Source organism: Cetorhinus maximus, chromosome 22, assembly GCF_964194155.1.
Source record: "Cetorhinus maximus chromosome 22, sCetMax3.hap1.1, whole genome shotgun sequence".
NCBI classification, from domain to species: domain Eukaryota; kingdom Metazoa; phylum Chordata; class Chondrichthyes; order Lamniformes; family Cetorhinidae; genus Cetorhinus; species Cetorhinus maximus.
In genome coordinates, this window is record NC_135900.1 from 66,417,681 (window position 1) to 66,489,769 (window position 72,089).

Genomic DNA, 72,089 nt, shown 5'->3' on the forward strand with positions numbered 1-72,089 from the left:
CTGATCTTTTACTGAAGCCCGCTGTACTCAAATAATGTGAAAAACCGCTTCTCCAAAGATGCCAAATGTCCCTGTTGGATTTGTGCCTTGGGTCGGTCCAAACTGATCCAGTGAGTTGGATTTGTGATTCATTTTGAAGAATTTGAAAGGGTGGGTGTAGCTTTAAGAGGTTACAAGCTTTTAAGGTGGTGTCACCATTCACTGCCAAACAATGGATCTTCCCGCACATGCAGGTTTTTGGCAGGCTTTCCAAATGGTGGCGGTGCACTTCTGCCTGAAGAAGAAGAGTCCTCAATGGCTGCGTGGGTCAGCCGTCTGCCGACTTAATTTAACCAGCAGTATAGCATGGGAAAGGACCGCATGCTTGCTGTTTAGAAAATCGGACGGTTGCGAGGTACCCGAAGTAGACACAGTTCATTCTTAATTTAATTTTTTTTTGCCGAACATGGGGAGCCACGTGTTGAGACTCGGACTCGGGGGTGGAGATTAGCGAAGGTTTCTTTCAAATGGCGCTTCTGACTGAATGAATGAAAAGGGGTTTCTCAGGACTGGCCGAACTGGAATTTAAAAAAAAACTACTTCACCCTTGCAGGTTGTGAGCTCTGCCTCCTGAAACTGAACTTCCAAGAGAAATTCAGTGGAGTCTTGTGCTGGAAGGAGTTAGAGATTTCAAGGAGGAGTTAGATATAGCTCTTAGGGGGAAAGGGATCAAAGGATATGGGGAGAAAGCGGGAGCAGGCTATTGAGTTGGATGATCAGCCATGATCATAATGAATGACGGAGCAGGCTCGAAGGGCTGAATGGCCTACTCATGCTCCTAGTTTCTATGTTTCTACTTTTTCACTTCTCTCTCTGGAGCTTTTCCTTTCTGGCGAATTTTCTTTGTGTCTGTACCTTCAGTTGGAAGTTTGTTTGAGTTCAGAATCTGTTGAAGGTGTCCTATTTCTTAAGTTTTTCTGCATTCTTGTGAGGGTTAGGGTTTTTGATCCGGACACTGCCACCAGGGTGAATCCTGTTTCGGACACCATGAAGTGGGCTCCATAGACTTGATTACATTAACAGCAAGGCTTTATTAACAACTTATGGCTATGTATATATACAGTAGAGGGTACAGGTTTGGAGCTGGCTTCACCCTAGGTCTTTACACATCTCTCTCCATCTTTAAACTGACCCAGGCTCTGCGTCATGTGCCTCCATACATCACTGCATGGGCACTACTGTACTCAGTCCCACATTAACCCTGTATGTACCAGACCCTACTTCAATAACAACAACTCCCTGTGCAGGAGAAATTCTCCTCAACTGCCTTCCAGTCCTTTTGCCAACTATCATAACTCTGTGACTTCTGGTTACTGGTCCCCCTGCAAGTGGAAACCTAAGGCTGAATTTTTCAGGGGGTCTTAAGATCCTGCCATGGAGGCCATAAGCTCTGGCAGGCAGTGGCACCCTGGAGCAGCATCTCGCTAGCAGCAGCCAAGTAAGAGGTCACCCACGGGTCTGCTGTCTAATCAAGGATTGGACCCTCCCCACCCCTCCGAGAGCTGCTCGCCCAATCAGGGTACTGGTGGCTCGGCAGCCTCAGCAGCGATGGCCACTCCTGAGGCTGCATGACCAGGCACCGGGTGCCCCGATAGACAGCTGACCTTGAGGAGAGGTAAGCTTGGTTGAAGGAAGCCGGGACCAGGCAGTCAGGCCCCAACGATTGGAGAGGAAGGTTTGTCATGGTGCACTGGGGCACTGTCAGAATGGAGGTGGCCATTGCCATTGAGGAGGTGGGGAGGTGCCCTTGGTGAGTCATGGAGTGCACATCAAGGACGGTCCCCCCTTGGAACCTGGCAGACCACACAGGTGGCCACTTTGCCAGACCTCTCACCTCCCAGCACATCATCAATGGGCCTTAAAAATTCAGTTCCTAGTTTCTATGTTTCTCCTTACTTAATCATTCAAAACCCTTCATGACTTAGAATACATCTGTTAAATCTCTCTTTAACCCTTCTCTAAGGAGAACAACCCCAGCTTCTCTAGCCTCTACAAATAATAAAACATAGAGGAGGAGGTGGCACAGTGGTACTGTCAATAAGCTAGTAATCCAGACACCCAGGGTAATGTTCAGGGGACCTGGGTTTGATGGTGGAGTTTGAATCCACCATAACAGTGTCTGTAGGAGTGACAACTGCACAGTCCTTTTGGAGACAAAGTCCTGTCTTTACATTGAGGATATCCTCTATCGTGTTGTGTGGCGCTACCACCATGTTAAATGGGATAGTTTTCAAACAGATCTAGCAACTCAAAACTGGGCTACAATGAGGTGCTGTGGGCCATCAGCAGCAGCAGAATTGTACTCAACCACAATCTGTAACCTCATGGCCTGGCATATCCCCCACTGTACCATTATCACCAAGCCAGGGGATCAACCCTGGTTCAGTGAAGAGTGTAGGAGGGCATGCCAGGAGCAGCACCATAAAATGAGGTGTCAACCTGGTGAAGCTACAACTCAGGACTACTTGCATGCAAAACAGTGTAAGCAGCAAGTGATAGACAGAGCTAAACGATCCCACAACCAATGGATCAGATCTAAGCTCTGCAGTCCTGCCACATCCAGTTGTGAATGGTGGTGGACAATTAAACAACTCACTGGAGGAGAAGGCTCCACCAATATCCCCATCCTCAATGATAGGGGAGCCCAGCACATCGGTGCAAAAGATAAGGCTGAAGCATTGACAACAATCTTCAGCCAGAAGTGCTGAATGGATGATCCATCTCAGCCTCCTTCGGAGGTCCCCAGCATCACAGGTGCCAGTCTTCAGCCAGTTCGATTCATTGCACATGATATCAAGAAACAGCTGAAAGCACTGGATACTGCAAAGGCTATGGGCCTTGACAATATTCCGGCAATAGTACTGAAGACTTGTGCGCCAGAACTTGCTGCGCCCCTATCCAAGCTGTTCCGGTACAGCTACAACACTGGTATCTACCCAGCAATGTGGCAAATTGCTGTTGGATCCAGTGCCCTTTGGTTTGTTGGGGCTAAAGGATCCAGGTTGCATGTTTTATTTGGAGTGACCAAATTGATACAGAGACAGAGAACATCAGGAGATCGTTGTTAGAATAAACACATGCTGTCTATTTACAAACGAATCACAGCAGCTACATTTGTATGCTCACAACTGAAAACTCTATCTTCACTCTTCACTCAAGACTGTCTCACAGTGGTAGCCTGCACCACTCTGCTATTGGATATTAAGGTCATGTGATCTTACATTACAACACTTGTCTTAAAGGTGTATCATGTATCAGGTTACCACATCCCTGCCCCTTTACTGAAAAATACATTTTACAATTTTCCAATATATCAAGCTATTTACACAGATCGATTATTTAAAATGTCAGTTTCTCTGGGGGTTTCCTTATGCGTCTCAGCTCTACAGCTTCTGAATTTTGATTTGGAACCTCCTTTACTGGAGCCGTCTAAGCATCTGGTTCTTCAGTAGGTACCTGTAAATCTGTTTCGTCGACTCTTTCAGATACAGTCGGCTTTACAAACACATTTGTGCTCGGTTGAGTTCTTTTAAGTGGAGACGTTGATTCAGTCTCGAACACTGGTGGAATAATCTCTGGGTATTTGGTTTCTCCTCTTCTTATGTGATCCACATGTCTCCTAATTACTTGATCTTCGACTTTCACATGGTAGGAAAGAGGTCCTGTTACTGCACTTATCTCACTGAACAACCATGCTGGTCCTTCTCTAAAATTTTTCACAAATACTTTCTCTCCTTCATTAAATGTTCTGTCCTGACTGTGACAATCATGACCCATTTTCTGACTTTGCTGTCTTCCTCCTACCATCCCCCCCAAGTTTGACATAATTAGGCTCAGTCTCGATCGGAGACAGCGCTTCATCAACAGTTCTCCTGGTGTGAGACCTGCTGTTGAATGAGAGGCGGTTCTATAATGGAAAAGAAATCATGCTAATTCAGTCACTTTTGAATCTCCAGTCGATTTCTTCATACCAGGTTTGAACGTCTGAACTCCATTTGAAGAGGGTGGTATGGAGATGTTTTCACATGAATAATATCGTTGAGGCTTGTAAATCAGTTAAATTCAGCACTCATGAATACTGTTCCATTGTCTGATACTAGCACTTCAGGTAATATATTAATTGTGAAACTTTGTCGTAGTTTGTCTATCATTGCTGAAGATGTGGGTGACCTCACTTTGCATATGTCCATCCATTTTGAATGAGCATCTATGATAAGTAGAAACATTGTTCTCATAAAAGGTCCCCATAGTCGATAGGTACTCATAACCATGGTCTTTCTGGCTACTCCCAGGGGTGTAATGGGGCTGTCGCAGGTAATTTTTGTACTTGTTGACACTGCATACAGCTTCTCGCCCAGATTTCTATTTCTCCATCCATTCCCGGCCACCACATATAGCTACATGCTATTGCCTTCATTTTGGAAATTCCGGAATGTGCACTGTGAAGTTTGGATAACAATGGCTTTCGTGCTTTTGGAGGAACAATCACCCGAGCTCCACACAATAAAATACCTTCTTGGCTGGTTATCTCGTAACTTCTCTGGAAATACGGTTTCATTCAATCAGATTCTTGTTTTTGTGACTAACCATGAAGAACTTGATTTCTCACTTTGGATAAGACAGGGTCTCGGTTTGTCCAATCGCTAATTTGTCTTGCACATATTGGTGATGAGTCCAGGAAGTTCAATAACAAAATAAATTCCTGAGGAATTGGAGCTTTGTCATCTTTTACTTGCAAGGAATAAATGACTGAATGCATCTGTGTTTGCAATCTGTCTTCCAGGTCTATGAATAAAAGTATACGCATATGCTGCCAAATCAACGCCCATCTTTGTACTATTGCTGATGCTATAGGAGGTATAGCTTTGTCTTCCCCGAATAGTTCTAGTAATGGCTTGTGATCCATTATGATAGTAAAATGACAACCCAGTACATATTGATGAAACTTCTTAGCATCGAAAATGATTGCCAGGCCTTCTTTAATGGCTTTCACTTTTTCTTCAAGTTGATGCAGGCCTTGTGAATCTACCTTGTGACCTAGGTAAGTTACCTCTTTTGCCTGGAATGTGCACTTCCCCTTTTTCAATCTCACTCCCACCCGTGAAAAACATTTCAGAACTTCTTCCAAATTCATCAAACATTCATTTTCTGTGAGTCCAGTCACAAGAATGTCATCCAAGTAAACTACAACATGGGGCAGTCCCTGTAATAAACTTTCCATGGTTCTTTGGAATATGGTGCAAGCAGAAGATACGCCAAATGGGAAACAGGTGTATTGATGGTGACAAGTTTCTGGGATGCCTGCTCTAATTCCAATTGTTGGTAGGCGTGACTCAAATCTGACTTCATGTAAGCTGTTCCACCTGCTAATTTAATGTATTAATCTTCAATTTTAGGTATGGGTTGTCTATCCAATTTTGCAACTTTATTGACTGTTAATTTATAGTCCCCACATATTCGAATACTTCGGTCAGGTTTGAGGACAGGCACAATTGGAGCTGCTCAATGAAAATTGCACTGGTTGTGTCATTCCCAGTTTTTCTACTCTGTCCAATTCTGCACCTACCTTATCCTGCATTTCATAAGCTACTGGTCTTGCTTTCATGAATCTTGGTGTTGCCTCTAGATCTACATAAATGTTTGCTTGCAGCCCTCCAACTTTTCCAAGTTCTTCCTTAAAAACTGAGGCATATTTTTGTAGTAGCTGGGGAAGTCTATTAGTTCTCAATTGGAAGATTTCAGTCCATTCCAATTTAATTTCTTTCAGCCAGTTTCATCTGAGGAGACTCGGTCCCTCGCCAGATGCTACCATCAAGGGTAACCTCACTGTTTGAGCTCCATAGTGCACTGTGACTTTACATACACCCTTGACTTGTATGTCTTCTCCTGTGTAAGTTTTAACTTTGTCATCAGTTCCTTCTAAATTCAGCTGACATTCTCCATGATTCAGGGATTTAAAAGTTTGCTCACCAATCACCATAGTGGCTGCTCCAGTATCCACCTCCATTCCGATAGGCTTCTCATTCACTCTCATGGTTACATACATAGGTTCCGTTCTTCATACCTTTAAATTGTGTAACAAATAGATATCAGGACCTATTACTTCAGGCTTTTCAATGCTGTTTGTCTCCTTGGGTTTTTGCTTTTGTCTGAAAGTCTGCCTGATTCTAACTTTACAATGTCTCAGGAGGTGCTCATATCGATGGCAGAAGAAACATTTGATCTTTTTAAACTGTGGTTCATTACAAAGCTGTCTGCTTCCATCTCTATTTCTTCTATGTCATGTTTTTGCTGCTAAGTTATCCCTCTATAACTCGTCTGCTAGTGGTGACTGCTTTCTACTCCTGAGTAAAGCTCTGCACTTTTGCCCTCTATTTGGTTGAGGCTTCCCACCCAACATGGAGGATGGCGCCATTTTGCATTCCTCAAATGGCGTCTGAGTCTCGCACTGCACCTTCCATTGCCAGAGCGATTTCCAATGCCTTCTGAAAATCCAAATTTGTTCAGCCAATAATCTCTTCTGAATCGCATTTTTGTTTATACTGCACACCAAATAACCTCTAAGCATATCATTGATAGATGTACCGAACTCGCAATATTCAGTTAATTGCTTCAGACTTGTCATATAACAAGCGACTGTCTCCCCCGCAGCTCTAATTCTTGAGCTGAATTTAAACCGTTGTATGGTCACCGGCAGCTTGGGTTGGTAATGATTCTTTACGAGATTCATTTAGTCATCAAAACTTTTCAAGTCTGGGTCACTGGGCCCCACTACTTTGTCTATCCCCTTTAGCATCTTATATACCTCAATTAGATCTCCTTTCATCCTTCTAAACTCTAGCAAGTATAGGCCTAAACTGTTCAATCTCTCCTCATAAAACAAGCTCTGCATCTCTGGAATCAATCCAGTGAACCTCCTCTGCACCGCTTCCAATGCAACTACATCCTTCCTCAAGTAAAGGGACCAAAACTGTGCACAGTACTCCAGGTGCGGACTCACTAATGCCTTGTACAGTTGCAACAACACTTCCCTATTTTTATACTCTATTCCTTTAGCAATAAATGCCAAAATTCTATTTGCCTTCCTTATTTCCTGCTGTACCTGTATAATAGCTTTCAGCGATTCATGCTCGAGGACACCCAGATCCCTCTGCACTGAAGCATTCTGAAGTTTCTCTCCATTTAAATAATAAGTCACCTTTTTATTCTTCTGACCAAAATGGATAACCTCACACTTATCCATGTTAAACTCCATCTGCCAAATTTTGGCCCATTCACCTAACCTGTCCATATCTATTTGTAAGTTTCTTATTTCTTCATTGTAACTTACTTTCCCATCTATTTTGGTCTCATATGCAAATTTAGCTATAGTACCTTCTATCCCTGAATCCAAGTCATTAATATAGATTGTAAATAGTTGGGGCCCAAGGACCGAACCCTGTGGCACTCCACTAGTTACAGCTTGCCATCCAGAAAAAGACCCATTTATCCCGACTCTCTGCTTTCTGTTGGTTAACCAATCCTCTATCCAAGCTAATATATTACCCCTAACTCCGTGTGATCTTATCTTGTATATTAATTTTTTGTGCGGTACCTTATCAAAGGCCTTCTGGAAGTCCAGATATACTACATCTACAGGATCCCCATTATCCACTTTGCTTGTCACATCTTCAAAGAACTTTTTCGTGCTTTTACTTTAATCGCCTGTTTGTTGGATCCAATGCCCTTGGGTTTGTTGGGGCTAAAGGATCCAGGTTGCATTCTTTGGCCAGGATTTTCCCCTCAGCAATTTGGGGGCGGGGCCCGCTCGCCGAGGGGAAAATGACGCGGGATGATGTCGGGAGGAACCCCCGACGCCCTCCCGGTCCCTTTAAATATTCACGAAGACGGGCGGACAGCGAAATCAGCTGTCCACCAGCCGACCTGTCAATGGCCAATTAAGGCCATTGACAGGCTAATTAACATTATTAAACACTCTGCCCGGCCAAGCTTAAGGCTGGCGGGCAGGCCAGGAGCCCCAGCGGGCTGCAGATTATTAATGAAACTTCATCCACTGGTGGGATGAAGTTTCATGTCCGTTTTTTAAAAATGTAATAAATTTTATGTGTTTATTATTAACATGTCCCATCTCATGTGACATTGTCACATGAGGGGGACATGTTAATAATTTTAATATTCATTTATTTTTGGAGTTTACTTACCTCTCACGAATCTCCCTGAGACAGGACTTTGACTCACGGAGCAGTGCGCTCTTTTGCGCGCATGCATGAAGGAGTGCACTTTGACAGATGGGGATTCCCTCCACCCCCCGCACAGGAAGCGCATAGCGCCTCCTGTCGGGCAGGCCTTAATTGGCCTGCCCACTCAAAATGGCGGCAGGCCCCATTTCAGCGGCGGGGTTCGGCTGCCCGCCCACCGCCGAGCTGGTGGGGCCTGCTCACCAGCCAAGGGCTAAATTCTGCCCTTTATTTGGGATGACCCAGTTGGTACAGAGACAGAGGACATCAGGAGGTCGTTGTTAGAATAAACACATGCTGTGTATTTACAAACCAAACTCAGCAGCTACATTTCTGTGCTCACAACTGAAAACTCTGTCTTCATTCTTCAGTGTCTAACTCAAGACTCTCTCACAGTGGTAGCCTGTGCTACTCTGCTACTGGTATTAAGATCATGTGATCTCTAATTACAACACTTGTCTTAAAGGCATATCACATATCAGGTTACTGCAATTTCCCAGGTATGTCCTGTCCGCAAAAGCAGGACAAATCCAACCTGGCCAATTACCACCCCATCAGTCTACTCTCAATCATCAGTGAAGTGATGAAAGGGGCTATCAAGTGGCGCACGCTTAGAAACAGCCTGCTCACTGATGCTCAGTGTGGGGTTCTGCCAGGATCACTCAGCTCCTGACCTTATTACAGCCTTTGTTCAGACATGGACAAAAGAGCTGAACTCCAGAGGTGAGGTGAGAGTGATTGTCCTTGACATCGAGGTAGCACTTGACTGAGTGTGGCACCAAGGAGCCCTAGCAAAACTGGAGTCAATGGGAATTAGGGGAAAACTCTCTGCTGGTTGGAGTCATACCTAGCACAAAGGAAAATAGTTGAGGCTGTTGGAAGTCCTTCATCTCAGTTACAGGACATCACTGCAGAAGGTCCTCAGGGTAGTGTCCTCAGCCCAACCGTCTTCAGCTGCTTCATCTTTGACCTTCCCTCCATCATAAGGTCAGAAATGGGGATGTTCATTGATGATTGCACAATGGTCAGCATCATTCGTGACTCCTCAAATACTGAAGCAGTCCATATCCAAATGCAGCAAGACCTGGCTTGGGCTGACAAGTGGCGAGTAACATTTGCATCACAAAAGTGCCAGGCAATTGCTAGCTCCAACAAGAGTGAATTTAACCATCACTCCTTGACATTCAATGGCATTACCATCATTGAATCTTGCACGATCAACATCCTGGGGGGTTACCATTGACCAAAAACTGATCTGGACTAGCCATATAAACACTGCGGCTAAAAGAGCAGGTCAGAGGCTAGGAACCCTGCAGCAAGTAACTGATCTTCTGACTCCCCAAAGCCTGTCCACCATCTACAAGGCACAAGTCAGGAGTGTGATGGAATACTCTCCACTTGCCTGGATGAGTGCAACTCCCACAACACCCAAGAAGCTTGACACCATCCAGGACAAAGCAACCTGCTCGATTGGCACTCCATCCACCACCGACACCCAGTGGCAGCAGTGTGTATCATCTACAAGATGCACTACAGGATCTCACCAAGCCTCCTTAGACAGCACCTTCCAAACCCATGACCATCTAGAAGGGCAAGGGCAGCAGACTCATGGGAACACCACCACCTGATAGCTCCCCTCCACACCACCCACACACCATTCCTTCACTGTCGCTGGGTCAAAATCCTGGAACTTCATCCGTAACTGCACTGTGGGTGTACCTATACCAATTGACTGCAGTGGTTCAAGAAGGCAGCTCATCACCACCTTCTCGAGGGCAGTTAGGGATGGGCAATAAATACTGGCCTCGCCAGCGATGCCCACGTTCCATGAACGAATAGAAAAAAAAAATAACTGAAGTCCATCATTCCTTTCTATTAAATCTCCTGTGCACTCTCTCTAAGGCTGTGACATCCTTCCACACCTCCAGTATGGTGTGAAGAGATTGGACAAAATAATCAACTGAGGCCTAACTTCAGGCCTTGTTCAGGTACCAGTCCGGAGCATGACACTTAATGATGGGGTGCTGCCACCAATTGCAGTGCTCCTGCCCTTGGACCCAGCTCACTCAGAAAAGGGAACTGTTCAAAACTGGGACCTTCCTGGTCAGCTTTGCTCAGGTATTCCCCTGAGCCATTAGGTGAGAGAACAATGAAAACAACAGTTTGGGAGAGCGCCATTGTCTATAATGGCATATAGCAGACATCAAACTGGTTCTGAGTACTGTTGTCTTCAACGTTATTAAGTTGGCTCTAACTGCTTCATAAGTAGTAATGTTGCATGACAATATTATGATTTGCAAGCCAGAACCTCCTAATGGCACAAAATCTTTAAAGCTGCTTTTCCTCCTCCCTGGCCAATCATCTAGTCAATTTGAAGCCAAAGTCACAAACTCCATATGCTCACTTGGTTAAATTTCAAGTGGGACTGACAGGAAATAGATCATTTCACTGTAACTTCAACAAGCACGGGAAAAGAAAAAAATATTGAAGTGAGATAATCACAAAAATATCTACATAAAGCTACCTCACTTTATATTTATTTGTGATGTCAAAATCGGTTCACTAAAAACGCCAAGAAACTGTGGCTTTTGATAATCACGCTTTCTCATTTAAAATTGATGGCCTCCTCCTGATACCCGATAAAAGAAAGGTAACCCCTGTAGTGTTGCCACACATAAGATACTGCAGATGTACATACCTAATATACACCGTACCCCAGCTGAAAGTGCAGTTCCTTCGTCCTGATCCCTCAATTAATTCTGAACTGGCCATCAAAAGGCACGAAGGAGCATCCCTCCCCTTCTAATGTAGCCTCTGGTCCTATCTGGAAAAATGCATATGACATCTTTAAACACAAGCTGTGCATCATCATCATTAAGTATGCAGTTCTATCAGGGCATCAGCCTGTGTCCGCGTGATGATGCATTTGAAAAACCATCAAATGCGAGTGTTTGTAAATGGGTACTGCATCAGGCAGTGTGTTCTGAACTGAATACAACCCCTGTGTAAACAGCAACAAAACTAAAAAAACCTTGCACTTATACTGCGCATCCCAAAAATACCTTAGTTAACAAAGTGTAATCATTGTTGTGATGTAGAACTTAGCGGCCAATTTGAACACAGCAAGGTGCAAGAAATAGCAAAAGGATGAATAACCAGATATTCTGTTTTGGTGATGTTAGTTGAGGGATAAATATTTTGGCCAGGGTACTGGGGAACACTCCCCTGCTCTTCTTTGAATAGTGTTGTGGGATCTTTAATTTCCAGCTGGAAGGGCTTCTGTTCAGTGCCTCAAAAGACAGCACCTTTCACAATGTAGCTCTGCCTCAGTACTGAGGTGTCAGGCTTGATTATATACTCTAGTGGCTTGAACCAGCAAACTCCTGATCCAGTGGTGAGGGTGCTGCCACTGAGCCCAGCTATGCTGTTTTTGATATGTATTCTGTACCACCTTGGGACATCATTTGGTAAATATATAGTTATAGACATGACTTACATAGTCATCTCAACATCACAACACCTAGGCAAGATGCTTTTTTTGGGTCTCAGTCAGTGTTGGCTGCAATACAAATGCAGTTGTAAAATAGTCACCCCAAGCCACCCAATGACCAGGATTTTCCAGTTCAGTCTGTGGTGGGATTGGAAATTTCTGCCGACAGTCAATGGACGATTTGTTGGGTCGCCAAATTATGTCAGTATCACATGTAACTGGGACAGTGCGACCATGTTTGCAAATGCATATACAATCTGGGTGGGTATCGCAAACTTTACAACTCTACCCAAATTGTGCCTTTTTAAGTGAAGATCCAGGAAAACTGAGCTTATTTTAATTTAGAAATGTAGAATAATAGCATTGATGTGTCTTTATTTGGCACCTTTAATGTAATTACTATCCCAAGGCATTTCACAAGAGACAACAGGAGTGTCGGGCTGTATTAAAAGCGATTGGAGACCAAGGTCATGCTCAATAGCTGTCAGGCTACTTGCAGCATCGGTGGAGAAGAAATCAGTTAACATTTCGAGTCTTCATGACCCTTCGGAGAAAGGTGAAATATAAGCTGGTCTAAGGTGGGGGAGCGGGGGGAGAGAGAAGTTGAGGGTGTGGTGATTGTGGAGATAAGCAAGCAGTGATAGGAGCAGATAATCAAAAGATGTCACAGACAAAAGGATCAAAGAGGTGTCGAAGGTGGTGATATTGTCTGAGAAAAGTGCTAATTAAGAATGGAAGACAGGATACTCAAGGTACAGCTCTAGTGGGGGTGGGGTGGAAAGACTAACAAAGTTATGGTTTTAGATTTAAAAATAATGGAAATAGGTGGGAAAAGAAGAATCTATATAAATTATTGAAAAAAAAGGGGGGGGGGAGAAACGGGGTGGGGATGGGGGGAGGGGGAGTTTAAGATCTAAAGTTGTTGAATTCAATATTCAGCCCGGAAGGCTGTAAAGTGCCTAGTTGGAAGATGAGGTGCTGTTCCTCCAGTTTGCGTTGGGCTTCACTGGAACAATGCAGCAAGCCAAGGACAGACATGTGGGCAAGAGAACAGGGTGGAGTGTTAAAATGGCAAGCGACAGGGAGGTTTGGGTCTTTCTTGCGGACAGACCGCAGGTGTTCTGCAAAGCGGTCGCCCAGTTTGCGTTTGGTCTCTCTCCAATGTAGAGGAGACCGCATTGGGAGCAACGAATGCAGTAGACTAAGTTAGGGGAAATGCAAGTGAAATGCTGCTTCACTTGAAAGGAGTGTTTGGGCCCTTGGACAGTGAGGAGAGAGGAAGTGAAGGGGCAGGTGTTGCATCTTCTGCGTGGGCATGGGGAGGTGCCATAGGTGGGGGTTGAGGAGTAGGGGGGTGATGGAGGAGTGGACCAGGGTGTCCCGGAGGGAACGATCCTTACGGAATGCCGTCAGGGGGGGTGAAGGGAAGATGTGTTTGGTGGTGGCATCATGCTGGAGTTGGCGGAAATGGCGGAGGATGATCCTTTGAATGCGGAGGCTGGTGGGGTGATAAGTGAGGACAAGGGGGACCCTATCATGTTTCTGGGAAGGAGGAGAAGGCGTGAGGGCGGATGCGCGGGATATGGGCCGGACACGGTTGAGGGCACTGTCAACCACCGTGGGTGGAAAACCTCGGTTAAGGAAGAAGGAGGACATGTCAGAGGAGCTGTTTTTGAAGGTAGCGTCATCAGAACAGATGCGACGGAGGCGAAGGAACTGAGAGAATGGGATGGAGTCCTTACAGGAAGCGGGGTGTGAGGAGCTGTAGTCGAGGTAGCTGTGGGAGTCGGTAGGCTTGTAGTGGATATTGGTGGACAGTCTATCATCAGAAATTGAGACAGAGAGGTCAAGGAAGGGAAGAGAATTGTCAGAGATGGACCATGTGAAAATGATGGAGGGGTGGAGATTGGAAGCAAAATTAATAAATTTTTCCAGGTCCCGACGAGAGCATGAAGCAGCACCGAAGTAATCATCGATGTACCGGAGAAAGAGTTGTGGGAGGGGGCCGGAGTAGGACTGGAACAAGGAATGTTCCACATACCCCATAAAGAGACAGGCATAACTGGGGCCCATGTGGGTACCCATAGCCACACCATTTATTTGGAGGAAGTGAGAGGAGTTAAAGGAGAAATTGTTCAGTGTGAGAACAAGTTCAGCCAGACGGAGGAGACTCCATCCCATTCTCTCAGTTCCTTCGCCTCCGTCGCATCTGTTCTGATGACGCTCCCCATGCCCACGCAGAAGATGCAACACCTGCCCCTTCACTTCCTCTCTCCTCACCGTCCAAGGGCCCAAACACTCCTTTCAAGTGAAGCAGCATTTCACTTGCATTTCCCCTAACTTAGTCTACTGCATTCGTTGCTCCCAATGCGGTCTCCTCTACATTGGAGAGACCAAACGCAAACTGGGCGACCGCTTTGCAGAACACCTGCGGTCTGTCCGCAAGAAAGACCCAAACCTCCCTGTCGCTTGCCATTTTAACACTCCACCCTGTTCTCTTGCCCACATGTCTGTCCTTGGCTTGCTGCATTGTTCCAGTGAAGCCCAACGCAAACTGGAGGAACAGCACCTCATCTTCCAACTAGGCACTTTACAGCCTTCCGGGCTGAATATTGAATTCAACAACTTTAGATCTTAAACTCCCCCTCCCCCCATCCCCACCCCGTTTCTCCCCCCCCCCTTTTTTTTCAATAATTTATATAGATTCTTCTTTTCCCACCTATTTCCATTATTTTTAAATCTAAAACCATAACTTTGTTAGTCTTTCCACCCCACCCCCACTAGAGCTGTACCTTGAGTATCCTGTCTTCCATTCTTAATTAGCACTTTTCTCAGACAATATCACCACCTTCGACACCTCTTTGATCCTTTTGTCTGTGACATCTTTTGATTATCTGCTCCTATCACTGCTTGCTTATCTCCACAATCACCACACCCTCAACTTCTCTCCCCCCCCACCCCTCCCCCCACCTTAGACCAGCTTATATTTCACCTTTCTCCTAACTATACTCAGTTCTGCCGAAGGGTCATGAAGACTCGAAACGTTAACTGATTTCTTCTCCTCCGATGCTGCCAGACCTGCTGAGTTTTTCCAGGTAATTTTGTTTTTGTTTTGGATTTCCAGCATTCGCAGTAGCTTTTAGCTTTTTGTTTTTAGGCTACTTGCAGAGTTGTTTCAAAGATTTTAATGCTTTCTATACACTTTTCCCATTAACAAAAACTTCCACACATGTAGGTATAAGCTATTTGTTATATATAAATGCATAGACGTTACAACACAGAATTGGGCCATTTGGCTCAACCAGACTGTGTTGGCATTTACTTTGCAATTAAGCAAATACATCTAATCACATTTACCCAGCCTATTCTCATGTCCGTTTAACATCTTTGCCTTCATCCATCTATCCAACCTAATCTTAACTGAGTTTCTGCCCCAATCTCTAACTTGGAAGTTAATTTCAGTCTTACAGCAGCAATAACTTGTATTTATATTTAACACAGTAAAGCATCCCAAGGCACTTCACAGGAATGTTACCAAACATCCTTTTACACTACCACATGTGATATTAGGGCAGATGGCTACAAACTTGGTCAAAGAGGTAGGTTTTAAGGAGCATCTTAAAGGAGGAAGAAGAGGTAGAGAGGCAAAGACGTTTAAGGAGTGAATTCCAGAACTTAGGGCCTTGGCAGCTGAAGACATGGTCAACAATGATTGAGGAACTGACATTGGGATACAACGTAGTCAAAATTGGAAGAGTGCAAATATCTCAGAGGGTTGTAGAGTTAGAAGAGATTACAGAGATATGGAGGGCAGGGCCATGGAGGGAACGAGGCAAAACATTTTAAATTAAGGCACTGCTTAACCAGGCCCCAATATAGGTCAGTGAGTACAAGAGTGATGGGTGAAGGGGAATTGATGTAAATTAAGGCACTGACAGCAGAGGTTTGGTTGACCTCAAATTATGTGGGGTAGGACTGGAGGCCAACCTGAAGCAATGAAGACTAGAGGTAACAAAGACATGGATGAGGGTTTCAGAAGCTGATGAGCAGAGGCAGGGCGGAGTTGGCAACTCATTAAGGAGAGAGAAATAGGCAGTCTTAGTGATGACGTGAAAATGTAGTTGGAATCTCATGTCAGTGTCAAATGTGACACCAAGGGCACGAACAATCAGGTTCAACCTCAGAAAGTTACCAAGGACAACAATGGATTCTCTGACTAGGGAATGAAGTTTGTGGCAGGGTTTGAAGACTACGGTTTCAGTCTTCCTAATATTTAGTTGGAGGAAATTTCTGCTCCTCTAATACTGGATATTGTAGAATAATTTAGAATTGCATGTAGAGTTGGAATCGTATATGTTGGATGGAATCGTCCCCTCCCGCCATCAGCGAGATTAGTGGTGGCCGGAGGAGGAAGATAAAGCGAGGAGCAAAAACTCGGTTTCCCAATTTTGGGAAATCAGGTTGGGAACTTCCCCTCCCAAAGTTCATGGCAGGTTGTTGTTGGGTCGGGTTTCCCACTGAAGCCTGATGGGAATCCATTTTGCATCTCCTGCATGCTAATTAAAACCCCAACCGACTGGAATCTTGCGTCCCTGTCAAATCTTCAGCTTTGCCTGTGGGAGTTAGTGCTGTTCTGTAACCTAACTGGACATTCGTGGCACCCAGTGAGGGAGAATTTTAAGAAACTTACCTTAGAGTTGAAGCTGGCTGCATAACTGGAGCTGGCCACAGGAATGGTGCGCGTGGAGTACACGAGTGGGGGAGATCCAGAGGAGACAAAGTGAGAGTGGGTGCAAGACACGAGGAGGGAGCTTGGCTGAAAGACATTAGAGGGGTACGTTGTCCAGAGGGGAAGAAGGAGGGGTGTGGGTGGAGTGAGGGAGGAAGAAAGGCATGAAGGAGAAGAGGGAGGGAGGAAGGCATAATGGGGCACAGGCAGAGGGGATTGGGAATGTCTGGACAACCTTGGAGTGTCCTGGGTGGATGCCCCCAGGGTGTCCACTTGATGATCTTCCTCCCTTTGGGTGTGCGAGGGTCTCTCCCTAACTCCTTGAGGAGAAGGGGCACCTGGAGGGAGGTTGAGGTGTTCCATCCCCATCTTGGGTAGCCACTGCAGAATCTCACCCAAGGCTACAGCAATGGAGTGCAGATCCGAGCGCATCTCAGGCAGAAACTGGGCATTCTGCTGGACCAGGCTCTCCATGGCGTCTGCCAGTCTCCCATGGAGGCTTCGATGCATGATGTCGCAGGTTGAAGCCACAACATCAGAGAACACATGGACAAACTCCTCTGCCTCTCGTGCCACTCTGTTGAGGGCCTCTGACACGTCTGCCTGATGTTCCCCTGTGTCTCTTTGATACTCCAGCATGTTCCTCATGGTCTCTTCCAGAGGCTCATCATCTGACTCTGACTTAGCAGGGGCCTCTTCTCCAGCAATCCTCCGAATGCCAGAGACCTTGGCTGTTCCTGCCACCTCCTGCTGTGGACAAGTGTCCATGAGGTAACCACCAGAATGTGAGCCTGAGCCTAAACTAGATGTATGACCCACCGAGGTGTGTGTCTTTGGGCTGGTGGAGGGTGCTGGTGAACACTGTGACGGCTGTACAGGTGTGAAGCTGTCCTTGTCCTCCTCTGAGGTGTCCTGGGGGTTGGGACTTACTTCTGGTGTTGGGGCTGGCCTCATCCTCTTCCTGCTGGCACCTAGAATGGAGAGAAAAGAGAATGAGTGACTGCCTAGGCTGACTGAAATTTGGTGCTCATCGATCAACTTGATTTTCCGAGGTTGTCTGGATTATGCCTGTTTCCCCACTAGAACATTGGGGGAGGCGACCTCGCTGTCAGCACAAGCACGGTCACGACCCTGCCCGGCTGTCTCAGCAGCCTGCTGTGCAAATGCAGTGAGGGGCCTGAGCCCAGGCATTCTCCCCCCTCCCATCTTCTCTCTCTCCCCCTCCTGTTGTGGGCCGCCTTCTCCTGCATAAAGACACATAGATGGGCTGCGAATACGTATGATGAAAGAGCAGGTCGCAGGCTGCGAATTCTGTGGCTAATAACGGACCTGGTGACTCCCCAAGACTCACCCACCATGTGCATGTCATGTGAGGAGTGAGATGGAATAATCTCCAGTTGCCTGGATGAGTGCCGCTCCAACAACACTCAGGAAGCTGGACCAAGCAGCCCACTTGATTGACACCCCACCTAGCACCCTCAACATTCAGTCCCTCCGCCACCAAGGCAGAGTGGCAGCTGTGTGTACCATGTACAAGATGCACTGCAGCAAGTCACCAAAGCCCCTTCAGTAGCACCTTCCAACCCCATGAGCTCTACCAGCTAGAAGGAGAAGAGCATCAAACACATGGCAACAGTAGCAACTGCAAACTGCCCTGCACTCCACCCCATGGCTGTGCCTTCTCTGTGGCTGAGTGAAAATCCTGCAGTTGTCTCGCTTACAGCATAGCACATGGGCTGCAGCAGTTCAATAACGCTGCAGCCCACCACCTTGTCAAGGGCTTTTAGGGATGGGAAGAGAAAAACTGGCCTTGCCCACATCCCATGAGGGAAACACAAACGAGTGGTGATGTGGAGTGGGTTGGGAGAGTAGAAGGCTCCTTTATCCTAGTGGTGTGGATTATATCATTGAGCCATTTCCTGCGCTACAGGGCGGTCTTCCTCTGCACCCACTGGCGCTGACTGTCCTGGCGACCTCCTCCCAGGCCACCGTGGCCGGTCGGATGGGCCTCCTGAGCCATTCTGGGGGAAAAGGATGTCCCTTTTCCTTTCTTGCACTGCCTTGAGATATTCCAGGGATGCATTGCTGAAACAGGGAGCCACAGCTTGCCTCCTTCTCCTGCTCATCCTTCTTCCTGTTAGTCAAACCCTGTCTGGATGCCTTTGAAATGTGGCGCAAGAACATGACAGCGGGGTGCCTGACTTCCTGCCCACCCTGCAATGAGACTCTTCGCGAAATGCCTACATGCATGACTAATGAGAAGGGGAGTGGACAATTGCGTGTAAAAGCCCACCCTGCTCTGCGGCGGGAATCACTCCGACTTTCTGATCCCACCACGGGACTTACGGCAGGAGGGGACGATTCTCCCCACAGAAACTAATGCTATGTTTTAGAATGATGTTACTGAGGGACAGCATGTAGATGAGAAATAGGAAGGAGGCAAGGATAGATTCTTGAGGGACACCAGAGCTAATGATGCAGGAACAGGAAGAGAAACCTTGCAAATGTTTCTCTGCCTGCGCCTCCCTCTGTAAAGCAGTTTCTTCTGTTCTAAATCTCTTGCAGTTGCTCATTATCGAAGGTCTTCATTCTTGACCCATTAAACTCTTGGAAAAAGTCTTCTTTTATCACTTTGGTCAAATCTTTCCATAATTCTAAACATTGCTAATGAACTAACTTTTGCTAAAAAAAAAAAGAGCATCTGAAGGACTCGTGTTATTAGTAACGTGTCAATCAGCCAGCAATTTGTAACAAGGCGTATTGCAAATTGCCACAAGTTAGTGGTTGATTTGTTCTCCTCTGCCATTAACCTTGTGAAAAAGGCATCTAAACCGCCCTGTGATTTTCACAAAAGTTGCTGCATTTCCATATTAGTTGCCCATTAAAAGTTAAGTTAATTAAATAAATTTTGTTTGGAAAGGTAGTATCAGTAATGGTGACCATGTAACTACTGGGTTGTCATGAAAAAAAAAGCACCAAGTTTACTAATGTCCTTCAGAGAAGGAAACTTTCCATCCTTATTTGGTCTGACCTACATGTGAATCCAGTCCCACAGTGATGTGTTTTGACTCTTAACTGGTCTCTGAGATGACTTTGCAAAGCAGAAAGTCAAGCATTCAGGGTTGTTAGCCTTGTCTCAGTGATAGAATGTTTGGGCTGTACTATTGACAATAAATGTATGTAGTGAACACTAAATGTATTAAATTGTATTGAAGCACCTCAGAGTACAACATAATGTATGTCGATAACTCCAATCCCATTGCACTGTCTGACTGTCTGTAATGACCATATTGAAATGACTGTAAAGTTCATTGATTGTACTGAAGCACCTCGTGATCCATGTGTAAAAGTTGAATCTGATTGCACTTTCTGTGATGGCCAATTAGAAATGTTTTGTAATGTGCTTTTAGATGTTTTTTGAATAAAGTACATTTTTCAAAAAAAACCAGAATGTTTGGGTGGAATTTTCCCATCCCACCCCCTGCGGGTTTCGTGGTGGGCAGGAGCGGGAGAATCCAGTGTCAGGACAAATGGTGGAAATCTGCCAGCATAAAAGCAGCTTACAATTCTCCCGATGGCGGGTTTATGGCGGGTCGGTTATCCCGCCGGCTAGTGCCGTGAATGCCATTTGCATTCATTAACATCTCATGAATGCTCATTAAAATGGCTGCTCACCAGAATCTTGTCAGGCCTCCCAATCTTGCGTCACACCAGTGGGAAATTACATCGGCCTCAAACCCCTTTGAAAAGGAGTGGTGTACAAAAACTGGACCTCAGTTCACTTGTAACTTTGAGGTGAGTGGAACACACATAGCCTACCCGCCATAGCGCTGCGCCAGTCTTGTGGCAATGAATGCCACACTGCTGGGGCTGTAGGGTTGGTCTGCTCCTGCTCTTTGCCTACATTGTCCCAAGGAACACCGCTGTGCTGCGGTACTCATGCAGGCCTCCACTTTCAGAAACTAACACTTCAGCTGGAGGTGGGGTTGATGAACAGAAAGTGGGCAATGGGGAGGGAAGGCTGTGCAATGGCAGTGAGGGGGAAGGGCAAACACGAGGGGGCATTTCTGGGGTCTCCCTCTAACTTCTTGTTGCCACAAGAGCACACAGGAGTCTGCTTACAAAGGAGGACGACCCCCTTGCGATGAAAGCCACTGAAAGCCAATGGCTTCATCAGTGCTGTTAAAGGGCTATTCAGAACTCAGTGGCTTCACATCACAGTCACTGCATCTCAAGAATAACACAGGAATTTAGAATTTGTGAAGGCAGGTAATAGCGAAGGAGGCGTAGCTATATCATATATGGTACTCCATCAATGAAGGCCTGTCATGTGTTCACCAGATTTGATATTTTGACATTCCTAACAGGCCAAAGGGCATCTACTCATTGACCATGACTATGCCACATTAGAGATTGGAGCACAGAGCTAAGTTGGGTCCCTCATCTCAATTAAACCTTAGAATCCTGCACAGGGCTTAAAATGTCACATATCTGTGATGCCATCTTGGTCACCATGATGGAGTAGAAGCACCCTCGGCCGCCCGAGAAGCTGGAGTGGGTGGAGTCACAGGCCGTGGGGGCTGTGAGCGGCTGCACACCCTTGGAGTGTCCTGAGAGGAGGCCCCCGGGGTGTCCGGCTGACACTCATCCTCCCTGTGGGTGCCCGAGGGCCCGTCCCTGACTCCTGCAGGAGATGGCGCCCCTAGAGGGAGGTCAAGGTGCCTCATCCCCATGTCGCCTACATCTTGATGGTGCCCACCAGGGTGAGTGGCCATGGATTGCAGGGCCGAGCGCAAATCCGGCAAAACCTGCTGGGCCAAGGTCTCCATGGTGGTCTCCAGCCTTCCCATGGTGACCCCGAGGCGCTCGCATGTCGGAGCCACGACATCAGACAGAACATGGATGGACTCCTCCATCGTTTGCTCCAGTCTGCTGAGACTGTCAAATCGCTGCCGGATGTCATGCGGCCTGTCATTGCACTTCCAGCAGTGAGTTGGCGGCTGCTTCCAGAGGCTCATTGTCTCACTTAGACCGAGTGAGTGGCTGGTCTCCAGCAGCCCTCCGAGTGCTGGAGACCTGGGCTGTCCCTGCCTCCGACTGCTGTAGGGATGTGTCAATGAGGTGTTCTCCAGGAAGTGAGCCTGAGCCTAATCTACAGCTGTGCCCCACCGAGGCGTGTCTCTCTGAGCTGGTGGAGGGTGTGTGCGACGGTTCTTCCAGAGCTTCCTCTTTGGACGTGGTCTGGGGGTTCATACCGCTGCTCGAGTGGCTTGGCAACTTCAATCTGATGGTGCCGAGAAAATAGAGACTCGAGTTTCAGTTGATGAGCATGAACTGTATAAGACTGCATGTGAGCCACTATGATTGTTGGGGTATGATGAAGTGATGGACCATACTAGGTTGGTGGGATAGGCAGATATCCCCTTCCTCACAGTAGTGAGCCCTGTCCTCCCCAGGCAGTTCGGCTGCAGCCCCTTCGAACTAAGTGAGGGCAAGGATGTTGGCTGTCCCTCACCTGGTCTGCGCTCTCTCGCACCTGTTGTGCACCAGCTTGGCCTGTATGAAGAAGTAAGAAAGGCATGTGATGAGAAGGGATGGAGCAGAGGTTGGGTGAGTCGCATGTCCCTGTATGTGGTGAGCCCTCCCCAGAAGGGCCAGAGAATGGAGTGTGAGCAACATGACAGATGGGATGTGAAAGTCTCAGTGAGAGAATGAGTGTTGCTATGTGTCCCCCACTAATGGTTGTGTGAGATCCCTGAATAGACTAGCTGTTTGAGTGCATGATGCCATGATGAGAGTTTGATATTGGAGGGAGTTGAAGGATGACTCACCCTGGCGGAGCGGATAAGATCATTCATCCTCTTCCTGCACTAGATGGCATTTCAGACGTGGTTGCCATCCATGCAGATCTGCTCTGTAGCGGCCTCCCAGGCCAGAGACATGAGACTGCTGTGCTTACTGCAGCCATCCCTGGGATACAGGACATTCCTGTGCACCTGCACTCCTCTGACCAAGGCCTGGAGGGACTGGTGCATGAAGCGAGGTGCTGCCGCCTTTTTTGAGGCTTTTGGCCTTCCTGTGGCTGGAAGACATCTCTGCACGTGTCTACAAGACGTGTGGGCTGGAGACAGTGATATTATCTGTTGTGCTGGCGTTGAAATGTGGTGCCCGGACCTTTGACCCCACCAGCTGACGGCGGGCGGACGAATCAGCTCCTCGCCTGCCAGGTGATTCAGCCCGATATTCGCCTGTGCATAATTAATGAGCTACAAAGCACAGAATCTGGTGCGAGTTCCCAGCCTTCCGGCCAGTGAGGCGGACGCTGCCTAAACTGCCCACCACCACACTCAGTCACATAAATGGAAAATTCTGCCCTTTGTCTCTGAGCCAGAAGGCAATGGGTTCAAATCCACTCCAGTAAATGTGACTTAACCAACACCTCATGTTGATTCATCATCACTTCATTGCTTTTGTACTGCATGTCCTCATACGGAAAGCCATTTGCCCTTTCACAGCACCTGCAATCCTGCTTTGAAAGGGCTGTGCATCTCTCTGCCCTTAGATCTCTGTTTCTACCAGCACTGAAAGCCAAGACAAGGTTCACGTTTGCATCTTCAGCTTTGAGAAGCCCACTGGATTAATGATGAACCAGAGGCAGAAGAAAATTTGCGCATTTTTAAGGTTAACACAAAGTAAATTAATGGATCATTTTGTCTTCCCTGTGCAACATAAAAGGAGCCATTTGTCAAGACCTGGTCAGCAGTTCAGCACTCAGGGACAATTGCAGAGATGTCTTTGTTCCAGTCTAATCAATAAAGTGGAGATGAGCTGCTTTGAAAGTTGTGGCTTGTAATTAAAAAGCTAAGGGTAGGAATATTTTATTGTGCCGTCGAAATTGTATACTTAGTTGATCTATATTGTAATCAATAAATATTAATCTGCAAACTTAACATTGCTGGGAAGAGGTTGGTTGTAACTTGGTCTCTCAATTAGTTCCCTTATGACATTTCTTTAAGATGAACTTTTCTTCAGTGAAGCTGACTCTCCAAAACTGCATCCAACTGAATGATTACTATTAAATTCTTAACTTCCAGTTTTCTGATGCCCTCTATTCTATTTGTAACTTCCCTTGCTGTATGCTAACTTTACTAATTAGCAATTTGGAAAAGCAGATTAGAAAGTGGCTGCATTACGCTACACCCCTTGTCACATCTGTTACCACGTTTTTTATTTTTTTTTGTAGGTGAGGACAGCACCAGTTTGTTATTTTGTAGAACACGGTTATTTACATCCTGAATTAAGCTTGACAGGTAATACATTTTGACTGAATTTTCTTTAGGAAACAAAGCTTTGTAAATGATCATGGAATATCAAAATACCTAATTAAAGCAATGGAGCAGGCACTAATATTAGAATGAAAAATGACATGCCAATGTTGACTTGGGCCCCTTTACTGATTAAATTACAGTAATATTTTATGCATATTAACACTTGGTTGTCTGACCCTGTTCCTTAAAATATGGGTGCAGAGGGACTGCTACTTCATACTTAGTACGACAATGAAAATTATCCAGTGCAAATGGCTGGTTTGATTACACAATGGACACTTCTATATTTGTGCTGGGGCTCTGAGAGTTCAGCATTCAAAGGAAGGCTTGCAAGACTGAGCATTTCTCGCCATTCTATTTCTTTTTTTGTCCTTGCTTTGAGAAAGCGACCTCAACCCATCACTCTCCTCCTCTAGCACTCTGCCTTGCAAGGCAGTCTGTACAGATGTGCTGGGCTCTGCTGTGTGCTACAGAGGCCCAGGCTGGAATTTTCCATCCCTGTTGTCGTTTGGCATCATGGAGGAAGTGAGCCGACAATGTGACGAGAAGGCCAAAAATCAGTTTTACAACGTCATGAAACCAGTTTGTGATCATCCGCTTCCCCCTGTCAATGGCAGGCCATGTTTCCCACCATTGGAAACCTAATTTCAACGCTTTTGCATCTCATCATCCTGCCGGCCTGCCTGCCGGAATCTTCCCCCCACGCTGGATCATCCGGAAACAGACATGCCGACGTGGTTCACAACAGCATTTTAAAGGTATGCATCTGGTGAGCTAAACTTTAATGGGAACTCAGAGGTGAGTGCACACTAACATTGCGCAGCACTCATGAGGGTCGCCCGTTCAACTTCAAGGAAGAGGCGCTGCGCATTTGGGCAAGTCAGGCAAGGCAGCATGGTCTGATGGTAGTGCACAAGCATATGCTGGTGGTGGGGGTCAGTGGAGGGAAGTGGCTATGCATTAGGGAAACCTTGTATTATGTGAGCATTCTTCTGCAGTTGAGACAGTTCAGGCGCAGCCACATTGACATGCATGGAGTTGGGTTTCTAGGCTTATCTGCCCACTCAAGCAACGCAGAGACATGAAAGTGCCACCAAATGCTCCTGAACTTTTTACTCCTCGGGCACAGACTGTAAATTAATGAGCATTTTAGTGGACTGCAGAAGAGTTGGATGATTGGGCATGTTGTACAATCTCCTTGCTAAAGCTGCCCCTGGAGCAGTCACTGGAGGTGACACTCACAGCCCCTTGCAATGTCAGCATCCCGGTGTGGACCAGTCTCCCCCATGGTTCAAGCTAACAGTGCGGCCTTGCAGTGTGGGTTAGGAGAATGCCTGGGCCTGAGCTGAGAGCACATCATGCAGTCCAGTGGGCAAAGCTGCCACCAATCGGTCAGGTGGAGTGTGGCAGAGCTGGATAGGTTCTCAGGCAGCCATGCAGCGCACTAAACTCTGGCCATCCAAGTGGTGGCCAGCACTCTCCAGGATGCGTTGAGGGGCCTTCAGGTTTAACCAAGAGAGATTCTAAGTATAACCATGCTTACCCAGGCACCTCTCGCTTTCATCCTGCAGGAGGAGTATATCAACAGCATAGAGCCTTGTGACCTAGCTGTATGCCTCGTGGCGTACAGACAGCGAAGACAACAGAGAAGAGAGAGTGATGGAGATGCCTGGCAATACAGAGGGAGGAGCAGCACCCTCAGGAAGATGGGTCTCCCACACAAGTTGCTGAAGAGTCAGATCAAGCTGTTGTTGGTTGGTGCCAAGCTAGACCCAGGTTCTACAGACAGTGCTCGTCATTCTTGAAGATGACCAAGAACCAGTGTCACTGAAGACTGCGCCTGCCCAGGGAACCAGTCGGTCACACAGGCAACGTGCTGCAGGATTTGCTGCCACAGGGATTGGAGGGCATCCACTGCCAGTGGCAATGAAAGTGACCACGGCACTCAATTTTTACGCCAGTGGCTCCTTCCAGGGCTCCACAGGTAACCTGTGTGGGATCTCACAAGCTTCCATGTGCAAGTGTGTCCAGGACCTCACGGTCGCCATGTTCACAAAGGCACACAGCTTTGTGCATCTCATCTGGGGTCAGGCAACCAGGAAGCAAGAACACTGGGATTTGCTCAGGTATCTGGTTTCACACAGGTGCAGGGTGCCATCAACTGCACTCACATGGCGCTTAGATCTCTATGGCAGCAAGCAGTCAACTACATCAACCACATGGACTTCTACTCGCTGAATGTCCAGCTGGTCTGTGACCACAGCAAACTCTTCCTGCAGGTCTGCGCACAATTCCCTGGGAATGTCTACGACTCCTACATACAAAGCAGGTCTCAGATCCCTGAGATCTTCCAGGGTCCACTGAGGCTGCAGGGCTGGCTCCTCGGGGACAAGGGTTGCCTGCAAAGATCCTATCGCATCCTTTGTGAGCTGAACCCTTCAGAACCACACCGTCATCGGATACAGATGCTGATGAGATGGGGAGCCAGCCACAGCTCAAAAGGTGCTGAGAGCACAGAGAGAGAGAATGACGGACTCTGTGCTGCCAGCCCAGGACATTCTGGCCGCAATAATAAGCCCCATCAAGGTGCAGGCACGGCTGTTGTGACCAGTGGCAGTGAAGGTGCACCATCAATGTGCTGGGAAGGTTGCACAAAGCACAGGGAGGAGGCCTTGGACTGAGACACCTGACTTTATCCTGTGCAGGAACCAAGGTTTCACATCTGAGTGACATGAGCACTGCTCATCAGAACAAGAGCCATAGACAGGATGACATTTTTGGGGGTTTATTTACAATAGTCAACATTAACTACAAGTGATTAACGCCCCGGCCCACACGATGAATCTACATTCTCTTAACCTTTCTTGGTCTCTCCCCAGATATCCACAGCAAAGTTGGAGGCAGCCTGCTGACTGCTACGCACTGTGATGACATTGATGAGTGTCCTCTGGACAGCCAAGACCTGGAGGGCCCCAGCCTGCTTCAGGGTTCCTGCTGTGTGGCAGTGGCCCCCTCCTCGGCCTGTGGAACTGGAGCTGCTGGGGTCACAGGTAGACGGGATTCGGATGGGCCGGACACTCCAGGTGTCACCTAAGTGGATGGCCCCGGGGTGTGTACCTGCTGATCCTCCTCCTTATGGGTGTCTGAGGGTCACTGGCTGACTTCTTGAGGAGAAGGGGAAGCTGAGTGAGATTGACCTGCCCCACACTCCTCCCATGTTGACACTGTTGGAGGCCAACAACGTCAGCGATGGAGTTCAGCATCCTGTCTGTTCGCAAGCATGACCCTGAACGTCAAGTTTGGCAGCCCAAGTCCAGAGGCCTTGGGGGCCACAATGCAGCCCCACGAGCCATGAGTTGGACAAACCTGACACAGGTGCATACTATTGGTGTCTGAGGAGCAACATATACAGTTTATATCCACACTCCCATTGACTCAATATACGTCACGATTCTGATTCTCACTGAAATTAGTGCTTTAAATTTAGGACCCATCCAACAATGTTAGGGGGAGATGGTGACATGGTGGTAATCTCACCGGACTAGTATTCCAGGCTAGTGCCTTGGGGGCTCAGGTTCAAATCACACCGTAAGCTAGTGGAATTTAAATTCAATTAATACATTTTTTCAAATGTGGAATTCTGGTCTCTGTAATGGTGACCATGAAGCTATCACCAATTGTCATAAAATCCCATCTGCTTCACTAATGCTCTTTAGAGATGGAAATCTGCCATCCTTACCCGTTTGGCTATCTACCCACAGCAATATGGTGACTCTTAACTGCCCTTTGAAATGGCCAAGCAAGCCAGTCAAACAAAACTGCGACAGGAAAGTCAAATAAAACCAGATGAATCACCTTGCATCAACTTAAGCAGCAATAATGGCACAGCCTGCCCTGTTGACCCTGCAAAGTCCTTCTTGGTAACAGCTGGGAGCTTGTGCCAAAACTGGAAGAGCTGCCCCACAGGCTAGTCAAGCAACATCCTGGCATAGTCATACTCACCAAGTAATACCTTACCATGCCGTAGGCATTGCCAACACCATCTCTGGGTATGTCCTGTCCCACCAGCAGAACAGACCCAGCAGAGGTGATGCTATACAGTCAGGAGGAAGTTGCCTTCAACATTGACTCCAGACCCCATGAAGTCTCATGACATCAGGTCAAAACATGGGCAAGGAAGCCTTCTGCTTATTACCGCCTATCAACCCCCCCCACCTCAGCTGATGAATCAGTACTCCTCCATGTTGAACACCACTTGGACGAAGTACTCACGATGACAAGGGCACAGAATGTACTTTGGGTGAGGGACTTTTACGTCCATCAAGAGTGGCCCAGTAGCACCACTACCGACCGAGCTGGCCGACTCCTGAAAGGCATATTTGCCAGATGCTAACCAGATGGTAAGGGAACCAAGAGGGAAAAACCTATTAGACCATGTCCTCATCAATCTACCTGTCAGAGACAGTATCAGTAGGAGTGACAACCACACAGTCTTTGCGAAAATGAAGTCCTATCTTCAAAATGAGTATACCCTTCATCATGTTGTATAGCACAACCACCGTGTTAAATTGAATAGATTCAGAACACATCCAGCAGCTCAAAACTTGCATTCATGAGGCGCTTTTGGCCACCAGCAGTGTCAGAATTGTAGTCAACCACACTCTGTAATCTCATGGCTCAGCACATCACCTGCTCTACCATTACCACCAAGCCAGGGAATCACCCTGGCTTAATGAAAAGTGCAGGAGGACATGCCAGGAGCAGCACCAGGCATGCCTAAAAATGAGGCATCAGCCTGGTGAAGCTCCAACACAGGTGTATTTGCATGCCAAACACTGGAAGAAGCATTCGATAGACAAAGACAAGCCATTCCATAACCAAAGAGTCAGATCAAAGCTTTTCAGTTCTGCCACAGCCATGAATGGTGGCGGGCAATTAGACAACTAACGGGAACAGGAGGCTCCACAAATATTCCCATCCTCAATGCTAGCGGTGGGGTTGGGGGACGCGGTGCTGCACATCAGTGTAAAAAACAAGGCTGAAACTTTTGCAACCATCTCCTGTCAGGAGTGCCAATTGGATGATCCATCTCAGCATCCTCCTGAGGTCCCCAGCATCACAGATACCAGTTTTCAGCCAATTCAACTCACTCCATTTAATATCAAGAAGCGGCTGAGGGCCCTGACAGCCCATCCCAGCAATACTATTGAAGACTTGTGCTCCAGAACTAGCTGCAACCCAGCTAAGCTGTTCCAGTTCGGCTATAACACTGGCATCTACTTGACAATGTGGAAAATTGCCCAGTTTTGTCCTGTCTACAAAAAGCAGGACAAATCCAATCCAACCAATTACCACCTTAGTCTACTGTCAAGACCTAAGATGTGAAAGACATCATAAACTGTTAAATCAAACCTTACCTTTTCTCTTATTTAAAAAGTGGACCTTGCTAAACCAAAAGATGGCTGTTACAGATTACATGATTCACAAGTTGGCTACAGTTTCTGGAAATTTCCAACAGCAGTTACAGAACAAAAGCTCCCTCATACTTGTGGAACCCCATGCCTCTCATTGTGAGGACACATTACAATCAACAAAATCAGGGACCAGCAGATGATCCGTCTCCTGAGCCTGGTCCTATAACAAAGGGGGAAGCCATCAAAACTCGTTATACCTACAGAGATGCTAAAAGCAACCATTTATCTCCTAAGGTGAACAATGGATTTTGACCAGAGGCACAGAATCTGTTTTTTAGCCTGCAACTGACTCATTAATGGGCAACATCACATGATGAAGCTTCTGGCCTTTGCAAAGTTTTATTACATTTCCAGACTCACAACTCAGTCTGCTGTTTAAACTCCAGAGTAAACATCAAAGCAAGACTCCAGGCTGACCAACAGTCTGCATCAAGTCTATGCCTCCTTGAACCCTGTTTCTCTGGAAGATTCCTGGCATTGTCTGTCGAGCAGACTCAATCTCTCTATACCAACCTCATCTTGCTGCATCACTATCAACTTTAAAGGAATTCTGCAAAATCTTGCCTCCGCTAGCTGAACTGTAACTCCTCTGTGAAGGAGCCCTCACTGGACTCTGATAATTATGTGAATTGATATCCATATGTGTGGCGTTTTTTCTTTTAAATTATTCATAGTTGTAAAAGCTCCTCTTTTATATCTTCTTATTGTGTTCTGTGTGTGTATGAAGTTGCGACCGTTCCCCGGGTTTGAATGTGTGAATAAACTTTACTTCTGATTTAACCCTAAAGAGAGTTTGCTGTGAGCCACTTTAAAAATTAACCTCACAAACAAAGGGTTTGGGGAAACACCCCACAGCCTATTTCAAAAATGAAAAAATACCTCTAATAACAGACAAACAGCACAAAAAATATAGGAGTTCAGTTTTGCCTCCCTCCCCTGTCAGTAACAGTGCTCTTGATCATCAGCAAAGTGATAGACTATGCTAACAAGTGGCAATTACACAGCAATACCTGCTCACTGAAGCTCAGTTGGGTTCCACCGAGGCCATTTGGTTCCTGGCCTCATTATAGCCTTGGTTCAAACATGGATTTAAAGAGTTGAACTCAAGAGGAGAGGTGAGAGTGACTGCCCTTGGCATATGTCACATCAAGGACCCCTGGTAAATCTGAAGTCAAAGGGAATCAGGGGAAAACTCTCCACTGGAATCCCTAGCACAAAGGAAGATAGTTGTGGTTATCGGAGGCCAGTCATCACAGTCCTGGGACTTTGCTGCAAGGGTTCCTCAGAGTAGTGTCCTTGTTCCCAACAATCTTTAGCTGCTTCATCCTTCATAAGGTCAGGAGCGGGGATGTTCACTGATGATTGCATGATAGTACCATTCAAATCTCCTCAGATACTGAAGCAGTCCGTGTCTATATATAGCCAGACCCGGACAACATTCAGGCTTGGGCTGATAAGTTGAAAGTGACATTCGCACCACGCAAGTACCAGACAATGGCCATCTCCAACAAGAGAGAATCCAACCATCTCCCGTTGATATTTAATGAAATTACCATTACTGAATCTGTCATTCTGAACATCCATTGACCAGAAACTGAACTGGAACAGCCATATAAATGCTGTGGCTACAAGAGCAAATCAGAAGTTGGGAATTCTAAGGTGAGTAACGTCCTTACTCCCCAAAGCCTGTCCATCATCCACAAGGCACAAGTCAGGAGTGTGATGGAATACTCTCCACTGGCCTGGATGAGTGTGACTCCAATAACATTCAAAAAGCTCAACACCATTTGATTGGCATCCTACTCATCACCTGAAACTTTCACTTTCTCTACCACCAACGTACAGTAGCAGCAGTGTGTACCATCTACAAGGTGCACTGCAGGAATTCACCAAGGCTCCTTCGACAGCACTTTCCAAACCCATGACCTCTATCACTTAGATGGAGAAGGGCAGGAGACACATGGAAACATTGCAAATGTTTCCTGCAACATCCCCACCAAGCCACACACCATCCTGACTTGGAACTATATTGCTCTTCCTTCAGGGTTACGGGATCAAATTTCTGGAACTCCCTTCCTAACAGCACAGTGGGTGTACCTACACCACATGGGCTGCAGCGGTTCAAGAAGGCAACTCACCACCACCATCTCAAGGGCAATTAGGGATGGGCAATTAATGCTGGCCTAGCCAGCGACGCCCATATTATCATGAAAGAATAAAACAAAATGAGCCAACTAAAAACAGCCCCTTCTGAAACCTTCCGGAACACTTCATTGGCCAGACGCTATACTCTACAAGTCAAAAAAAAAGTTTGCAGACTATCAGAGGCACAATATAGCCTTCTTTATATTAAATTTTGCTGGTCAGGGGAAAGCACTGCAAGTAAATGCCCATATCAACATGACACACATAAAAGGAACACGAGGGGCTATTTTCAACTAATTGCTTGTTGACGTTGCAGTTCGGGGGCTTGTTATGGAGAATGCCAGAGAAAAGGAAAATTGGGGCAGTTTCTCAAACTGGCACCTAATCTGCAACAACAGCTTTACATTCTGATGGTATGTTGAAATTACCTCCAATTTATCAAGAGAAATTCACAGGCAGTGAGAATGAAATAGTTAGGAAAAGCATTTATAAGGTGTAGGTTCTAATTTTTGCTTCTTTCACAAGTGACGGTGCAACTCACTGATACAGGATGGAGAAAAACCTTGGTGCCTCATGTTTGATGGATGCAATGCATTTACTTTAACTCACAAAGCCTTATAATATGCACACAATGGCTTTCTTCCACAAGAAACCAAGGCATCACTGCGTGAGAGTAAATCACCAGGGATGCAATTCTAATATTCTAATCAGCATTCCATGTCTTTAAGTTGGTCTGTCTCATTAAAACTTGCGCAGCGTGAGGTGACTTAATTCCCAACCCATTTCAACGTGCATCTCATACAGTTACATGAAAAATTGTCTTCACTGGTGCAGTGGGATATAAAAGCATGGAGCACAATACTAATGACTCCATGCGTAATCCCTTCTTCCCCTTCCATTGCCTATGTGATTAATGTAATCTGCGTAGTTTTCCTTCTTTTCACTTTCTCGGTCTTAATTCCTATTTCTTCATCCTTACATTGTGTCTTTCTCGGTTTTCCATCATGGAAATCCAGGCATCACATTCAAGTCATCATTGAACTGGTCAAGAAGTTATGGTTGTGTTTGCCTTGCCTTTGTGATGGCTAGCCTCTGACCCGACACTATGATTGCCATGTCTAGCTAATTAAGTTACATACTGAAGATATACAGTTAATGAATCTGCACAATTGCTCATTGTCATCATACTATACCTCAGAGGGTCTTTTAAAAAAGAAAAGCAACTCTGAAAGTATTAATTTGCACTGGGTTTTCTTTCCACAGGTACAAGTGGCTCTTTAGTACATCACCAAAGCGGTCACATGCAAAGCCAGGCAGTGAATATTAGCAGGCCCTCCACCATGGAGGGCATCACAGTTACTCCCAGTACTGATCTCACCCCTTGTCCATGCATGCGATATTTTCAAATGGGAGTCACTGCACAGCAATCAGGAAGGGGAATCCTGACTGAAGTTTTTTTGTCTCCCTTCTTAGGGATATAGAGGTCAATTATACTGGCACCCCAGTTGAAATCATAACTTGGTTCTGACTTGGAGTCTTTTAGTCTACATTGAGTGGTATCTTTGACCCACCAAGCAATTGAGGGAGCTTCCTGTGGAATCCAATTGAGAGACATTTTGTAAATGCTTTTCTCTATTATTCTATAATCACCGAGCATACAGTTGTCGTCAATTCATGACCTGTGCGTTATGAAGCAGTTGACTTTTTCTTCCATTTTGTAGGCCTATCTCAATTCTTCCTTTTCTACTGACCTCATTTCCCTCATCAAAATGGTCTCCCAAGATTTCAACAATGTTAATCTCAAATTGACTTTACCAGGTGCATGAGAATGGTTCAAGCAACTCTCTCTCTCCTGGGTTCTTAGCTTCTGCCTAGTGCCTTCCAGGAACTGCACTCAACTCGAGAACCCAAACCCTACTTTTGGAGACTCCAAGTTGTTTTCTGCTCCCCCATGCCACTGTGCACTGCTCTCCTAACACACTCCACCACCTTGCTTTGCTTTCCAGTTGCCTTTCTGTGCTTCATGTCATTGTACTTTGTCACAGCTTCAGGTTTCCTTTTCTTTATTGCTGGGTCTGGCCTATGTTGGGATAAGTTATGTTCTTTCCTGCATTTCTCCATGTTTTCCACAATTCCTACAGAATTGGCAGCTTCTTCTTCCAGTAACCTTCAGTTGTCTATGGGAAGAATGGAAAGCTTCTGGTCATGGTTCAATTTGTACTTGGGCATTGCAAGACTTGTAACACATCATAAGAAAGGTTGTATGTTGCATCCTACTCTGGCTTTTCAAGACATCAGTCCACACTGAATTTTATCTTTCAATTGGGGCGGGTACAGAAGCAGGTGGGCACGGAATTTCGTGCCGTTGGCTGGCATGCTGGTTTTCTGGCTCCATCCCACTCCCTCCAGCAATCTTTCAGGAGGTTGGATAAGAGGGTGGAAGGACTACCTGACCACAAATGATGGGAAGCTAACTGAGACCCTTAAACACCTCTTAAGGCCTAATGTCAGAGGCCACCTGGGATTTTCCAGTTGTTCTCCAAGTCCCAAATGGAGCTTGGGACAGTGCAACTTCCTGGAGGCAGCGTCCCAAGGTAGAACAAGGGGCCAGAGCTCCAGGCAGGCTTAGCTGCTGCCCCAGGCCACCTTGTGGGGAAGGGAAGGTTCCCCCTGCTGTCACATCCACAACCACCACCTCCACAGTGGAGGTCCAGGTGCAAAGGCCTTTTTAAAAAATTTTAATTTAAAGGAGTTGGAGAGAGGATTCCTCCATCTTGGGGTGCTCTCTCCAGCCAGCACCCTGCTACTTCCTCTAAGCTGGAGGGCTACCTATTGGTCCTCCAGCTTCAAGAGTCCACCCACTGTCCTTAATTGGACGGTGACCTGCCCTCTGGGCATTAATTGACCAATTTGGGGAAATCGCAGGTGAGAGTGATTGTTCCCCACATGGTACAGGCTTCTGACCCCCAATTGACAGCAGAGTCCTGGAACCCACAGGGAAAATCCTATTGCATCCAATATGGGGCTAGATTTCAATCTCCTTTAAATTTTTACAAACTGTTTCTCATTGGGATTCCACAGGAATCTCCCCCAGTTGTTTGGCGGGTAAAGATACCACTCAATGTAGACCAAAAGATTCCAGGTCTGACCTAAGTTGTGATCACAACTGGGGTGCCAGTATAATTAACCTCAGTATCCCAAAGGCCAGAGGTTCAAAATATTATCCAGGCCAATAAAGTCAAGCTAAGGGGTATCTTCACAAATCACACCTCAGTTAGGCTTTGAAAACTCCATTAAGATTATCATTCCCTAGTCATGCCTTTGCCTATGCATATTGTGAGGACAACTCTAAGTCTTTTGAAGGAAGAACAGGAGTTATCCTATGCTGTGTAGAACATCTCACTAAGCAGATAATGTTATGTGTTAGCACTGTCACAACCTGTCCTCAGAACATTGACATATCTGTTCCTTCCTCCAACTGTTTCACTTGACATGGGATATAAACAGAAGGAAGAGCACACACATTGAGCAGCACTTCCATTAATTAAAAGCACTAAAACCAGAACGGATGACTCACGTCAGAGAAAAGTGCTAGTGGCTTCCAAAATTGTACTAAATATTGCTTTGTGATGTTGTCATTGCATTCTACAGTCTGGAGTTCTCTCTATGTTGCACCAGTAAAAGTCATGGAATTTTAAATGTAAGTTGAGCCTAAAACAGGTTCCTGCGATCTTTAACATTGGTTTTGGGCTGGAAGGCAACCTCATGAATAAAACTGGCCGTACCCGCGATAAATATAAAGAACACAGTGAGATTCCACTGATTGCTCCTGTTTGCGACCTCAGTGGCTTCTCAAATTCAGCACAAGTGTCAGTAAACATGTTTAAGAAGTTTGTAAGAATTAAAAAATATTCAATTCACTATGAAGCTGACTAGTGCGTATCAATGAAATTAATCTTTTAAATACATTTTCCATGGTTTAAAATCAAGTTACTCACCTGTGGAAAACTAGACACTCATTAAAAGTGCATTTTTTTTGGAAAACCCATTTTCAGCTGCATTACTAAAACTGCTTTACAAACCAGATTACCACTCTTAATTATATCACGGAACGTTTTATAAATGCAAGGTAAAAATGTGCTCTCTGTTAAACTGACCAATTGCGCTGGTTCATGGATGAATTTACATTTGTCACCATGCAAGTGAATTTAGGCAGAAACATGCACCAGAACTTTAGCAGCCAGGTTGCCAATTGTGCCCAATTACATCATTGCTGGATTGACTGTCTAATTGAACAACTGAGTACAATACTGGTGAGGGGGGGGGAGTTTTCCACTCCAGCCGGTAGTGGGAATTGTAGCAGGCAAGGGCACCTAATTTGGCAGGAGGTAAAATGTCTGCTTCCCAACTTTGTGTTAAACTGTTGGAATTTTGTTATCCCGAATATCAAGGCGGGTTAAACTTCCCGACAAACAACGTCGGGAGCCCCATTTGCATACATCAGCATCTCATTAAAAGGCCACCTCCTTGGACCCCATGAGGTAATGGCAGGGTGGGCGAATTCCTGCCTGCCCCGCCACGAGATTCGCCGAACTCCTCACTGATGCTTAATTGATGAGCTGAAAAGCAGAGGATCGCGCATGTTGACCCACCCTCCCGCCCAGTGGGAATAACACCGACTTTCCCGCTCACCACCAGACTTAGGCTGGAATTTTCCAGCCCCGTTGGCGTCAGGTGGGCACGAGCGGACAATATGGCAAGGCCAAAAGTCGGTTTTATGCCATTGTGGAACAAGTTTGCGATTGTCTGCTCCGCCAGTCAATGGCGGGCTGCGTTTCCCACAGTCCCGCGTTGGGAACCTAATGTCAATGCATTTGCATCTCATCGTGTTGCCTGCTCGCCAGAATCATCCCCCCCACCCCACCATGTCAAATGTACTGCCCATGTCGGCGGAAAACACGCTGGCACAGAACATGTCTTGACAAGTGTGATGTGCAAAAGTCAGGATCACCATTAGAGTCTTGCTCAAATTGCGGACACCCAGAGAGCAGAAGATGTTGGAGCCCTACAGCAACCGGACCCTGGGGGAACTCGTGCATTGCTTTCTGGGTCAATTCTCATGGACATGGCTCTGCCACAAAACTGCTCACGGAAGGTGGGAGGTCTCCGTTGATATCTGGGGTCTGCTTCGGGACATCACGGTCTTGACCATGGGCTGCTATGGATGATCGTCAAGGTGGTGGAGTGGAAGGTCCAGCTGAGTGGGAGATAAAGATGTACTGGGGGGTTGGATGCTGGGGGAGGAAAGTCTAGGTTTGGCTGGGAGTAGATGAGGTACCAGGGGTGGGGGTGAGGTTGGGAGGGGGGGAATAAAGGTGGTGGGGCTGTGAGGTTGGGGGGGGTGGTGCGAGGAAGGAGTCTGGAGGGGAGGAGGGATATCCAGGTGAATGTGCAAGGGAGGGGTCTGTGGAGTCAATGGCTACTTCCTGGGTGGGGTGGGGGGTGAACTGAAGGTGGGCACAGGAGGAGGGAATGATGACTGTGAGATGGGGCAGAGTGAGCTGGAAGGGTGGGAGGGTGAGGTTGCAGTGGTAGTAGTAGAAGGGTTGGCGGGTGTGGTTGGTGGGAATTTGGAGGCAGACATGGATCCTGGGGGTGGGAAGGAAGAGTTCGGGGAGGTCTATGTGGATGGGGGTGGGGTTCTTGGGAAGGTCAGGAATGTGCACATTCACCTGGACATCCTGGAATGAAAAGGGTTCTGGTTGGTAGGTGATGGTGGGGAGGTTGAAAGTGGTGCCGGGGCGGGGGGGGTCAACAGTGATGGGTGAATGGACATGGGTGACTGGGAGAGGGAAAAGGACAGGGGAGCTGAGAAGAAACAACCATGTTATTCAAATCGAACGTGAGCACAATCTCATATTGGACGGTGCTGCATGGGAGTGTGATCGGGTGGGGGGGGCGCGGAGATGCAGCTCAGCTCAGATGGACAACTGAAAGTGAACCCCAGCAGACAGTATTGAAAATGCTCAGGACATTGAGATGAGTTTGATGGAGGAAGGCTCCGTGTGAGTGGGAGAGTGCTCGCACGAGGCTCTGAAAGGCCCTGCCACACACACACTTCTCCTCCCAGAATCATTTGTGGTCCAGCTGCATGAAGCTGAAATGCTAGTGGGAGGGGGGTGGGGAATGCAGGGGAAGGACTTGCAAAGCCTGTAAATGAAGCTGAAAGAAACCATTACACCTTACTCAGTGAAAATGAATATATTTTCAGATTGTAAAGTGGCAGAAATGTGTTCACCCATGGAACCACTTATCACCAGGAATTCTTAACTTTTCTAACCCTACCACTTCTTCTAGGTGCTGCCCTGACATCCACAGCAGGGGTGGAGATGGCCTGTGAAATGGTTGGCTCTGCTGCCTCTGATGACTTTGGTATGTGTCCTCTGGACAGCTGAGGCCTTGGAGGCCCCGGCTTGCTCTGGCTGTCCTCCTGTGGGCCAGCTGCTCCCTCTGCAGTGACAGAGGACAAGGTTGAGGGGGGGTCACAGGCAAAGGGGACTCGGAGGGAGAGGACTGCCTGAGATTCCTGATTGGATGACCCAGGGGTGTCCAGCTGCTGCTGCTCCTCCCTTCAGGTTCCCGGGGGCCCTGGCCTGACTCAGAGGGGAAGGAGCACTTGGAGGGATATCGAGGTGCCCCGTTTCCCTCTCGCGTTTCCACTGCAAGAACTCACCCATGGCTACCACGATGGAGTGTGGGTCTGCGCATATGCTCTGCTGGGCCAGGGTCTCCATGGCGTCTACCATCCTTCCCATGGGGACTTCCACATGTGCACATGGGCGCCAGTTCATCAGAGAGCAGGCAGACACACTCCTCTGACTTGCGAGCCACTCTATTGAGGGCTTCCAACAGCTCTGCGTGATGTTCCCCCGCCTTCTGCTGACTCTTCAGGATGAGTTGGAAGACCAAACCCAGAGGTTCATCATCTGACTCGGACCCTCACAGATGCCTCTTCCCCAGCAGTCCTCCGAGTGCTGGGGAGCTCGGCTGAACCTGCCTCCTCCTGCTGCGGACACTTCTTTGCACTGGTGGAGGGTGTGGGTAAGCGCTGTGACGGGTCTTCCAGGCTGCTTATTTCCAGCCCTTCAATGGAGGAGGTGTCCTCTTGGCTGGAGGTGAGGACCTGGATGGAGCTGAGGGACTGGCTGGCTGAGGGTGTCGGTCACTTGGCAGAGCTCCCTGTGAACCAACGTAGAGATGATTAGTGCATGGCAGCTGAGTCAAAAGCAGGCGAGAGCACATTTGCGTTGAGAGAGGGATGATGTGGTGCAGGATCCTCCAGTGGGTGTTTGCCGCAAACCTCACCATTGCTACGGGCAGGGTCCACATCCTCACCAGTCAGCACAATGGCACACTCCTCAAAGTGAGTGAGGGGCTTAATGTGGACCACTCCACCCTGGTATGGGACCTCTCCCTTTTGTGAGCCAACTTGTTCTGCATAAAAACAGAGGGAGAGTGTGAGAGCAGGATGCATGGCGAGTGGAGCCATGGACAGGATGAGGATGTGAGCTCGAGAGGATATGAGCCTGATGGAGATGTGAGGGTGTGTGTGAGAGTTAGTGGTGTTGTCCCTTGAGGTGCGAGATCCCTGTGAATGTGTGATGGGTTTGAGAGTGTGTGAGTTGAGAATGATGAGGTGGTTGACTTACCCTGGCAGAAAGGATGAGAACATTCATCCTCTTCCTGCACTAGATGGCTGACCATTTCTGTGCTCCAGTGGCACTGACCATTGCTGCCACCCCCTCCCAGGCCAGACTGGTGATTCTGGTGGACCTCCTGCAGTGGGGGCAGAGGGCAACGCAGTGGCCTTCCACTGTGTCCATCACGCACCCCAGAGAGGTGCCACTAAATCTGAGGCTGCCGTCTTCTTTGCTTTCGGGGCATCTGTCACCTAGAGCAGTCCTAGTCTAAAGCCAGGAAGTAGGCCTGCACTCTGGTGCACTTGAAATATGGCGCCTGGAGTGAGGAAGCGCTGAGGTCACGGTGTGGCGGGCTACTCAAAGCCCGCCTACCGTCGAGCTGGTGTGTTACCCGTGAATGGGGGACGTGCCGGGAATGGGAGGATACGGCGTGAAAAGCCGCCATTGCAGGCGGCAAGTAAAATGTCCTTTTCTCTGCGCTCTACCACACTTTGTGCAGATCTGGGACTATTACGCTCTTAGCCTTTAGAATGGAAAATTCCATCTGAAGTTCCTCACTGTCGCTAGGTCAAAGTCCTGGAACTCCCTCCCAAACAGCACTGTGGGCGTTCCTACAACACATGGGACTGAATTTTGAGGTCGTCGGATGGGCGGGCCCAGGAATGGACGGGAAAAGGTCCACTGCCCGTGATTGGCCCTCGACCACGAGTTCACACTGGCTGGCCAGTTAACGGACAGCCAACATGGAAGGTGCTCTGAAACGCTCAGCGCTGCCGGGGTGTAGGGGGGAGGAGGGTGAGCATGGAAGTCTGCACATGTACGTGAAAGCTTCCTGAGGGCACAAAGCTGCGTCAGGGAGCTGAAGAAGTGGAGAAACAAAAATAAAGATTTTGAAGATGATATAAACACGTGCCCGCATGTGACTCAGTCACATAAAGAGGGACACGTTTAAAATAATGGTGACAAATATTGAATGGATTTTTATTTACCGTCGGTAACCTCATCCCGCCCATGGATGAGGTTTTGTTAAAAATGCAAAGGCCGCCTGGCCTATTTGTCCACCCACCAACTGAACAGTTGAACGGGCAGCAAAAAATACAAATTAATTACCTGCTCAAGGGCCTTAATAGGCCTCTTAATTGACCGCGAGTGTGCGCAATGACGTCGGGATGCTCGCCCAACATCATCGTACGTGATTTAACGCCCGATGGGGTCAGGTGCGCACCCACCTGACGACCGTAAAATTCAGCCCAAGGACTGCAGCGGTTCAAGGAGGCAGCTCACAATCACCTTCTCAAGGGCAATTAGGGGTGGACAATAAATACTGGCCCAGCCAGCAATGTCTACACCCCATCAACAAATATAAAAAAGTGACAGGTAATGTAATTGCTGCTGTGACATATCTCTTCCTTCAGGTTTTCAACAATTTAGACAATTCAGCTCCGTTATCTTTTGCTTCCGCGTTTTCAAATTTCACGATTTAAATTCTCCTTGATTTCCCCAGCTGCTGCTGGACATTCGCCTCCATGAACCGTCGACAGAACTTAAAAAATGGCAGAATATGGAGAGGCTGTTTGGCTTCAATCCTAGCAAAGGAGGGGTACAGATTTATGTATCTATACAACTCTACAAAACATCTCCGTGATCAAAGAGCATACGTTGAAATTCAAAATACTTTACCGCAAGGTTTGCTTTATTCAGCACCAACTAGTTTCTTTCCACGGATGATGGGATCACCACCAAAACCTCTTGCAAAAAGCATTTTGCATGTACTTTTGGGCACCACAGTGCTTGCGTTCATCCCTTTAGTGTCTGGAGCACATTGCACCATAATTCTTGTATTGTTCTTTCAACCGAAGATGTTCTACTTTCTCTAGACGCAGACAATATTACCCATCTTTTTGCTCTCTCTGGCTGTCTCTGCTGATTTATGAGCCTGTTACACCTGTGTCTGTCTGAACTTGGTAGATTATAGGCTGGATTTATCAGTCATGATTTCAGGACAAAAGTGTGGCCTTCTGGGAGAAAATGATGGAGCCTGTCATCTCTATCAAATACATGGGACAATTCGAATTGACTCAAAATGAAGGGATTAAAGGCTTGATCATATTTTTGTATTGTACACAACCTGCATGTTCACTGAACAAAACCTTTTTACAATTAATATGCACCATTAGACAGTGCACGTGGTTAAAGTCAATGACCCCCTAAACCTATGAATACTCGACAGCTGTACAGACATGTGGACAAAAGCTGGTCTTCATAAATAGGGCAAGTTATAAACCTGTGATCTTTGTTGATTTGGCTTGTGAGATCTCACAGTCATTGCTTTTTGATGCCTAACATCATCTTTTGATCCAGGAACCTGAAGGCTGTTATTACCTTAAAAGCTATAGGCAATGTACAGACTGTCAAAGGGGACAGTGGCAGGTCAGAATTTAATAGACAATATAAGCCAATAGAAATGCAGTTGCTGAAGCAAAGGCAGCACAGACAGTTGTTCTGTTAACATCAAAATGTTAGCCCTTGGCCTGTGAATATTCTGGAAAAAAAAGCAATCTCTTGTTCTCCGGAATTTCATTACAAAGTATACAACAAGATGGCATCTTTTACACAAGAAGCTAACTCCTACCAACAGGTACAGCAGTGCAGTGGTTGCTGGGCTAACAATCCAGTGGCCGGACTAATAACCCAGAGAATGTGAACAGGAATCTGGCAGCACCATGGCCAACAACCAAAATCCCCGTGTTTACAGGGACATCGCCTCCCAAGGCAACACCCAGGGCTGCAGCGTCACGGAGCTCAGGGCTGATGTGGTCCCCAAAACTGCAGAAAGTTTCCGTGCATTGTGCACTGGCGAGGAGGCATTTGGTTACAAGGGCTCGATATTCCACTGAATCATTCCCGGCTTCATGCGCCAGGGCAGTGACTCCACAATGAACAATGGCACTGGTGGGAAGTCCATCTTTGGTGAGGAGTTTGCCGATGAAGCACACAGGGCTTGGTACCCTGTCTATGGCCAATGCTGGACCAAATACAAATGGATCCCACTTCTTTCTATGCACTGTAGATGCTCCATGGTTGGACGGAAAGCATGTTGCATTTAGTAAGGTTAAAAAGGGTTCCGAGGTCATAAAAAAGATGAAGAAATTGGGCAGCAATGATGGCAAAACCAGCAGTACTGTCAGCATCATTAATTGTGGACAAGTGTGGATGGAATTATATGATTAAATAAAACTTGATCACTTGCGATTACAAAAAAAATGCCAGGAGGAACTGGATCCGTGACCTCATGTACGTACCACGGGACCTGGCAAGTCCCACCTTTCTTCTCTTGGTACGCCAACTGCAGGGCCGGGTCCGTGTCGGGCTGATGGAGATGTTCCTCCAGCTCGAGCACCTCCTTCTCCAACTCCTCGACCCTGGATTTCCGCCTCTTTGTTGACTCCCTCACGTACTCCTGACAGAAAACGCGGACGTGGGTCTTGCCCATGTCCCACCCTAGCCTCAAGGAGGGGAAGCCTCCCCGATTCCTTCTCCAGCCGGCCCAGAAACAACGAAACGAGTCCAGGAACCGCTCGTCCTCCAGCAGCAGGTTGTTAAAGTGCCAGTACGCGGACCCCGTCCGAGCGCAGAACAGAGTGAGCTCCGTCCACACCAGACGGTGGTCCGTGCACGGAACCTGCTGCACAGAAGCCGATGGAACGCAGGACACGTACACCTTCGAAACGTAAAGACAGTCGAGTCTGGACACTCCGACTCCAGGTGACACGAAAGTGAAAATGCTGGAGTCAGGATGGAGATGTCACCAAATATCAACCAAGTCGAAGGACCTGACCAGGTCCCTCAACCTACCCACACCGAGCATATGGTGCTGGGCACCGTGACGGTCCCGGGCCTCGAGGGTACAGTTGAAATCCTCCCTGAGGATGATGCACTCGCCCGTGTCGATGGAGCCCAGATGAGTGGACACTTCCTCAAAGAGACTCGCTTGCTGCTGCGCACCCAGGGGAGCGTACACATTCACACAGTGAAGCGCCGCACCCCCCAGGTGCACGGTAAGGTGCAGCAACTGGCCTGGCACCGGCTCCTTGACCGCCAGGATCTACGGCTGAAAATGTGGGGCCAACAAGATAGCCACCCCACCAGAATTGGAGGCTGGGTGACTCAGGTAGACCCCCCCTCGCCACTCCAGGAACCACGTAGCTCTGTCTCCCGGAATGGTCTGGGTTTCCTGTAGGAAGCACACCACATACTTCCCATCCCGGAGGACCGAGACGTTCTGGAACCTGCACTGTGCGTCCCGGCTGCCGTGGAAGTTGAGGCTTGCCATGGTAGTCTCCATTGTCAGGAGTGTTCAACCCATCACCAACACCTCAGATAGTGCAGGAAGGAGAGGAGTACTAAGCCTTCCTCTCTTTCAGGAGCCCAGTGAGAAACACGTGGACTCTCTGCTTGGCATTCTGGTCCAGCCCTTGAGGGCCTTGTGGGTGGACCAGAACACCACCAGAAGTTAGTACCACCGGCCCAGGGCCGACTGGACCCTGTCTCAGCCACCGCGATCACTCGCCAGAGAATCCCGGAGCTCCCTGACGGGGATGATGGGGGAGTCGATGGCGGGCACCAGAGCCCCCACCACCTCACCCAGCTCCAATGGTGCTCACTGTTGACCACACGTCCTCCTCCAGTCAATCACCTCCGGCTTCCGACCGCTCCCCCACATTGAGTGTGGGGCTGATCCTGAGCAGCCAGCTGGCTCTACCTCTTCCTCAATCCCACCCCCAGATCGAGGTCCTTCATCAGGGGACAAGTCGCACCTGACCTCACGAACCATGAGGTCCTCCCCGTCCAAGGGGTGGCGCTTCTTCCGGGGGAGGTCAGGGGCCATGGAGACCTCCACGCGCAAGTCCCCAAATGGCCCGTTCCTCCTCCACCTCCCGGGAGCTCCGCCCTTTGGGACTTTGGTAGATCTAGCTTTGGCAGCACTACGACTGGCTCAAGGTCGCACGCCTTAATGCCGCTGGACCCAGGACCAACGATGGGCCCAGCACTGGATGCCAAGATGGCAACAGGCCTGGTATTATGCATCACCATGATGCCAGGTCTTGATGTTTTTTCACCCTTCGAGCCGGTACCTTCTGGGTCTTAAGTTCATGCTGGGTTTGAGCTGGAGTCTGGGCGGGGTGGGCCATCTCGGCATGTCTGCCCTTTCTCCCTGCCCTGATGCTCAGCAGATGGTCTCCTCCAACCTCACCCTCAGCCGGCACTGTATTAGCCCCCAGAAGAGGTGCCACCCCTTGGAGCAGGAGGACCTCATGGTCCGTGTGGTAAGGTGCGACTCATCCCCCGATGAAGGGGTTCTGGCGTCTCCACTCTGTAAAGGCCCCGTCCTGCCCTCTGAGAGGAGATGCCGTAGTAATGGGGGGAGGTGGGGCTGTGCCAGCCACGGTTTCCTTGGTGACAGTGGTGCCCTTGGAGGCGGGACAATTTTTTCTGTCATTCCCCACCTCCTTGCAAGCGTGGCACTGCACACCATCTGCCACCCAGAAGATCCAGGAGGCAACCCCCCCCACTTGCTCTACAGTGAAGCCCCCGTCCATGCTCTCCTCTTGGGCCAGGTGCATGAAGGCCTGGCGCTGGAAAGAGTAGACATGGCAGAGGCTGGCCCCCTTGAGGCCAAGCAGGGTAAGTGCAATCCCGGACCTGACCTCCCCCAGTTGATGGAGGTGGGGGAGGAGGAGATCATTGGGGACAAAGGGCGGTACATTGGAGAGGACAAGTCTCTAGAGCGGTGGCCTCTAAGGGGTCCTGCCCACAGTGAGCCCCTTTTCCAGGGCCAGGCCCACCGCCCACTCGGTCCTCAAGAAGAGTACGACTTTACATTCGAAGCCGCAACGATGGCCAAGGGGCCAACAATCGCCCTGACACAGGCCTCAATCGACATTTCAGGGTGGGTGTAGCTCTTTACCCCCAGCTGCCTTGTAAGAAGTTTAAATGGTGATGGGGGTCACAGGAGCAGCAGGAGCCGAGATGGTCCCGACTGCTGCGTAAGCGACTCCTGAAGACCCTGCCACAGGCAAAGGTGGTGTCGCCATCTTGGGAGAGCTACACCCACCCCTTGGTCTCGATATGGAGCATATAGTGGAAGAAGAAAAATAGAGATGGGGTTTGTTTTTATTTTCCCTGCTCAAAAGGACAGAGAGAGGGAGGGGAGGCACAAATAGGGGGACAGAGAAGGAGATGGGACAGGCAAATGCCATCAGGTTGGGGGGAGGTGGGGTGGGTGTTGGCCTCAGTATAAGGTGGTTCTTGTTTTCTTTCGGTGATGGGGTGGGGGGAGGGGTGTGGGGAAGAGAGGACGTCTCCAGCCAGGCAGCTAGGGCTGCCACACGCGATCTTCGATCAGGGTCCGAGGAGGATCAGCCAAGTCTTCACCCGGCAGCCCTAGCTGACCCAAACTAGAAAGAACAGGGAGGGGCAAGATCTTCAACCAGGCCCGAGCAGGCTTACAGTCCCTGGGCCTCACACACACACACGCGCCCCTCTCCCACCAAGTCCAGTGGTGTTTTCCTTCTCCCCCTTGACTTTCAAGAACAAGTACAGGCCAGTTCGCACAAACGCTAGGACAAGCGCCCCCAATCCCCTTCCCGAAAATCCCACTCTTCAGATATATTAAACGAGCAGAATAAAGACCTTATTTTTTGCCCCTTGGTGTTACAGTCTTTTTCTGTCATTTGCTCTCCTGTCTCTTGCCTCCCTCTCTCCAAGAAGTAGGCCTCAGGCAAGCCCCAGGCAGGCTTCAGGCCCCTGCTCCCCAGGCAAGCAGCAGCAGCAGGCTTACCGGGGGCAGACTAGCACTTCATAGCAGCCAAAGGCAAATGTAGACAAATATCAGCAGAAGTCAGTTCCAACCACTCCTCAGCTGAAGGTAGCAGTTCTGAGCTCCAAACTCCCTGCAGTCCAAGGCGGAAGACAGGAGCAGCCACAGGAACAACAACTGCAGCAAGAGCAGTAGCAACACCCACTCAAACTGCAACCACAGCTCAGGCAGCAATGAGCTACACCCGATCCCAATCACAAAGGTGTAACTCTTTCGTTACAAACAAATAAACTAAATTAACACAATCAGGGATAAAGTAAAAGGCAGCACCTTAAAGGGAAACTGCAAAAACAAAGACAAAATTTAAAGGAAACTTATGAACATTAAATCAAAATGTGGTTAAAGGGGTCAATAAATCACCCCAGTCCCATGGTGCCCACCGGGCACAGACTGCCTCGATGGTGCTGGTGGATACCGTGTGCTCCCTCTCCAGGGACACCCGGCCATGAACGTAGCTGTGGAAGAGGGGCAGAGAGTCGGGCCTGACGATCCCCTCGATCACCTGCTGCCTGGACCTGTTAATGGACAACTTGGCCAGGCCCAGGAGCAGGTTCACGCCTGGACAAGGATGTTAATCACTTGTACATAATGTTCACTATTGTGAATAAACTCCCGAGAATGTCTCCCTGCCTATGGCTCCTTGTTCTGATGAGCAATGTTTGTGTCACTCAGATGTGAAACCTTGGTTCCTGCACAAGATAAAACCAGGTGTCTCAGTCCAGGGCCGTTTCCCTGTGCAGTGTGTAACCTTCAGACTAAAGTGATGGCCCAGCTTCACACTCACTGGGCACATTACTGATGCCTGCACCTCGATGGTGCTGGTCATTGCTGCCAGAATGTCGTGGGCAGGCGCCACAGAGTTCCATCATTCTCTTTGTGCACTCTCAGCACCTTTGAGGTGGGGTTGGCCCCCAGCTCTTCAGCATCAGTGTCCGATGACGCTGTGCTCCTGAAGGGGTCAGGTGCTGAAGGCTGACAAAGGATCAGGTGCATTTAAAGCTTCACGGCCCCCTCTCCGTGATATGACCTTGTTCTCAGCCAGACAGGAGTCAGACATTCACAGAGGCAATATGAAGATCGAAAGAGTGTCCTCATTGCATGTTGTCATCATCCTCCTAGAATCTAGCAACTATTGGGACCTCCCCTGCGTCTCCATGACATGAGCTTGAGCACTGAGGGTATGTGTGCTGCCATCAGCCACACAGGAGTCAAACGTTCACAGATGCAAAGTGAGGATGTCAGGACTGTGCTCACTGCATCTTGTCATCATCCTCCATTAACCTTGTGGCTATGAGGACCTCCCAAATGCGCCTGCCTCATCTGGCGAGGGCGATGACTTCATCACCGGCAACTTCGTCTTCAAGGACCTCATCATCGTCATTCCCTTCAACATCATTCTCATCGGAGGAGACGCGCAACTCCTCCATCTCCTCCTCAGTCAGGTCTGCCCCCGGTTGCAGCTCCAGGTTGTGTAGCACGCAGCAAGATACAATGGTGCTCAATACCCCCTCGGGACTGTATTGCATGTTGAGGCACTGGAACCTCATTTTCAATATGCTACTTGTTTGCTCCACCAAAGTCCGGGTTGAGGCATGAGCCTTGTTTTACTGTTGCTCTGCTGCAGCCTGGGGCCACTGCATGTGTCATCAGCCACATCCTCTGTGGGTAGCCCCTGTCCCCAAGGAGCCAACCCTGCAGCCTCTGCGCACCCGGGAAGATGTCAGGGATCTGAGACCTGCTAAGGATGTAGGAGTCACGGACGCTCCCTGGGAATCGTACGCAGACCTGTAGAATGTGTCTGCAGTGGTCGGACACCAGCTGAACATACAGCGAGTGGAAGCCCTTGTGGTTAACGTTTTTGACTGCTTATTGCCATGGAGATCTAAGTGCCATGTGATGCAGTCGATGACACCCTGCACCTGTGGCAAACCCGAGGTCTGGGCAAATCCCAGTGCTCTTGCTTCCTGGCTTTCCCGATCCCGGGCGAAATGCACAAAGTTGTGTGCCTTCACAAAGATATGTCATGACCTCCTGGATGCACTTGCACATGGAGGCCATGTCACCTGTGGAGACCTGGAAGGAGCCACTGGTGTAAAATTTGAAAGTCGTGGCCTTTATCATGGCCACCGGCAGTGGATGCCCTCCATGGCCCCATGGCACCAAATCCTGCAGCAGGTGGCGCATGTGACAGACCAGTTCCCTAGGCCTGTTCAGTCTTTGGTGACATTGGTTCTCAGTCATCTGCAGGAATGACAAGCACTGTCTATAGACCGTGGGCTAGCGAGGCACCTACGAGAGATGGCTCTCTGTGGATCTTCAGCTGCATGTGCAGCAGGCCCTGCCGCTCTTCATCTTGAGGGAGGTGCTCCTCCCTTTGTCGAGCCAGGTGCTCCTGCAGCACTCTTCTTCTTCTTCTTCTCTCCTCCTTGTAAGCCATGAGGCATACCGCTAAATCACCGGGCTCCTGATGTTCTCCTATGGCAGGATCAAAGAGAGAGACACTTGAGTTAGCATATGTGTCCTAAGAACCTCTCTTGGTTAAGTCTGAAGGCCCCTTCACGCATGCAGGAGAGTGTTGGCCACCACTTGGATGTGTGTAGTGCTCTCATTGGCTGTCCAAAACCCCGCCCACCTCTGCCCCACTCCACTTGACCGATTGGTGGCAGCTTTGCCCACTGGACTTGGTGCTGTGCTCTCCACTCAGGCACGGGCATTCTCCTAACCCGCACTGCAAGGCTACACTGTTAGCTTGAACCATGAGGGATACTGGTCCAAACCTGAATAAAGACATTGCAGGGGGCTGTGAGCGCCTCCACCAGTGACTGCCCTATGGCCACCTTTCACAAGGGGATTGTACAACTTACCCAGTCGGCCAATTGCTTTGCTGCCCCTTAAAACGTGCATTAGTTTGTAGTCTGTGCTCGAGGGGTGAAAAGTTCTGGAGCATTTGGTGGCCTTTGAATGCTTTTTTTTTGCTTGTGGGCAGAAAAGCTTCAGAGGCTTGTTTCTAAGCACATCAATGGAGCTACAGCTGAACAGTCTCAGTGCAGTAGAATGCTCACTTTTTACAAGCTTTTCCAAGTGCTAACCCCCCCAGACCCCCGTCATGTGTTTGTGTACTTCCTTCTGTCTGTGCTGCCTTGCCTCCTGCCCCCCGACCTGACCTGACCCACATTGGAGCCCTTGCCCCAGCACTGCACTGAAAGCCAGCCAGGGGAAAGCGACTTGCCTGGGCCACCAATCCCCCCCACCCCAACAGCCACTGAATGCGCAGCGCCTCTTCCTTGGTGTCCTACGGGCGATGGTCATGAGTGCTGCACAAGTTCGTGTTCACTCACCTCCGGGTTCCCCTTGAAGTACAGCTTGACAGGCGCAGGCCTTTTAAATGCTGTTGTGAAACATGTAATCAGGGCTCATAATTAGATACAAATGTATTAAGATGACATTCCCGACATGGGGGGGGCGGGGGTGGGATTTGTGGCCCACCATTGACGGGTGGATTGGACAATCACAAACTGCTTTCACGTCAGCGTAAGACCGATTTTTGGCCTTCTCGCCATTTTGTCCCCCGCCCGCCCTGACGCCCGATGCCAATGAGGCCGGAAAGTTCCGGTCGTTGTCTTCAGCTACAGGAACAAATTCTGCTCCCCGAAGACCAGTCACTCTCCCAAGGGACTGCCACAGGCTGAATCAGGCTGTTCACAAATTCAAAACAGAAAATGCTGCAAATACTCAGCAGATCGGGCAGGATCTGTGGCAAGTGAAACAGGGTTAATGTTTCAGTCCCATGGTCTTTGTTTCTTTACTTGTCCTATTACCACCCCCTTTTGCCTTGCACTTTCATCGTTTAATTGGTCACGTAACCTCTCCTGCCTTCCACCCTATCACAGGCCTTCCCTTTTGCCCTTTTCTCCTCTCCCTTGCATGGCAGCTGACGTGCAGTATCTCTAAGGAGGCAGCTTATGACAGCTCCTGGCTTGCTGAGCAGATGCACAGCTTATATGGAGCATTACCTCACTAACTGATCAGCTGTACCTGCCTATTCTTTTGGCTGTTTTCTTCGTCAGGGGCTGCTTGATGGGCTGTTTGTAAATGCGAAGTGAGCCGGTTTCGATCCCTGGGCCAGGGGCTTGACCATGCCCGTCTTAGAATGCGTGTCTGTCTCTGTCGGCACTGACCCTTTGTAACTTGCAATCTCCTCCCTGGCCAGATTTTCACTCAGCTGCTTCTTACTGGAGTTCATTGACATCGTGTAACAGCTGGTGGATATTAAAGAGTACAAGAATTGCAGCTCTTTGTTTGCAAAGAACTAGGAGCTAAACCTCTGGGAAATGAAACAAATGGGTTTGTTGAGGAGACAAGTAATAGCCCATTTACTGATGAAGCAATGCCAAATGATAATGTGTTAAATAGCTTATTAGCAAAATTCAGGACAGAGCAGAAGTCCTACAAAACACAGTGGAGCTACAATACCAATTAGAGGCTAGTTCTTGGAAACACTTGGATGTCTGAAAGTGCGTGTAAGGCTGCTGTTCCTGACTACATGTACTCATTTATTACTTGATTGCAACAAAGAGAAGGGAACACCTTTGCAAGGGATAACCTAAGAATGATTGGAATAAAAAATGAAAATGCTGGAAATACTCAGCAGGTCAAGAAGCAACTGTCGAGAGAGAAGCAGAGTTAATGTTTCCATTTAATGACCTTTCATCAGAACTGTTTGAAACCAGCAGGATTGTGGTTGCACCATAATTCAACTGGAATCTGGAGTTCGTCAATTTATCTCCCTCTCGCTTACTCACACCCAAGATACTTGTGTATCAATGTGTATAACCGTTCCATGGCACCACAAAGGGAAATTTTATGTTTAACATCTTGGTTTAACATCTCATTCGAGAGACAGCACCTCCAACAATGCAGCACTCTCACTGCTCTGGAGTGTCAGTCTAAAGCTTGAGCTCAAGTCTCTGGACTGAGAGATGAACCCACAGCTTTTTTGATGCAGAGGCGAATGCTAAAAACTGTGCCATGGCTGATGTAGTTTAATGGGTTAAGAGTTGTGTAATGAGCTGGTGATGTGTATCACGGTGTAACAGTGTCATCAGCAATATAGTTCCAGAAACCTGGTAGAGCAGGTGGAATAGTCTGTACACAAGAGAGATGTGCTTACCTAGTAGCTCATCATGTGTATAGTGTTTATAGTGTAAATAAAATAGATTTGAAGTAATCCTTTTTCTGCTGCTGCCTGCTAGATGGAAAATGACAGTCAACCTTTATTCAGCTCCACAAGGCAACATTACAGGTTCTTGCAACTTCGGGGTGGTGGGGTTTGGGGTGGTGGGGTTTGGGGTGGTGGGGTTTGGGGTGGGGGGAGGGGGCGGGGTGTCATGTGATATGACTCCCACTTCTCCACCTTGGTTTGGGCAAAGGATGTATATTCCTGGTCTGTTTAATATTTCAACCATGAACAAGTTCAGCAGAGGTTTCCGGCTCCTTTTGTCATCTCTGTTGGCCAAAGGCCTGGCCTTAGAAACGTAAAAGGCCTTTGTACAAGTCCTGGGATTTGAACTCTGCAGTCATGGGGCATTAGCACATCTTTAGAGATAATGAGGTTGCTGCTGTTTTGAAGGCCAAAAATTCATTTTCTGTGGGCCATAACCAGTCAGGGCTTCATTTTAAAGCCTTTGTTCAGTTTTAAGATAAATAATTTCATAGATTAGCCAGGATATATATATATATATATATATATATTTTGTAAAGGTATAGAGTGAGGTCTTAGCCCCCTGACAAGTTGAAAACACTTCATCTTCTCAGGCCTTCTCCAGTGTGCTGAGAAGGAGCAGAAGATTCCTGAGTGAATGCTAGTCTAACATCTTCCTGTTCCCTTGGATCAGTCTTTCATCGAAAATGGTTCACGACCCTTATAGTTCAGCTGTCGTGACAATCACACCCCAGTTACCAGCAGTCCTTGAAAACTGCTGTCTACTCTACCGATGATGTGCTCCTCCAGGGCGAAGATGAGTGCATGGATTTACAACGTCCTCCCAGAGAGCAGAGAACACAGTGAGGGAGTAAATCCTTTATAACAGTGACTTGTATGGGGGGAGGGTTAGGGGGAGAGGGGGAGAGCGTGGAAGAGTTGAATATAACCTGTAACAGTAAAAGAGGTTTCTGAAGTTTGGAAAAATAATTTAAATAGTTTAAGACATTGTTATTATCGAAATTGGTAATATACTTGGGGGGAGGAGTAGTATAATGGGTTGTGGTAATGAGATAGTGATGTGTATCACAATGTAACAGTGACATCAGCCATTATGTGCTAGAGACTCAGTAGAGCAGATGGAATAGTCTGTACACAAGAGAGATGTGCTTACCTAGTAGCTCATCATGTATAAAGTGTAAATAAAGCAGTTTTGAAGCAACCCACCTGTGTCAGACCAGAGTTACTTATGAGTAGGGGGAAACCTTCCCGGTATAGTTTAGGCCAGGAGACAAACCACAAAATGGCTGACATTTAAACAACACTTTTAACAGATGTATAGTGACTTTACTCATCATTTCAAATAATAGAATAACAAACTTAGTGATGGATGTTACGAGCTCAAAGTCTACAGTCTTTCGAGTGTGGTCTCTTTGTTGAACTGAATGGAACATGGCTTCCCCCAGACATTCACTCATGCCAGAGGCAGTCCAGGTTAGCCACTTAGTAATGATTACATTTCAAAACCCATCCCCCTTTCCATAATGAACAATAGACAACATTGCATTCACTATCATGAGTAACTGTGAGTTACCCACTACACCAGCCTGTTGTCATGCATTAACAAATTGTTCGTTATTCTGAGCAGTCTCTACACATGCATTGCACACATTGTCGTTAAATCGTACAGGTCTCTTAACTGTATGCATGCACATTGTCATTGGCTGTTTATCTGGATGATGTTCCTTCTCTGGGGAATGTCATTCCTATCGCACTTCTTGTTGCCATGGTAACTGTTGTGCCATTCCATTTCAGTTGTTGGGTACCAGGGGAACTCTGGGAGTGATGGTTGTTCTGTACTCAATGCAGCTGGTGAGATACCATCTTCCTGAAGGAACAGTGAAGGAACAGTTTCCCTAGTTGTTTGTCTGTGCCTGTGGTTGCGCCGGTATCTTTTGTGGTTCATTTCCACCTCGTGCGATCGAGGTGACAACTGCTCTATGCATGTCCCAAGTTGCCACATGGGCTGACTCCTTTTGAGAGCGTTAAAGGTTTATACCCTGACTGGCTCTCCAATGCTCAACTCTGGTAATGGTTTGGCAATCTTGTCAAAAAGAAATTTGGCCTTTTCACCTTGATTTTTTCCCTCACACTTGTCACTACTTCTGGTTTTAGAAGCTTTATTGCGATTGGAAGAGTTGTTTGCATGCAGCATGACATTAGTCTTTGGACTGGACTACTTTCCATGCCTTCAGTCGGTGTGCTTCTCCACTCGAGGATTGCTTTCTATATAGATTTGCTCGATTTCTTGATGACTCCTATGGTGATTTTCACCGCTGCCTCAGCCTTTCTATTTGACTGAGGATAGTGCAGAGATGATGTGTAGTGTTGAATTTCCCAATCCTCTGTGAAATGGTTGAATTCTTCACCCATGAACTGAGGGCCATTGTCACTCATCACAATGTCTGGAATGCTGTAATGACTGAAGTGTGCTTTCAGGCATCAGACTATGTCTCTGGTCATTGTTGAAGTCAGCTGGTCTATCTCCCTGTATTCAGAATTGTAGTCTTCGGTGACAAGATAATCTCTTCCTGCTAGAGTGAAGTGCTCTACTCCCAGCTTCATCCATGGTCTGTCTGGGATGTCATGAGTCATCAATGGCTCGCAAGCTTGTTTAGTTTGGTGCTTGTTACAAGCTCCACACTGGCTGATGTGGGATTAAATTTCATTGCTCATGTTTGGCAAGTAGAGCACTTCTCTTACCTTCCTCAGACTCAATTCAATTCCTGATGGGCTTGCATGGATGTGCTTCAGCATCTCTCCTCTCACATCCTTAGGGGTGATGACTCTATTTCCTTTGTGCGAGATGCCATCATGGGCTGTCAATTCATCTCAGTATGTCCAATTTGCCCTTGTGGCCACAGATGTGTCCTTGGTGCTCTCAGGCCATCCTTTCATCACTACTTCTCGTAGCACTTGGAGAGTTACATCCTGCTGGGTGGTTCACTTGATTTGAACAAGGTGCTTTTCTGTCAGATTCAATGTCTCTCCTGGGTTGATGATTTCCAGATCATATTGAGCTGCTGCTTCACATTGAATCTGGAAGATTTCACATTCTGTTGTAGCATCCTTAACTTTCTTCATGGGGAGTGCTGCTCTCAACTGCATGTCAGCAATGTACATCTGTTTCCCTTGCTTGTATGTCACATCCAGATGATATCTCTGTAAATGAAATAACATTCTTTGTATGTGATTTGGAGCAGATAGTAACGGTTTGAGAAAAATGCTTTGAAGTGCCTGTACTTTTTCTCTCCCAAGCAGGTATTGATGAAAATGCTCACCAGCAAAAACAATAGCCAGGCCCTCTTTCTCAATCTGAGCAAAGCATTGTTCAGTTTGTGTTAATGCCCTGGATGCAAATATGACTGGTTGTCCTTGTTGCATTAGGGTTGCTCCAAGACCTGTCTCACTGGTACCGCACTGCAAGGTGGCTTCATCTTTGACGTTATATAGTACTTCAGCATTGGCATTGTTGTCACTACTTGTTTGATTTTAGTGAATGCTTCTTCTTGTTCTGTACCCCAGTGCCACTGCACATCCTTGGCAGTGAGCTTGCGTAATGGTTCACATTCCGATGACAAATTAGGCAAAATTTTGCTATATACTTTACCAATCCAACAAATCATTGCACTGCTTTCACATCTATTGGTTGCTATTGGTCACTGCATTGCTGCTACAGCTCTCACCTTGTCAGGATCCAAGCGAGGACATTTTGCTGTCATCACATGACCTACGTACTTGACTTCAGGCATCTTCAGTTGCAATCTTTTCTTGTTCAGCTTCAGATTCATCTGGCGAGCTCTCTCTAGCAGTCATATTAAATTCTGACCATGGTCAACTATGGCTTCTTCCATTGTGTCTCCACATCCATAGACTAGTAGATCATCCACTATGGCTTCCACACTTGGAAGATCACTGACTATCTCATGCTGTCTGTATTGATACTCTTCTGGAGATGTGGAAATGCCAAACGTCATGCACAACAATCTGTATCTCCCGAACACTGTCCAGAATGTAATTAGAAAGCTGCTACTCTCCTCCAGTTTCATTTGCCAGTAACCATCCTTCATATCTAGGGTAGTAAAGATCATTGCCTTGGCAAGCTGTGGCAAATTCCTTTGATGGTTTGCATGGGGTAGTGAGATCTCCTCAGCGCTTTATTTAGATCCATTGGGTCTAAGCACACTCTCAGGTTTCCATGTTGAGTCACTGCTACCATGCTGCTAATCCAGTCTGTAGGAGCCGTCACTTTCTTGATTACTCCCCTCTTTTCCAACTCTTCTGTCTTGTTTTTAAGACTTGACTTGAGGGTAGCTGGAACTCTTCTCGGTAGATGCTGAATTGGTCTTATGCTTTTATCTACTTCAAGATGATATTCTCCAGGTAGACCTCCAAACCCTGTAAACATATCTTTGCTACTTATCTAGGATCTGTTTGGCGGTCAATGGTTTTGTGTGCTGTGACACATAGTAAATCTCTGTTGGCATGTTTAGGGTTACCAGTCTAAGCTTTAGACTTAGCTGAGAGGAGAGGCTTTTATGTACCATCTATGATCTGGAACTCCAGATCTGCATTCTTGCCATTGCACTGGGCTCTCAGATTAATTTGTCCTCTTGGTATAAATATCGTGTCATCATATAGCCTCAAACTTACTTTCAAGGGCTTAATTTTTGAATTGTCATGTTGATCGACTTTGCACAGGTCTGTGAAGTTCGTGATGTTCCATGACGCACCAGTGTCTACCTGACACTTCTTACTCACTTGATACTCTCCTTCTGCAATTATCACTGTTAACAGTCATAAAACATTTATTATCTATAGACTTGATGGAGCAACCTATTATATGGTGTATAGTGCTTTATCAGAGTCTTCTGCTGGTATCTCTGCAATGGCCATCTGTATGGGCTTGTTTTGCTTCTTTCTAGCCAAACACTTGTGTGCAAAATGATTCGGCCTCTTGCAGTTAAAACACTGCTTTCTCCATGCTAGAGAATCCTTCTTTTCCTTTGTGTGATGTCCTCTGCAGTATTGCATCTTGCCTTTTGTCCATGGTTGCTCTGCTCTTTCGGCCTGGAATGTTTCTCAGTATAATATATCTCCTGGACAAAAATAAAAGTACCTGGAAAAACTCAGCAGGTCTGACAGCATCTGCGGAGAGAAATACAGTTAACGTTTCGAGTCCGTATGACTCTTCAACAGAACTAAGTAAAAATAGAAAAGAGGTGAAATAGAAGCTGGTTTAAGGGGGGGGAGGGTAGAGCTGGATAGAGGGCCAGTGATAGGTGGAGATTGCCAAAAGATGTCATAGACAAAGGGACAAAGAGGTGTTGAAGGTGGTGATATTATCTAAGGAATGTGCTAATTAAGGGTAGAAAGCAGGACGAGCAAGGTACAGATAGCCCTAGTAGGGGTGGGGTGGGGTGAAGGGATCGAAATAGGCTAAAAGGCAGAGATAAAACAATGGATGGAAATACATTTAAAAATAATGGAAATAGGTGGGAAAAGAAAAATCTATATAAATTATTGGAAAAAAAAAGGAGGGGGATCAGAAAGGGGGTGGGGATGTAGGAGATAGTTCATGATCTAAAATTGTTGAACTCAATATTCAGTCCGGAAGGCTGTAAAGTGCCTAGCCGGAAGATGAGGTGCTGTTCCTCCAGTTTGCGTTGAGCTTCACTGGAACAATGCAGCAAGCCGAGGACGGACATGTGGGCATGAGAGCAGGGTGGAGTGTTGAAATGGCAAGCGACAGGGAGGTCTGGGTAATGCTTGCGGACAGACCGAAGGTGTTCCGCAAAGTGGTCACCCCAGTCTGCGTTTGGTCTCTTCAATGTAGAGCAATCCGCATTGGGAGCAACGAATGCAGTAGACTAAATTGAGGGAAGTGCAAGTGAAATGCTGCTTCACTTGAAATGAGTGTTTGGGCCCTTGGACGGTGAAGAGGGGGGGAAGTAAAGGGGCAGGTGTTGCACCTTCTACGGTTGCATGGGAAGGTGCCGTGGGAGGGGGTTGACGTGTAGGGGGTGATGGAGGAGTGGACTAGGGTGTCCCGGAGGGAATGATCACTGTGGAATGCCGCCAGGGGGGGTGAAGGGAAGATGTGTTTGGTGGTGGCATCATGCTGGAGTTGGCGGAAATGGCGGAGGATGATCCTTTGAATGCGGAGGCTGGTGGGGTGATAAGTGAGGACCAGGGGGACTCTATTATGTTTCTGGGAGGGAGGAGAAGGTGTGAGGGCGGATGCGCGGGAAATGGGCCGGACACGGTTGAGGGCCCTGTCAACCACCGTGGGTGGAAAACCTCGGTTAAGGAAGAAGGAAGACATGTCAGAGGAACTGTTTTTGAAAGTGGCATCATCAGAACAGATGAGATGGAGGTGAAGGAACTGAGAGAATGGGATGGAGTCCTTACAGGAAGTGGGGTGTGAGGAGCTGTAGTCAAGGTAGCTGTGGGAGTTGGTCGGCTTGTAATGGATATTGGTGGACAGTCTATCACCAGAAATTGAGACAGAGAGGTCAAGGAAGGGAAGGGAAGTGTCAGAGATGGACCATGTGAAAATGATGGAGGGGTGGAAATTGAAAGCAAAATTAATAAATTTTTCCAGGTCCAGACGAGAGAATGAAGCGACACCGAAGCAATCATCGATGTACCGGAGAAAGAGTTGTGGGAGGGGGCCGGATTAGGACTGGAACAAGGAATGTTCCACATACCCCATAAAGAGATGAGCATAACTGGGGCATAACCTCCGATATGGGAAGGCTGGAGACCACCATGGAGACCTTGGCCCAGCAGGTTTTGCCGGATTTGTGCTTGGCCCTGTACTCCATGGCAACACACCCTGGTGGGCACCATCAAGATGTAGGCGACATGGGGATGAGGCACCTTGACCTCCCTCTAGGGGCGCCATCTCCTGCAGGAGTCAGGGACGGGCCCTCGGGCACACACAGGGAGGATGAGTGTCAGCCGGACACCCCGGGGGCCTCCTCTCAGGACACTCCAAGGGTGTGCAGCCGCTCACAGCCCCCACGGCCTGTGACTCCACCCACTCCAGCTTCTCGGGCCACCGAGGGCGCTTCTACCCCTGAGCAGGAGACCCTCATCAGGCCAGGGCCCTCCAGGCCTCGGGTCACCAGAGGATGTCAGTCAAGGTCATCAACAGACATCAGGACATAGAGGTCAGCAGGCTGCCTCCACCTCTGCTGCAGATGTCGGGGCTGCACCCAGATGTGGCGGTAGGGTTAGGAAAGTTAAGAAATTTTGATGTCACTTTAGGGTCATGGGTGTGCTATAACTGTAAAGAAATTGCACTTTTGTGAATACATTTGTTGGTTATGTGAATGTTTTGTTCAACTGAAGGCGTTGTGAATTTGTACATTGGAATCCTCTTATTTTGAAGTTTAGCCATCCTCCCAGCGATGGTGTCCCACTGTGAGATTCACATTCACTTGAATTACTCCCTGCACCCTTCTGTGATGTCAGGGAAATGTGTTTAAATCTTTATCTGAAGTGTGTAATGTAAGAATTTCTAACTCTTCTTCCTCAAGAACCACCATTGAGTGAGGGCAGCCCAGCAGCTTTGACATTCTAACGGCATTTGTGTCTCCTCAGTGGGAGTGACAGAAGACAAGTCATGCACGGGAGGAGGAGATCCCTAGGCATGTACACATCTCAGTTGCAGCAGTGTTTGCATCAATAGATGGCGGTGAAGGCTTCAAGTCTTCTCCCATATCACTCGTGTTCCTCAGTGGACGCTCAGTTCCCAGAGTGAGCTCACTCACAGGACCCCACACACCAAAGCAAAGATCATGGCCTGGTGATTCATAAGGCCAGAATGCAGGATTTGTTCTCGCTGCAAGTGGGTGGACATCCCCTGAAATGAAAGGCTTCGCTGGTTGGGCCAGCATTTATTGCCCATCCCCAGTTGCCCTTGAGAAGGTGGTGGTGAGCTGCCTTCTTGAACCACTGCAGTCCATGTGGTGTAGGGACACCCACAGTGCTGTTAGGAAGGGAGTTCCAGGATTTTGCCCCAGCGACAGCGAAGGTACGGCGATATATTTCCAAATCAGAATGGTGAGATACTTGGAGGGGAACCTCCAGGTGGTGGTGTTCCCATCTATCTGCTGCCCTCGTCCTTCTAGATGGTAGCGGTCATGCTTTTGGAAGGTGCTGTTTAAGGAGCCTTGGTGAATTCCTGCAGTGCATCTTGTAGATGGTACACACTGCTGCTACTGTGCGTCGGTGGGGGAGGGAGTGAATGTTTGTGGATGTGGTGCCAATCAAGCGGGCTGCTTTGTCCTGGATGGTTTCAAGCTTCTTGAGTGTTGTGGGAGCTGCACTCATCCAGGCAAGTGGAGAGTATTCCATCACACTCCTGCCTTGTGCCTTGTGGAGATGGTGGACAGGCTTTGGGGAGTCAGGAGATGAGTTACTCGCTACAGGATTCCTAGTCTGTGACCTGCTCATGTAGCCATAGTATTTATATGGCTAGTCCAGTTCAGTTTCTGGTCAATGGTAACCCCCAGGATGTTGATAGTGGGGATTCAGTGATGGTAATGCCTTTGAAGGTGTATTGGTTAGATTCTCTCTTGTGGAGATGGTCATTGCGTGACACTTGTGTGGCGCAAATGTTACTTGCCATTGGTTAGCCCATGCCTGAATATTGTCCAGGTCTTGCTGCATTTGGACATGGATGTGGCATTGAGGGCTAGGAGAGATGTGGCCAAAAGCCCTCACTTAACTTTATTCTTCCTGGAACCTGTCAATAATTAAAGTATCAAGGGCACGTCTCCCACATCTTCCTTCCTCTATGGTATGATTGTGCTCATACTGACCCTCAGCAGCCTCCTGAGGTTCCTGGGCCTCCAGATCTTCATCCTTCAATGAGCTTGTATCCTACTTCAGTTCATCCTCTGTAGTGAGCCACCTGAGCAGTCCAAGCATCTGAAACGCATCTTCAGAAGCCCTATGGTCGGCTCTATAAGGGAGCATGTGGAGCTGTGTGCAGCTTTGTACATCTCCTCGGAATGACTCAGAGGGTGACACATCGGTGTCATCAGCCAGGGTTTCAGTGGGTACCCCTTATCCCCAAGCAGCTATTCCTGCAGATGTAATGGCCCCTCAAAAATTTTGGGCACCTCGGAGTGACTCAGGATGTAGGAGTTATGGCAACTCCCAGGGTGCTGTGCAGAAACATGCAGTATATGCTTCTGATGATCAGACACCAGCTGTACATTGATGGAATGATAGCCCTTGTGGTTTATAAATATTAGGGGTCACTGCCATGGAGCCCGTATAGCCACATGAGTGCAGTCTATTGCACCCTGTGTTCTTGAGAAGCATGAGATGGCGATGAAGCCAGTGAACCCCAGCCTGGTTATCTTCATCCAGAGCAAACCTGACATAATGATGGGCCTTCCTGTAAAGGGCATCTGTGACCTCCTTTATACATCGATGTGTTGCAGACTGACAGATGCCGCACAGGTCCCCTGTTGATCCCTGGAAAGACCCAGAAGCAAGGAAATTGAGTGCCGCAGTCACTTTCAAAGCCACAGGGAGGGGATATGCTTCAACTCATGTGGCGTCAGGTCTTCATGAAGAATGTGGCATATGTGATGAGCCTCAGAGCTCGGGACAATCACAAATGTGCATGGCATTGCCTCTCACTTATTTGTAAATAGGAGACTCTTCTACGATCAACCCTAGACCTGGCAATTCGCCTCCATTGTCTGGGTCTCTGCTGTTCATGCCCTGGTTCACCTTGACCATGTCTGTCAGGCGTGTCCTCCTGCTGGAGCTGCACATGGCATCACTTCTCCACCCTTCGCCTCCTCCGCTGCATTAGGACCCTGACAAAGGCAGCATTGAGCCCTGGATCCATATGTGCTTTTGCCTTCTCTCTGAAAGAAAATATTGGAGACATTAATGATTCAAGGGGTAAGAAAGTGAAGCTCAGAAGATGAAATGTATGGAAACTGTAAGGGTCCATAGTTTTTCCTGTCCTACTTGCATGGTGGCTGATGCCCTGAGACACTAGCACACACATCTAGGTGAACAAGACGGAATCACAGATATGTAACATTTTAAACCCTGTGTGGGATGCTAAGGTTTAATTGAGATGAGTGACCCAACCCAGCTCTGTGCTTCAATCCCTGATGTGGCATAGTGATGACCAATCAGGTGCTCATGGTCAATGAGTGGATGCCCTTTGGCCCATTAGGAGTGTCAAATCTGGTAAACACGTGACAGACCTTCATTGATGGAGTACCATGTATGATATAGCTGTGCCTCCTTCACTATTACCTGCCTTCACAAATTCTAAATTCCTGTGTTACTCTTGAGATGCAGTGACTGTGATGTGAAGCCACTGAGTTCTGAATAGCCCTTTAACAGCACTGATGAAGCCATTGGCTTTCAGTGGCTTTCATCGCAAGGGGGTCTTCCTCCTTTCTCTGTAAGCAGACTCCTGTTCGCTCTTGCGGCAATAACAAGTTAGAGGACGACCCCAGAAAGGCCCAATTGTGTTCACCTTTTCCCCTCACAGTCATTCCACATCCTCCCCTCCCTTTGGCCCCCCTCATGTTCGCCCTTCTCCCTCACAGTCCTTCCACAGCCTTCCTTCCCCATTGCCCACATTGTGTTCGTCATCCCCACCCTCACCTCACTGCTTACCCCTGGTTGGAGTGCTAGTTTCTGAAAATGGAGTTCTGCCTGACTATCACAGCACAGTGGTGTCCTTAGGGACAATGGTCTCGGACCCCTGCACTCCCCAACCCCAGCCGCAGCACTGATCACTGTCTGAAAGTGGAGGCCTGCATGAGTACCGCAGCAGGGTGGTGTCCTTCTGGACAACGTAGGCAAAGAACAGGAGCAGACCAACCCGACAGCAGTGTGGCATTCGTCTCAACAAGACCGGCGCAGTGCCGAGGCAGGTGAGCTGTGTATGTTTCACTCACCTTGAAATTACAAGTGAACTGAGGTCCGGCTTGTGCACGCCACCCCCTTTTCAAACGGGTTTGAGACCGACCTAATTCCCCGCTGGCGTGACGAAAGATTGGAAGGCATGGCAAGATTCCTGCGAGTAGCTGTCTTAATAAGCATTCATGAGACGTTAATGAATATAAATGGCATTGATGCCACTAGCCGATAGGATAACAAACCTGCCATCAGGAGAATTGCAAACTGTTTTTACGCCAGCGGATTTCTAACTTTTTGCCTGCCGCTGGATTCTCTGCTGCCGCCCACCATGAAACCCGCCATGGGTAGGATGGGAAAATCCTGCCCCTTGTTACAAGCTCAAAGACTGCAGTCTTTCTAGTGTAATCTCTTTATTGAACTGACTATAACATGGTTGCCCCTGGACATTCCCTCCTGGCAGAGGTCACATGACTACGGCAAGCCAGGTAGGACATAGTAATGATTGCATTTCAAAACCCAAGCAGTGGATAACCCCATATTTGGTGTTACAGTTCGGCACAGTTTAAGAAGGAAGATTAAAGAACATGTTCATTCGCATCAGTAACTGGGCTAAGTATATAAAAATGGGTTTGTATCTCAAACCTAGATTGTGTTGTACAGGAGTAAGTAATTAATGCTGAAACACTGCAGCTAGTGGAACTGCTGTTTAATGAGGTGGTGTGTGCCTATGATGAGTTGCATGCTTGCCATTTCATACCATTAGAATTTCTGATCATGTTTGTTCACGTAAAATGGAATCAGGCTCTCTTATCAGTAGCTTAACATCCAAATTATGACTATCCATCTCGGGAAGTAGGTAAAGAGACTCTAAAGGAATTGAGTTGGCTCCAGTGTAACACAGGATATTTAACTATGCCAAAGATGCTATATAAATGCAATTTTTTGTTGCATTTTGTTAAATTTGGACATGCTGTATTTGAACCTGAGCATTCAATGAGTTTATGTACTATGAGTATTTAATTTTTAGTATTCCATTAACAAGCATTAATAGACCTTTCGGACAAAATTAGAGACAAATCCAAAAATATGACCATAGGACCTCTCAAAATGAGTACTCAATATTTTTGGCAGTCCGTACTAATTTCCACATTCCCAAATCTCTCTGGTAGAGTTGACTAACGCTTTTGGGAGACAGTGTTTCACAGCACTGACCACCAACAGAGTTGAGAAATTAAACAATATCCATTTTCATACAACAGCTCAATTCAGTGAAGGTGCTCGGGTGTGTACAGGTCGATAGGTGGTCCCTGCCAGAATGTGCACATCAAACCTGCAGTTGCTGATTAGTCACACGGAAACATGTATTAACTCATTATGGGGTCTGCAATGGCCACCCTGAATCATTTGGTGCACTAATTACCTGAAAACTGTCATAAAGTTCGCTTGTAAAGGAATCCACCCAATTTTTCTCCACTGAAAAGGAGGAGAGTTCCATTTCCTTTATTCTCTATTTCTTTATATCCCGAATTATAACACCCTACATACTGGCTCCTCTCTGCATTTTTAGTGTTGTGCTCTTGACTCATTTCTGCTCAAGACTTTTCCTTGGCCATCAGACTGTGGAACTCCTTGTGGCCTTCAACCAATCTTTTCTCAACCAGCCTTCAGGCTTTTAAAATCCAAGCTTTGCACCACTTAGTCAGCATTTTTTAAACATTGGGTGGTAGAAATTCAACACGCAAAGTAAACATTTCACCTACCGTGTCCGTGCAGGGCCGAGTTACCTTATCCCATTTTCACATTCATTCCCTGTATCCTTTAATCTTTCCTTCTTTGCGTTTAAATCTCTATTAAATATTGTGATTGAATGGGTTTAAACTGCCATTTAAGTGAATGCATCGGGCCACATTCCTTTCCTGTTCATCTCCTCCCAGAAACTTCCTTGCACTTTATATGCTCTAATTTTATATCATCAGCAAATTTAGTAATTATCCCTCTCTAACCTCATATAAACAATTTAATGGAATTTATTATAGAATATTAACATTCCTATCATAGTTCCTTGGGCCCAAGCTAGATATGGCTTGTCAATCAGGAAACATCCATTCAGTGCTACTCAACTTAATACCCTCTAGCCATCACTCCCTCCATGCTGCCATGTTACTCAAATATCATGAGTCTTAATCTTCACAACATATATCTATGTTGCTGAAAAGAGAGACATCTTTTTGTCTTGCACTCATCAGGACAAATGCAAGAATGCCTAATTTCAAACAATCGCAACCATTTATAATACAGGAGAAAAGTGTCTCTCTTTTCCGCAATATTCAAGTTCTGTGCTACAATGTGGCACTTCATCAAATTATTTTTCAAAATCCATTTGCTGCATTCCCTTTGACTATGTCCCACTGATGTTCCTTCAGGAAATTAAATTAGTCAAGCATTTTAACACTGGTTTCAAGAAATGTTCATATTACATTCACATTAGTATTCCAGGGTAAATCAGAGCCTAACCTGCACTGCAGAACAAAGATAACTGAGACTCACTGAATTGAATATTCTCTCACCATTTCAGATCGGCACCAGGCGGGATGTTAGTCCAGTGTGATATCCTGATAAGACAACAATAAAAACAATTTGCATTTTATTTAGCACCTTTAACACAGTATTCCTTCTGAGGCATTTCACAGAAGCACTATCAGACACAATTTGACACTGAAACTAAGACAGAAGCATTGGGACAGGTGACCAAAGATTTGGCCAAAGTGCTGGGTTTTAAGGCAGTCTTGAAGGAGGAGAGAAGGTGGAGAGGTTTAGGGTCAGAATTCTAGGCATCTGTTGGATCCAGTACTCTCTGATTTGTTGGGGCTAAAGGATCCGTGTTGCCCGTTTGTTTCGGAGTGACCGAGTTGTTGCAGAGACAGAGAAAATCAGGAGATCGTTGTTAGAATAAACACATGCTGTTTAGTTACAAACTAAACTCAGCAGCTATATTTGTGTGCTCACAACTGAAAACTCTGTCTTCACTCTTCAGCGTCTTACTCAAGACTGCCTCACAGTAGTAGCCCACACTACTCTGCTATTGGGAATTAAGGTCATGTAATCTTACATTACAACACTTATCTTAAAGGTATATTACATATCAGATTACTACCATCCATCCCCCTTTACTGAAAAATACATTTTACAAATGTTTTCACTATATCAAGCTATTTACACAAATCAATTATTTACAAAGTCAGTCTCTCTGGGGGTTTCTTTATGCATGTAGAGTGTCTCAGCTCTACAGCTTCTGAATTTTGATTTGGAAGCTCCTCTACTGGAGTCGTCTGAGCTTCTGGTTATTCAGTAGGTACCAGTAAATCTGTTGCATCAACTCTTTCAGTTGGCCCTTCAAACACATTTGTACTCGGTTGAGTTCTTTCAACAGGAGATGTTGATTCAGTCTCGAACACTGGTGGAATCATCTCTGGGTATTTGGTTTCTCCTCTTCTTATGTGATCCACATGTCTCCTAATTACTTGATCTTCGACTTTCACATGGTAGGAAAGAGGTCCTGTTGCTGCACTTATCTCACTGAACAACCATGCTGGTCCTTCTCTAAAATTTTTCACAAATACTTTCTCTCCTTCATTAAATGTTCTGTCCTGACTGTGACAATCATGACCTATTTTCTGACTTTGCTGTCTTCCTTCTACCTTCCCCCCCAAGTTTGACATAATTAGGCTCAGTCTCGATCGGAGACAGCGCTTCATCAACAGTTCTCCTGGTGTGAGACCTGCTGTTGAATGAGGGGCGGTTCTATAATGGAAAAGCAATCATGCTAATTCAGTCACTTTTGAATCTCCAGTTGATTTCTTCATACCAGGTTTGAACGTCTGAACTGCTCCCTCAGTGAGTCTGTTTGAAGAGGGATGGTATGGAGATGTTTTCACATGAACAGTACTGCTGAGGCGTGCAAATCAGTTAAAGTCAGCATTTGTGAATACTGTTCCATTACCTGATACTAGCACTTCAGGTAATCCATTAATTGCAAAACTTTGTCGTAGTTTGTCTATCGTCACTGAAGATGTGGGTGACCTCACTTTGTATATGTCCATCCATTTTGACTGAGCATCTATGATAAGTAGAAACATTGTTCTCACAAAAGGTCCTATATAGTCGATAGGTACTCATGACCATGGTCTTCCTGGCTACCCCCAGGGGTGTAATGGGGCTGTTGCAGGTAATTTTTGTACTTGTTGACACTGCATACAGCTTCTCATTTGGAAGATTTCAGTCCATTCCAATTTATTTTCTTTCAGCCAGTTTCATCTGAGGAGAATTGGTCCTTCGCCTGCTACTCCAATCAAGGGTAACCTCACTGTTTGAGCTCCGTAGTGCACTGTGACTTTACATATGCCCTTGACTTGTATGTCTTCTCCTGTGTAAGTTTTTACTTTGTCATCAGTTTCTTCTAAATTCAGCTGACGTTCTTCATGATTCAGGGATTTAAAAGTTTGCTCACCAATCACCGTAGTGGCTGCTCCAGTATCCACCTCCATTCCGATAGGCTTCTCATTCACTCTCATGGTTACATACATAGGCTCTGTTCTTCCTACCTTTAAATTATATGTGAACAGATATTAGAATCTATTACTTCAAGCTTTTCAAAGCTGTTTATCTCTTTGAGGTTTTGCTTTTGTCTGAAAGTCTGCCTGATTCTATCTTTACAATGTCTCATGAGGTGTCCATTTCAATGGCAGAAGAAACATTCGATCTTTTAAAACTGTGGTTCATTACAAGGTTGTCTACTTCCATCTCAGTTGCTATTATGCTATGTTTTTGCTGCTAAGTTATCCCTCTATAACTCATCTGCTAGTGGTGGCTTCTTCCTGCTCCTGAATAAAGCTCTGCACTTTTGCCCTCTTTTTGGTTGAAGCTCCCTGCCCAACATGGAGGATGGCGCCATTTTGCGCTCCTCGTATGGCTTCTGAGTCTCGCACTGCACCTTTCATTGCCAGAGCGATTTCCAATGCCTTCTGAAAATCTAACTTTCTTTCAGCCAGTAAACTCTTCTGAATCGCATTTTCATTTCTACCGCATACCGGATGATCTCTAAGCATAGATAGATGTACCGAATTTGCACTATTCAGTTAATTGCTTCAGACTTGCCATGTAACAAGCAACTGTCTCCTCCGCAGCTCTAATTCTTGAGTTAAATTTAAACCATTGTATCGTCACTGACAGCTTTGGCTGGTAATGATTCTTTACGAAGTTCACTAAGTCATCAAAACATTTCGAGTCTGGGGCGCTGGGCGCCAACAGACTTCGTTTGGGTATGTTTTACTCCCAAACATGGACAGAAGGATCGCACACCTCTTCCCCTCCCCTGCAATGTCGTTCACCTGGAAGTAGATAGTGGGACCAGTCATCCGAGGTTGGCTAGGAAGGCTCCATTCTTCCAAATTGTGGCAGGCTCTGAGGGGATTACTTCGACCATCAAGAAGGACATTTTCTTTTACTTACAACCACTGTGCGAGGTACAGCCCAATTTCAGTTCTCCAGATTTCCTTTGTTCTTTCTCGCTTTTTTACCTCATTTTTTGTGTGGCTTTTCGTGCTTTTACTCTCATCGCCAGTTTGCTGGATCCAGTGCCCTTTGGTTTGTTGGGGCTAAAGGATCCGGATTGCACTCTTTATTTGGGATGACCCAGTTGGTACAGAGACAGAGAATGTCAGGAGATCGTTGTTAAAATTAACACATGCTGTTTATTTACAAACCAAACTCAGCAACTACATTTGTGTGCTCACAACTGAAAACTCTGTCTTCACTCTTCAGTGCCTTACTCAAGACTCTCTCACAGAGGTAGCCTGCGCTACTCTACTATTGGGTATTAAGATCATGTGATCTTACAATGCTTGTCTTAAAGATATATTACATATCAGATTACTACAGCATCTGAAAGCCAGTGATAGCCTTACCACCACTTGTAAACCACCTGGCCTTAATTTAAATGTTAAAAGAGCAGAGATTCTCTTGTTCCTGCTCTCTAAATATTTAAATTTTTGGAAAAATCTCTGCCCATGCTTACCCATTCATACACAGCTAAATAGCTTAGATAAAGTTTCAGGCAGGACCCAAGCAGTATAAGCAGGAGCTATTGATTGGCCGAAGGCTCATTTTCACTTTCATAAATTTGAACTTTGTCTTCTCAGTTATGCATAGTTAGACTTTTCGCTCGTCGGAGAAGGTCAATCAACCTATACTTCAGATTACACAATGTCAGTGCACACAACCTCCAGACTTCCAGACTTCTTCATTTTCTCTGTGCTGGTATCCAAACTTCAACTTCTGTTTTCTGATTGGGAACTGCAGCTCCAGTGCACATCTTTGGTATTCATTAATATTATTCCTTTTCTTGACTTCCATTGGTTTTCTTAATGCAAACATGAGGCTACCTGACCTATGGTTAGCTCATTTTAGCATTAAGAGTGTAACATTCATGACCCTCTGGTCCCTTGGTACAAATTCCAGTTTCAAAGAATTTTCCTGATGTACTTTGTCTTCTCCTTTAACCTTCATAACTTTGTAAAGGCTCTGCATTCTCGACTTGTCCATTCGCCTTGAACTCTCAAAAAAGAAAATCTTAAAGATATAGGAGTAGTGTTCCTGCCTTGTGCAGACTTGGACCACCTAGGGCATTCGTAGTTGAGAGGGAATTAGGTGTTTAGCACTCAAGATGACATTAAGTTTCTTTTTTGGCAGCACTGGGATTGGAGGTGTTCCTTTTGGGAATAGACAGAATAGATCAAGAGCACCACAGGTAAAGAGGGTCAAAATGGACATTAAAGCTTTAGACTACACTTATAAGTAGCTTGGAAAGTGTACATTTAAAACAAGCAATATTTGCGTTGCTCTATTAAAGGACATGTAGATGAAGAGGAGATGCACAGTATGGAAACTCAATGTGTGGACCCTGAAGACGTGCAATCTAACCAATTGCATCAACGCTCTTTAAAGAAAAGAAAGTCTGATTTTTACATTACCGAAGAGACAAAGGATGAGGGCTCATGCCCTCAATAAGCTGGAGGGCATTCAAGAGCCCTGAATATAATATGTTTCCATTCTATATTACTTCTTCAGTGAAGCATTATTTTTAGCGGAGGAGATTTGGTCAGAAATTTCTAATTGTAATTAATTCTTCTGAAGAAACTTCTGTTTAAAATTGTTGAAAAACACAGCTATAAAATTGAAGACCATTGATCGATCATTTATTAGTAAAAGTCAATGTTGGAAAAAACCTCACTAAATAGATTAATGAAAGAAAATCCAGATCACATTGAAATAAAAGGGTAATGAACCTGAAAGAAACGTATTCAAGCATTGCTGTAATATATGGTTTTAATAATTTTGCTGCTTGGAGAATTGACATGGAGAAGGTCCAGGGAATAACAGATCCACATTATGAAAATGGCATTGAATGTATTTTGTTCCAATTAAGTTTTCTTTAAAAAAAAAAATTTGAACTGGAATCAGAGTCTAAGGACGTGGATTATTGAAATTTCATTTGTTAACATATTTTTATTATTTTCCATAAAGGTACAAAGCTGTGAAAATGTTAATGGACTAGCTGTTTTATTGTCTGCCGAGGTTTATTGAATAACACTTCTTTGTCAAAAAAAAATAGCAGGGGTAATGCTTCAGCAACAGTCAAGACAAATAGTTCCAGACGGCAGGCATTTATAATGAAGGGAAGCATATTCACAAATGCGGAATAAAGCATACCGTAATAAATATTTAATTTATAACATTTGTCATAGCATTGTTAATAGTCTGTGATACAATCCTCATAAATATAATGTTAATTAGATCTTTATATATCGACTTGCATGCACTTTACCATATTTGACAATGATTTCTAATTTGATGCATTGCAGTCCCTCTCTGTGTGGTGGGGGCAACGCAGGGAGGGGAACTCATGGACAGACCTCCTATAACTTCTTGCTTTTGCTGTAAATTTAAATAAGAGAAAATAATACATAGCAATGGGAAAGGAAGTGAGAAACAGAAAAATTCAATGATAGAGAACATAAAGTAAGAATATAAATGTTGCCAATGTACACTTTAAAATATAACCCAATAACCCTCTCATGGTTGGTTTTTAATATGAGTTCAGTAATGTAATAACTGTGTGTCTCTGAAGTTGATGAAAACCTGCAGAGGAAACAAGAGGACACATATAAAATTGGATCTTTGTTCATTGTAAATAAAATGTCTTCCTCTAATTTCTATATGTAGTATAGAATACTGAATGTTATTTCAGGATATAATATTTTTAAAAATAAAACTGCTTCAGTGAAAAGCCTTCTGAAGAAAGGTATGCCTTTCTGCTCTTCCTCTTCGAGACATCCCCTGACACCAATTGTAAATTAATTGTATTTTTTCGTTATTATTCTGTGCACTATTTCTGCTCAACTTGACTTAACCTCTGCTCCCAGTGGGAGAAAATTTTGATCATTGTAATCCTTTTGACTTCATAAGCTGGGAGCTAGTCACTGCAGTTCCTAGAAATGTTCTCAACTTTCTCTAAGTGTTTGGTGAACTCTTGTATTCAGATTTTTAAAAATTGGTAAGTGTTCTGCTGGAATGGTAGAAAAGCAAGTTGTGAGGAGGGCACAAAGCGTCTGCACATAGGTTAAGTGAGTGGGCAAAAATTTGGCGGATGGAAGATAACGTGGGAAAATGTGGAGATGTTCACTTTGGTCAGGATGGCTGTCCCTCATTTCACGGATGTCTATTCTGGGTCATGAGTTTCTGCCATGGGTCTTCATGTGACTGACAACAGACTGATGCAGATCTTTAAGCACTTGGGACAGGACATCCCACAGGTTAGTGGGATCAGAGTCAGGATTTGCTTCCTTTTCGTCCTTCTCTGCCGCCGCTCTGCCTCATCATTAAGACGTTGAGACTCAAAGTGTGATACAGCTTGATGGACAAATTGTCACCATTTTGAGGGATTGGTTGAGGGTAAGCTCCTCCCAGTCATTAACTTCAATGCTGCCGCACTTCAAGGAGAGCTTCAGGGTGTCTTTGAAGTATTTTCTTTGTCTTCCCTTCAAATGCTGGCCATATGAGTGTTGAGAAAACAGGACCTGGTGGGCGAGACAATTTTCGGCCAACCAGACATAGTGTCCAGTCCATGGAAGTTGATTTCGCAGTAGTTTTACCTATATGCTTGTGGAGCTGGCTTCAAGAAGGACATTAGCATTTACTTAATTGTCCTCCTATTGAATCCGGAGCATGCAGCGGAGGCATTGCTGATGGAGTTTCTCTTGCGCTCTTACGCGTCGCTGATACACAGTCCAGCTCTCGCCGCAGTACAGGAGTGTGATGACAGCTCCTCTGTAGATGAGGGCTTTGGTTGACTTGCAGAGGTATTGTTGTCAAACACATTCTGCCATAGTTTGTAGAAGTCTGAGTTTGCACAGCGGTTACAGTGTTGGATCTTCTTGTCAACGGTAGCCTTTTGAGGCAGTTTGCTGCCAAGGCATGGGAAGTTCTCAACATATTCCAGAGTCTCTCCATCAACATGACCAGCTCTGGGCTGGTATATGAGTTTCAGCAAAGATTCACTAGATTGTACCCTGGGCTGAGAGGTTTGGCTTATGATGAGAGGCGGAGTAAATTGGGCCTATATTCTCTGGAGTTTAGAGGTGATATTATTGAAGCATTCAAGGTTCTGAAGGAACTTGACAAGATGGATACTGAGAGATTGTTTCCACTGGCTGGGGAATCGAGAACACCGGGGCACAGCCTCAGGATAAGGGGCTGTTCTTGTAGACTGAGATGAGAAGAAATTGTTCACTCAAAGGTTGTGAATCTTTGGAATTCTCTACCCCAGAGGATTTTGG

The 72,089-nt window shown here is 46.8% G+C and overlaps 1 pseudogene; it reads left to right on the forward strand.

The window, feature by feature from the left end:
- Positions 1–20,158: 20,158 nt before the first annotated feature.
- On the forward strand, positions 20,159–42,373 carry LOC144696329 (peptidyl-prolyl cis-trans isomerase pseudogene; annotated as a pseudogene).
- The last annotated feature ends 29,716 nt before the right edge of the window (positions 42,374–72,089 follow it).